We start from the raw sequence: 72089 nt of genomic DNA on the forward strand, positions 1-72089 counted from the left end.
CTCGGGGTATTTTTCAAGTACGTCCCCAGTGCCAGATCTTGACCAGTTCTAACAGGGATTAGAAAGTCTGGGCATCCTAATGTAGAAAAGTGCATATTGCACATTTAGGCACTGCACCACTTAAGCTGTTCAAAGTAGTTCTAGGGGAGACCATGCTTAATTAGTTTTTAAAAACAAAGGCTTGTTTGTAGGTATCTCCCGATGTGACAAATATCAGAAGAATTAACCTGGAAAATCATTACAGCTATGGAGCCATTAAGCTACTTGTGATAACAAAAGTTCAGAATATACTGTTGGCCATCAGTAAACCATAACAGTAGGCGGATGCACAAGTGATGGAGTAAAATATGAATTTTTTGTTCATGTTACAGGAAATGTGCACAATGGAACATGTTTCAGAAAAGAGAGAGATTTGCAATCTTAGGCAGTTGCTAGAAGTAGAGTCTAGGTGGAAGTCAGTTTAACCCTCACAAAAACTGTGGCAGTCTGAGTTTTATATGTTGCACCCCTATTGCCTGTACTAGCCAGAAATTTTTCCTGACTCTAAAGACTTGTTCCTTGGCAGGAACACACCAACATCATATTCAGAACCTCTGTGACTTAACAACAGCTTCTCTATGAACAACAAGAAAGCAACAGGACAGAGCTGCAATGTGATCTAATACAACCTGGGAATCTTGGATCTTCAGGTAAATCAATGCCATTGGATGCTCTGAGCAATCCTTGCAACACAAATAACGAATTAATCATAGTAAGGGTCATGTGCACAGAAGAAAATTATGGGCTTTATTCCTTGGAGAATCACATGCTTATTTCAGTCACCCAAGGAGGGTGGAACTGAAATAAAAAGACATACCGATGATTCCAAAATGAATATTTAGATGCAAATACCTAAAACTCATTAAAAATAATCCCACTGCCTCATCTGCTGTGTTGAGAAGATGACTGCATGCTTGGCTACTCCTCTCTCTGTAAGTCAGAAATACAAAGAGGAGACCACTTGGTCACAATATCAATCTTCAGTCCAGTATAAATCACTGGCAGTGTTGATAATTCTCAGAAGGAAGAGATTTGGTTCTACATGAAAGGTCATCAGCCAGTTAGATGTGGCACCAAAACATACACCAGCTAAGTAAAAATATGAGATACACAAAAACCAGTCACCGCTCCATAGTTTCTTGATCCCTTATATGCTGGAAATGATGCAATTTTCTTTCTTAAAGCCTTATAACAGCTAATCCACTTTACAGCTTGTTCTATGTCACACATTGTAGAAGGTATGAGGGGCATGACTGTTACAGGTACAATTTAAATTAAATGAGCAGGAGGATGCTTTTATTGAATATTTCTTCCCTTTCCATCTTTAGTGTGTATAAGGGGTATATTCCAAACACCTTAGTTTGTCTGGCCCACCTTAGAAATATCATTGATCTACATTTACTCATTGAAAAATGTCTCAGAAAGTGATCATGATTCAATTTTCCAGAAACTAAATTGGTTTTAATTGCCTCATGTTTGTTTAAATGCTCAGATGAAAGCCCATTTGGGACCAATTTTCTGAGATGACAAGAGCCTGCCACAGCAAATAAACCTGGATATTCTTAGAGCTCCTGGAATTCAGGTTTCAATTAGCCTGATTTAAGCATCAAAATACGTACTCACTTTTGAAAACGTGAGGATTCAAACATGAAAACACGAGAACAGGATCAAGTTGTCGAAGTAGTTTTCTTCATTTATCTGGCATCTTTATGTAAATGATTCTAAAGACATTTTGGGTTAGTTTCAGTTACGTTTAAATTGCTGAAAAGGTCCTCAGTGAAATAAATTGTTTCATGCTGGCTTTGTTTTCTCTTTTTTAGTTTTGTACTATGGTTTTATGCCTCTTTGCATTTTTCTTATTTTGCTAGTCTGCAGAACTTCCAGAACTCTTGGCTATTAGCCCCTTAAAATGCATTACAGTTTCTTGTTTATGTTTTAATGTTTTGATATTTTTGTTCATCTATCATTTCTCTTGTACCCTTTTTATGCTTCAACACATGGAAGAATTTGCATTAAACAGTTTTCCTTAAAACAACATTCTTTATGGAACAGACATATTTTAGATATTTTTCTCTGAGAACTTTTTGGCACTATCTTTTCAGTTCTGTGTAACATCTACCAGACAAGAAATGAGACACTCATTTCATAAGTGCAGACGTTTCTTCTCATTATTTATTGTTACCTTGTGCTTTTAATCAAATTATTAGGATTTTTCCTTTTGTTTCTTGTTCTCCTTAAGGAACCTTTCCACTCATATAACTGATTCTCAGATTCTGGCAGTAACTTCCAATGTGGAAAAGTGTCAAAAAAATACTTCTGAAGTGAAAGGAACTTTATCATTTCAGATGTATTTGCCAAAAACTGTAAGTGAACTGAGAAATCACTTTTCTCTCATAGATTAGTCATACCATCTCTCAGGAAAAGTAATTTGGGTGAGGTATGAATCCCCCACAATCCAGAAGAAATTCTGAAACAGATGCATTTTGTGCTACGGTTCATCCTGGGGTGAGGCACACAGCATTTTCTTCATACTATAAATATGGTTGTTCTTTGAACGCTTCTACCTGTCTTTGCCTTTCTTTTACCTGGAAGAAGTTGTGAATGAGTTACAGATCTTTTCCCTCAGCTCACGGCATTGTATAGAGAGAATGACTGATTTTTCTACTAGCGGTCTGCAGAACCAAGTTCATTTTTTCTTTTCAGTTGCCAGCATACTTCTGAAGCCTTTTCATAACCAGTTTGAGCTCTTTTTTTGTAGCATTTTGTAGGGTTCCAATTGGCTAGAGATAAAGGGATTCATCCTTCCTTTGTATATATAAAGGAAGACTATAAAGTTAGATATTAAATTTTGCTATTTATTAGCTGGCTTAAACTCCACATTCTTTCCTCCAAAAACTAATGACCCCAGCACGTACTGCAAAATTAAAGGTTTGAAAGTGCCATATCTGTCTTTCCACTATGCATAAGGACTTCCTTAAGTAGAACAGCCTGAAATGGAAATAAACAGACAAAATAAAGTATTCCTTGTGGTTGTATGGATCTGAATGTCCTGAGCCTGAGGAGATTAACCCAAAACTCTCTTCTCCTAGATGAGCAGCATAACTCTGAGCAATTATGGAAAATGCAGGTGGTGATAGGAAGCATGACAGCTGCAGTTCGTGCTGAATTTCATCCTTTTTCCTTTGTCTTAATAATGTATATCCTGCAAACTGGATACAAAACCTAGAAGTTTAGATGCCTCTCTATAACTCTCTGTATAACTCAAGACTCAGTTATAATGATGCTCAGCAAGAGCTAAGCACCTACTCCTCTGCACATTTGCACCTATATTTAATTGCCTATACAATATGGTCCAAGCTATAGGCATCCGTGGAGTAACCTCTCAAGAGAAGACAACGCTATACAGTTATCCAGCAGGATAACTTAAAAAGCCAAAGGTCACATTTTAGGAGCCAAATGGATCAGTCACTTGGCTCCTCAGTTCTCCATCTCTAAAATAGAAAAGAACAGCACTTCTCAATGTCCAAAAGAGGGTCTGGAAAATACCTTGGGTTTTCCTTTTTGGTACATTTTTCACTGTATATGAAAACTGATGATAGGATCTTATGACAGAGATGACATTTCTTTGTAGCAAATGAGAAATTAATCAAAATTATAGTAATGGCAGACACATTTGCATGATTTAATACATTTCTTACTCATCTGTTGAGTAATTGTCAAGGAAAACACTTTAAATCTATTAAATATATTCTAAGTGCATATTCTCAAGCAAATTGTGACTATCCTGAGAGAAAAAATTATTACCTCAAAAGGATAATTTGATCCTTCTGGATGGATAATGTACAGACCAGTTGGAGTTTTTGAAACGGAACCAACGGTATCTTTAATATCAGTGCAATCCAACCCTGGAGAACAATGTATTTGAGGAATTTCATTAGCAAAATATGTTTAAACACATACAGCTTAAGCACAGAAATATTACTTCTCTTGGTAATGTAGGAATGATTTCAAATAGCATTTTCCTGTCATGCAAACATTAAAATAATGTTTTGTCAAGAATTTACATTATAAATGAAAATTCTCTGAACTCCATTAAGCTGAGTAAGAAGTATATATTATTTTGTATAGAGAGAGTTCTTTCTAATCTTAACAGATATGATACAGAAATTAAAAATTATGTATCTGTGTCATTTTACAGATTTTATTTGGGTAACACTTGTACTGAGAAAAAGACATATTGTCTGGGGACGGATGTCTTTTTCCTGCAGATATTTGTATTTATACTTGTAAAAGCCTTTACATCATAATGTATACTTAAAAAACCCTTTGCTTCTAAGTGTTAACCCAGGTCTGTGTTGAACATACTCCAACAAGCAGTTTCTACGACCAGGAGTTCTGCTTAGAGGTAGTTTCCTTTAGCTGGGATGAACGCTACAAAAAAAGATTAACTGTCCAGTGTACAAGTGACTTTTGAAGAAGCATATTGCAAATGCAGAGCACACTTTATTTCACTGCAAAATAAAGTGCCATTTAGCAACATCAGATCACTTACGAACCGATGATCAGACTTGGCATTTTGCATAAAAATCAACAAGATGCTAAACAGGATGCCCAGAATTATCAGTTGCAAATGACTTAAAGTAGTCTCTATGATGATATTCTTAAAACAGTTCACAAATTTTCCAGAGTTTATATGTTACTAACACAGAATAAGTACTGTAAATGTTATAATTGCTTACCTTTGCTTTAATTAGTTCTTTGTCAAGATACAAAGACAAAAAGGGAAGAGGTCGAGGCTAAATGCAAAAAATACTTACCATGAGATTGAACTGCTTTGTAAGGAAGAGTATCCAAATGCTTTCTCAAAACTTCTGCGTTCAAAAGAAGAAGTCTGTTCATGAGTTCATTTACCTGCAAATTCAAATAAAAGATCTTTAATTACGTTGCAACGAGGAATTTTACATTTCTAAAGATGTTCTTTTTACTTCTAGTAAGTATAATCTGAAGTTCATTTTTGTGATATGTTAGTGATTCGTACCTTCATTAGTTGAATTGGTCTGATTTTTTACTTTTTTCATCCAAAATCATTTTTAGGCACAATTCCAGTTAATTCAAAAAAAGTCCTTCAGCTTGATTAAGGCTTTTTATCTGTACTGAGTGATGCACAGTGTTTGTAAACTACTATCAGAGTTAACGATAATATAATACGCCATCTGCACAAATACGACAGGACTGGAGATAGCAACTAATGTGGACGAGCAGTCCTCCACTTACCCTGTTGCCATGTATGCCACTAAGTTGTGGACCAGGGGATGCTTATCGCTCCCCATAGAAATGGAACTCACACACCTAACCGAGGTACATGGAATGGTGATAGAAACTGTAATTCTACTGTTTCAATTACAATATAAATGCTTATTTTTCCGCAATTAGACAGTACCTGTAGTGATAAATATTAAACAAAAATCTTTACGATAAAGAAAGAAGTACCTGATTAGAAAGGTAATCCAAAGAAGACTGTTGGTCATCCATCATGTTTCTTACTAGCTTTTTTGTACTTCTTGCATATTCAACAAGAGAGTTCTGCAAATTTCCTTTAAAAGAAATATGTTCATCCATTTTGTTATCATAAATCTAGAAATATTCTTGACTTAATAACAACACACTTATTTATGATATCTAAGTGAATATTGAAGGCGTTTAGCCTTAGGGTACCTAAAAGTGTAGTACAGAGACCACAGATTAAAGCCAAAGATGCTAAAAACTTCAGCCTTGCTGGTTGCACTGAAGATGTCTTAAGAAGTGATGGCTCTTCTTAAGATTTGAAGAATAATTTCATCTTGTCCTTGGGCAACTTGGATGACCAGTTAATGGATTTCACAAAAATAAAAATGCAAATGATAAAAGACAGATATTTAAAGTTTCCTGTCATCCTACATTTACTCATTCATTCTGCTAGTCCTGGTTTTTGCCCTGATGCTAAAAAAAAAAAGTAAACCTGTCAGGTAATTAATAATACATATTAAAAAATCATATGGGAAAGACAAGAATTTTCACCATTTTTTTCTGAGGCTATGTAGTTCGTCAAGGCAGTGAATAGAGAATGTCCTGCATAAGTATCTATAAAAGGCAAGCTAAAGTATAGATTTCCTCCCACTTTAACTAACTAACTAACTCCCACTCAACTCCCCCACACCTAACTATAATGTTTAAATGATGGGCAGACACCCTACTCTTCCTGTCCAATGGAGAGAGCTACCAACATTCAGAGGGTAACAAAGATGTAGGTGGGTTAAGCTGCTGCCTGGATTTGCTTGTCTTCACCAGTGAGTATAAAGAGAGATTAGCATGACTATACTTTAACTTTGTCACACCGGCTGCACCCCAAAACCACGGCACCACAAGTTTTCTGAGCAGTACTCAGCCTGGGCAGCAGGGTCAAAGGCTGTCACAGGTGCTCAAGAAGATTAAAAAATAAATTAGCACAGCATAGCGTAGCATAGCAGAGGATTGCAGAGCGTGGCATTGCATAGCTTGTCGCTGAGAGTATTCTTTATGAATACATACTGCACATGTAATGTTTTTCCCCTCGTAAAATTTTAGCTTGAACATCACATGGTACAAGGCATTGTTCTTTTTGTTTTGAAATATCTGCAGATTTATTTTTCTCTTCTGCCTTGAGTGGTTCCTCCACAGCTCCAACATTCCTTGTGCCCTGTTGTACCAAACAACGGAGGGGGAAATAAATTTATCATAAAACAGATATAAAATAGCTCATTCTGCCAAAATGAAGCAGATTACCCCATGGGTCTTTCTTCAAAACCTGTTTTTTTAAAGCTTTATCAAGTGATAATTGACAGAGCTGAGACCAAGACTTGTTAGGTGTCTTCTGCTTAGCCATACCTCACAAGAGAAAAAATGTCAGAAGAATAATCTCTATAAATTTAAAAAATACCACCAACATTTCTGGTAAAGTATTCCACCTGTGAGCACTGCGAACTGGAGGCAAGAACTTGCAAATCTTGCTTTTAAGAAGCTCACATTTTAGCAATCGCCACACCCAACAAGACATCTCAAATCCTAACAAAGTTATTTTCCCTAGAAAGGAGCAGGCTTCTGGATTTACCACATATTAACAAAACACTTTCACTCTTGCAAGTCCCTAAATTAATTGCTTAGACTCTGATCATAGAAATACTTACACAAGTTACTAATCTATGCACACAAGCAGTCCCAAGCAGATTTGCAGACAAACCCAACATGAAAAAAATACTCTAAATGCTCTTATAGAGGAAAGAATAAAGGGATACAATTCATAGGCATACAATTATCTGAAATAGTAACAAAAAAAGCATTGGTAAAAGTAGTTACACCTATTAATGTTCTCTTAAAATAGCATTTTCATATTTAATATTTTTTCTTCCGTGGTGCCATTTGACATAAAATAAGGGAATGCCTCTGACTCATCACTTAAAGAAATGCTAGAAGTCATTCCTGAAATATGTGTTATTTTAAAAAGACAAAGAAACATATTTGCATTTGAATCGTTTTTTAATTCCATAATCTCAGCAAAGCATTGTAGTATGTTCATATACTGTATTTTCAAATGTAAATCGGACCCCTAGAAACTTAAAGATTTTAATGAAAAAGAAAACTTATTTAGGCTTGAATATATCTTCAATATAATTGTTTTCTTTTCCTGCTTCAGGTTTCTCTTTCTGGTATTGGCACTACATTGGCAAAGCACTGAACAGGTTTTTTCCTAATTTTTGCTTTTAAAAAGTGAAAGTAAAAATTGCATAAAACTGTTAACAAGGAGATTTTACCAAAAAAAAAGGTTTATGAGTTATTAATGTAATTGCATTTTGTGTCTGGAGACAAATGCTAGAGAACTAAAAGAATATGTTTCTTTAATTTTGAAATAAGCACAAAATAAAGGAAGAAAAAGTCTGTAAGTTATAAATAGATTATTTGAAACTTATAAATAGATCACTTGAAACTATGGTTTGTTCCAGGGCTTTATCACAGCCACTCACCATATGTTCAATTAAATACTGTCAAGCAAATATTTTTAATCAATATTTATTTTTAACAAAAGCCAACATGAAACAGGCGATTAAATCTGACCTCAGCAATTCAAGCAAAAACTGTGACTCTGCCAAAAACAATGGTTATTCTGCATTTACAGTCATGCAGATGAGATTAAAAATACGGCCTAACAACTGAGCTGTGATGAAGGACATTAAGACAAAAATGTTCTAATATACTGAATTCCTACAATATCAATGTAGTTTCTTTTCTCTATCTGAAAATACCTGATTCTTCTGAATTTTCATATCTGAGTAAAGCAATCTGCATTTTAAAAACATCTGTCACTTTTCTGAAAAAACATTCAGTTACATTCATTATCTTATCTAAGCAAAGTAATTGAAAATCTTACCGTAGATGAACAAGGCTTGACATTACTTATGACACTCTCTCCTAAACTGAACAAAAAAACATCAAGACAAATCAGTGAAGTTACCCTAAAGCAGTTCATCTTTTACTTGAAGAAATGCAAACGTTTTGACGGGTTTCAAATTTCTGTGGAAAGGCTTGTACGTTATGAAGCCCTGAGTAACTATTTGGGAATGTCTACAGCATGAAGAGCAGCCAACACATCCCTCCTTTAATGCCTGGATTTAATAAACCACATTTCAATTGCACAGTAGATTTTATGTGCTACTGCTTGTATCCTGAGAGCAATTACTGATTATCACCTTTACGTGACACATCATTGTAATAAAACTGTTTTTCTTATGCACTATTTTTGAGTATTGGTATAAATATGGTATTGAGTAGTCTGAGCTACTTGAAATGTTTTTATCTTTTTACAAAGGTTTTTGTCACTAAAATTAAGGCATTTACATTGGTGTCATGGTAGTGCACTAGAACTGGCTGTGGAGGCGATTTTAGAATATGTCCTAAAAGCAAATTCTGTATAGAAAACTGAAAAACATTACTTTAAAATAATACTTTGGGTTACATTGAAAATTGTTTACCAGGAGGACAATAGCAGTCTAGCAGTCTCTTGCTCTCACTGGTTGCCCATCCTTAGGAACAAAAGTATTCAGAGTGTGACAATCATTCAAATACAATGATTTTACACCTCAAAAATGTCAAAATACAAGAGAATATCCTGAAAAAGATTAAATGTAGTCCACAGAAACTTAAATAAAGCTATTTAAACTTACAGTTTCCACATACTCAAATCCACTATTTTTATATTTTAAAAACTGGATCTAAGATTTTAACCAAAAAGCAAAATATTTGGAAAGTTTATTTGGAAAGTTCATAAAAGTCCAAAGATTTTCAGCTCCTCATGCATATTAGAGAATTTAGTTTGTGATCTGGCTAAATGAATGAAACCTCAGCTTCTAGTCTACCGCTGGGAGACAGACTGTCTAGAGAATCATCAGAATACACTGTTCAACATCCCCTCACACTGGTACAGCCAGACAATGTTCCAAATTGGTCTTGATACGGTGTTCATCTCCATCCCTCTCTGAAGTTGGAATACACTGGAAATAGCTTTTGCTACAAGGAGATTTGAAAGCAGTTGGGAGAAGGTGGTTAATGCAGCTTTATATCCAGATTTTAATTTTTTTTAAACGTTTTTATATCAAGTGTTTTTCTTCAAAATTAGTAGCTAAAGGGCACGAAGAACCTGTACCTGGCCTCTTCCTGAGAGGAGCACATTCAACTGCCTATGAAATTTTTAACAACTTTGGTTCTTCAATATCTCTCAAAATAAAATTTTTAATTTGTTCTAAAGTACTGCACGGCACATTATAGTTTTCCAAGATAAGAGTTACTAGAATTTAACTAGTGCATCAGTTAATGCTGTCTTAAAAAAAATGCCTGTTGTGATCCACAGTGCAGTCTCAGGGAGGTAAGAGAGTTGAAAAGATTTTTGTAGCTATCCATGTATGACATTAAGGGGGAATGAACAGTTTTTATTTCTCTTCCTATCCACAGAAATAGGAAGAGGAGACAAATTTCAAGGTTAAAATGGTCAGAACCTTGGCTGAACTCCTCCCATGCAGTTGCCTACACAGTTAAACTGAAGCTTGGAAGAAAGTTAAAGGGCATTAGCAGATTAATCCCCCCTAGAACAAGAAGGAAAGAAACAGGCGTTTCTGCAGCAGCATAGCTATGCTCCAGCCTTTAAATAAGATTTGTAATGAATTCAGAATCTGTCTCACAAAGATTTAAGAGGTGATCTTTACCCTTCACTGGAATATCAGTCGCTAGCCCACAGTAAAATTTATGAAACTTCTTTCAAACCAGCTGCCAGAGTGTGACTTTCCATTTTGTAACCACTTGAGATCACGCTGCTTGCTGTCCGAATAATCATATGGTTCTGAAATACATGGTCCTCAACTAGTCACCTTCTCATCCCAGTCTGGAAGACGTGAGGTTACTCACCACCAGGAATTATCTAATAACCCTAAAGGAAGGCCATGAAGAAGTGGACAAAAATAAAAAAGGGAAAGACAGGAAAACTTATAAAGAGTATCCTTAATTCTAAACTTCAGAAGGTATCTAAGGTGAAGCTGCAAGTTGCACTGGATAAGATCAAAATTTGCAGTAAGTCTAAAAAAGCTCAAATTCTGACAGTGTGAGTTGACCGTGATCTTGAATCTTCCTAGGTGTGATATGGCTCAAATTCTGCAGTTGTTTCCCAGCTCTGCTTCAGTCCTGTTTGGGTGACTCAGTTCTCCATACTTATACTGCATCCTAAACTAAACACTACATTTTAACAGGCAAACTGGGATTTTAAAAGTGCACGTGGGTTTAAAAGTGCATGGTAGTAAAGCAACAGCCCGTCTTCAACCTGCAAGACAGTGGTGGTGACTTTGGGGCTGCTATTCTGAACTAGAGGTGAAAGACTCCCATTTTGGGGTCATCTTCTCAGCTGTGGTAACTGCGATATTATAAATATTAAGCACGTTTGGCAACCTGCGCATCAGTGGTCTTGACTGTAAAATGGTAATAGTAACACCTACTTCACAAGCTGCGCTGCAAATACGTAGGGGGTTCTGCAGAGAAAAGTATTTTACAAATGCCAAGTACTATTTTTACCCTTCTAGTCAAAGACATAGAACAGCTGCGCACTGAAAAAGAGAAGAATTGGTTTAAGCTCAAATACAACAGCCAAGAAACGTCTCGCCAGGAAATCACCAAGGCATTTAGCCTTCTGCTGACAACTCATCAGAGGCATGGCAATATCCCAAGACAACACACCCTGCTTTGCCTGAAAAAAGTTTTTCAGTCTAACAAATTACTTTTTTTTTTTTTTACTTTGTGTAACTTATTTACTTTTTTATATACATTTTTGTGTAAAATCGTATAGAATTTTACATATTTTACGTATCTATTTTTTTGCATTGAGATTTTTTTGCATTGGTCAAAAAAAAAAAAAGTTTATCCTGTTAGCTTTACCTTCAACAGACTTAACTGACGTCTGGAGAGAGCTCTGCAAACCCACAAACAGGCTCAGGGAGGTTTTTTGTTTGCCCTGCAAAACTAATGAGAAACATGTCTGTTCAGATACCAGGTTTTTGAATAAAAAAAAAAACAAAAAAAAAAAGCATCCTGTTATTTATAAAAGTCACTGAAGGCCCGGTGAGGGCCAAGCACTGTGCCCTGGCTGGGAGTCCAGCAGCGCTGTCCCTGAAGAGGCAGGCGACCACGGAGGGTACCCGGCGGCAGAGCGAGGTGCCCAGGCCCTGGCTTCCACCCTCAGCTGGGGACCGTTGGGGACCTCTGGGGACACTGGGGGAGCGCTCCCCCCAAGCCCCACCCGTCCTGTTCCTCGCGCCTGATCTGAAAGCGAGGAAAGGAGGCGACGGCCAAACGGCCACCGCCCTCCCCTCAGCCGTGGCCCGCCGGCCCCTCAGCCGTGGACCTCCCTCCCCTCGGCAGCTCCCCGCCCTCTCCTCAGTCGCGGCCCCGCCCCGTTGCGAAGGAAGCGGCGTCTCCCGTTGCTACGATGGCGGCGCCGCGACCGCGTCGCGCCGAGTAGCGGGCCGGCCGCCGGCACGGACCACGGCGAGCTCCGTTACGGGGGCGGCGGGCCCGGGGTGCTGAATGGAGCCCAGCGGGAAGGGCGGCGGGCCGGCGCGAGGGTCAAACCTCCTCGGCCGCCCCCAGGTCTGCGCGGCTCGGCGACGGCCCCCCGCCGTGTATCCTTCCGCGTATCCGTCCGCCGGGGGCGAGGGGCCGGGCGGTCGGTGAGGGGGGTCTGAGGCGGCCTGACGGAGGAATGGCCTCCCCGTGGAGAGGCGGGGGCGGCGGGGCGGTGAGGGCCGTCCTGCCGGGCGGCTGTGTGGGGCGGAGAGGGGCCCGTGTGGGGCGGAGGAGGGACAGTGGCGGGGGTGGTGCCGCCCCCGCCCTGCCCCGCCGCCAGAGATCGCCTCAGCGGGGGCGTGGAGTAAAACTGGTACGTTGGGTTTTTTAAACTGATGGAAAAAAGTTGGCTTCTCGGGCAGCTTTGGAGTCATCTTCTTTGTTTTTCCTCTTAGAAAGACATACTGTTTTCCGTCCTAACTCGGGGGTCCTTACTTTTTTAATTTAAGTAATAATAAATACTGACACAAGTTCAAAGCTGCACCTGTACGGTGCTACTTAAATCATGACTGAAGTGAGGCAGGACCGATCTTGAACTGTGGAGAGCTTTTATCTTGCTCTGTGGAGAGTTTTTATCTGGCAATATTAGCAAATTTCAGTGTAAACAACTAATCCTTTTACTGTTTTACTATTTTCCCTGTGATAAATGTTTCCATGTGTTACAGATTTAGATAATAATAGAAAGATTCAAATAGACATCATAAAGGTCCGTGTTTTCATTTGCTGATACCATGAAAGATGAGTGCAAAACTTCTATCAAAGCCAATGTAAACAGTAAAATGCAATTACATTTTTTTCTGGATAAACATAAAGTTAGATATGACCGTAATAGACATTTGTGGGACGAACTGTTGTGTACTTAGTCAAAAGGTGTATCAGCATTTTGTATCTCATGGATGAAGTTTGCCCTTTCCTAAAAAGGTCTGTAAAGGCAGTCACACAGGCTTTTAATCTTTTAATGAGCTGTTTCATACAGTGTCCATTGTCCTTAACACAATGCTAGGGACAGAGCTTTAACGTTTCATTTTGAATGGGATTTAGAAGAAGAACGTCAGGCATTGAAAGAAGATCAAAAAATATGTCGGAGTAGGGCACAGAAATATTTTATAGAGACAAACAGAAGAAGAAGGTAAGTAACTAGGGTTCCTTTAATGGGAGATGGTAAAAAAAAAAAAAAAGGCAAGTCAAAACCTTGAAACAGCTACTATTTCTACTATTTGCACATTCACATTGTTCAATAGCCTTACTGCTTTGTTCTAGAGGAATCTAGGCTGAAAATCTTCACCAATCCAGTTTCTTGCTATAGGGCAAATAAAATATAAAAAGAACAATATTCTGAGTTACTTGCTACTTTTTGGAAACTCACTGTAGTCACTTCTTATAAAGTAGAGTAGCGCTTTCATTTCATGGATCTGCATTTCTAGTATTATTCTGGTTTTTATTAGCTTTAATGGATGTGTGAAAAATGCATTCAGATGCACAGTACAGCTCCGCAGGCAAGCAGTTGTCCTTGCCTTCTGAAGTGTATGCTTAACCAGCTGCATGGCATATCAGCTGCACGGCCTCCCCAACGTGGTGGGGCTTTGTGCTCCCACTTCCCAATAAAAACAACACAAAGTCTTTCTAGTACAGGATTACATTTCTAATAAAGTTATTCGACACTGACATTTTAAACAGAGGTTTGGATCTTCAGCCTTTCTGCATACATGAAAACGCAAAGTCATGAAATATTCTGTGACAAATGGATTAAGTAAATACATTGAGATGTTTCAGTGAAGTGCTGTAAGTAGTTTAATGGGCATAGGGTTTTTCCTCTATCCTTGAGGTCGTATTCACACATACGGGAGACTAGACTGCATATACTGTAGAGGCAGGTGGGTTCCTCCCTGAGACAATTCAGAGCAAGCCCCCAACCTCAGACCAGCTTCTATGGTACTTGTTTACTTACTGAAGTATGTCGATAACTCATAAGAGAAGCAATAGATACTGTTTATACTGCCATTTTAGCTTGACAGTATGTGCTGTCAGCATATGTTTTGAAATAGAAACAAAAATGGGAGAAGAAGTGTAATCACCTGGGAGTGATTAGAGACAGTGTGCAACCCACAACCTTTGCAAATAATAAACCAAGTCTGAGCTGAAAGGTTAAATACCTTATTTAGTTTTCTGGAACAGTACCGCTGTAACACTACAGCTCTCAGATGAACACTGTTTATTGTATTACTGATCTTGAAATATTATACTCCAATGTAACAGCAAATACCAGACAGCCTGTGTATTTTTGATAGACTGGTATAGTTAAACTATTAGTGGTTGATACATAAATACATTTCCATATGAATTTCATTGCAGCCTTAAGAAACACAGTATCAATCTGAGTTACCCAGGTGAGCCAGTTAAGAATTTAGGTATGGTATTCATAAAATGAAATTGTTTCCATTTGTGATAATTGAGAATGGCATAACTATAAGCATAATAAGCAGCTCAAATATAAGTCTGTGGTGACAAGTCTTCCCCTAATAACTGAAAAGGAGTTAGTTGTCTGTTGTTAGAAAGGTAGTAAGAGCATACAGTGTTAATAAGCTGTGAAATATAATTCAAAATTAAGTGTCATTGCATATATGGAGAAAAGTAATTGGAAATAAAAAGTTCCTTGAAATTTAATATTTTTTCCTGACAGTTATGCAGGTAGGAAGCGATTTATCTTGTAATGGATCAACCATTGGGTCGTGTGTCAAATCTGTGTATGAGACAAGATCCATTAGCTTTGTAACATATGTAAACGTGTTAGCTATGATGATGGTTTCTCAAGGGTAGCATGACTTCCTTAAGCTTCACGTTCTCACCTGGCAGCACCCTAAGTTCTCCCTGACAGGGCTTACAGGCATGTATTAGAAGTTGTTCTTTGCACTGCTGTTTTATAATTTCAAAACTGAAATTGTTTCTTTCATATTTTTTTATTTCAACATATGGAGAGTAAACATGAGTGAAGTATGACAGTTTGTTTTCTACTTCTAACCTTCACACAGAATGGTTGAGGTTGGAAGGGACCTCTCAAGGTTATCTGGTCCAACTCCCCTGCTACAGAAGGGCCATCTAGAGTTCGTTGCCCAGGATGATGTCCAGACAGCTTGTGAGTATCTCCAAGGATGGAGACTCCACAACCTCTCTGGGTAATCTGTGCCAGTGCTTGGTCACTCTCACAGTAAAAAAAAAAAAGTGTTTCCTGATGTTCAGAAGGAACATCCCGTATTTCAGTTTGTGCCCATTGCCTCTCGTCCTGTCACTGGGCACCACTGAAAAGAGCCTGGCTCCGTCTTCTTTTCACCTTCCCTTCAAGTATTTATATACATTATTAAGATCCCTCATGAGTCTTCTCCAGGCTGAACAGTCGCAGCTCTCCCAGATTTTCCTCACAGGAGAGATGCTTCGGTCCCTTCATCATCTTTGTGGTCCTGGACTCTCTCCAATCTATCTGTGTCTCTCTTGTACTGAGGAGCCCAGCACTGGACATAGAACTCCAGGTGTGGCCTCACCAGTGCTGAGCAGAGGGGAAGGATCATAGAATCATAGAATCTTCATGGTTGGAAAGGACCTTTGAGATCATCGAGTCCAACCATAAAACCTACAATCTCTGCCACTAGAGCATGCCCTGAAGCACCACATCCAGACGTTTCTTAAATACCTCTAGGGATGGTGACTCAACCACCCCCCTGGGCAGGCCGTTCCAGTGCCTGACCACTCTGTCAGTAAAGTAATTCTTCCTAATATCTAACCTAAACCTCCCCTGCCACAACTTCAGACCATTTCCTCTGGTTCTGTCATTATTCACTTGGGAGAAGAGGCCAACACCCACCTCTCTCCAACCTCCTTTCAGGTAGTTGTAGAGGACAATGAGGTCTCCCCTCAGCCTCCTCTTCTTCAAGCTAAACATGCCCAGCTCCCTCAGCCTCTCCTCAGATGACCTGGTCTCCAGACCCCTCACCAGCCTGGTAGCTCTCCTCTGGACACGCTCCAGCACTTCAATGTCCCTCGTGTCCAGAGGGGCCCAGAACTGAACACAGGACTCGAGGTGAGGCCTCACCAGGGCCGAGTACAGAGGCACGATCACTTCCCTGCTCCTGCTGGCCACGCTATTCCTGATACAAGCCAGAATGCTGTTGGCCTTCTTGGCCACCTGGGCACACTGCTGGCTCATGTTAAGCTGGCCGTCCACCAGCACCCCCAGGTCCTTTTCTGCTGGGCAGCTTTCCAGCCACTCTTCCCCAAGCCTGTAGCGCTGCTTGGGGTTGTTGTGACCAAAATGCAGGACCTGGCACTTGGCCTTATTAAACCTCATACAGTCGGCCTTGGCCCATTGATCCAGCCTGTCCAGGTCCCTCTGTAGAGCCTTCCTACCCTCAAGCAGATCAACACTCCCACCTAGTTTGGTGTCATCTGCAAACTTACTGAGGGTGCACTCAATCCCCTCATCCAGATCGTTGATGAAGATATTAAACAAAATTGGCCCCAAAACTGAGCCCTGAGGGACACCACTGGTGACCGGCCGCCAAGAGGATTTCACCCCATTAATCACAACTCTCTGGGCACGGCCATCCAGCCAGTTTTTAACCCAGCCAAGAGTACACTTGTCTATGCCATGATTCGCCAGCTTCTCCAGGAGAATGCTGTGGGGGACGGTGTCAAAGGCCTTACCAAAGTCCAGACAGACAATGTCCACAGCCTTCCCCGTGTCCAGAAGGTGGGTCACATGGTCATAGAAAGAGATCAGGTTGGTTAAGCAGGACCTCCCTTTCTTAAACCCATGCTGGCTGATGCCTTGGCTGCCCTGCACTTGCCATGAGAGCTCACTCAAGATGATCCTCTCCACGATATTTCCTGGTACCAAGGTCAGGCTGACAGGCCTGTAGTTCCCCGGATCCTCCTTCCGACCCTTCTTGTAGATGGGTGTCACATTAGCCACCCTCCAGTCACCTGGCACCTGCCCTGTTGACCAGGACTGTTGATAAATGATGGACAGAGGCTTGGTGAGCTCTCCCGCCAGCGCCCTGAGTACTCTTGGGTGGATCCCATCCGGCCCCATAGACTTATGTACGTCTAGGTGCAGAAACAGATCATTGACTACTTCCTCCTGGATTATGGGTGGGTCGTTCTGCTCTCCATCCTTATCTTCCAGCTCAGGAGGCTGAGCACCCTGGGGATAGCTGGTCTGACTATTGAAGACGGAGGCAAAGAAGGCCTTCAGTATCTCAGCCTTCTCCTTGTCATTGGTTGCAACTTCCCCCCCTGCATCCAGTAAGGGATGGAGATTCTCCCTGGCTCTCTTTTTGTTGATGTATTTATAAAAGCTTTTTTTGTTGTCCTTAATGTTAGTGGCCAAGTTGAGCTCCAGCTGGCCTTTTGCCTCCCTAATTTTCTCTCTGTATAACCTAACGAGATCTCTGTACTCCTCCTGAGTGGCCTGTCCCTTCTTCCAAAGGTGGTAAACCCTCCTTTTATTCCTAAGTCCCATCAGAAGTTCCTTATTCATCCAGACTGGCCATTTTCCCTGCCCTTTAGACTTGCGACACTTGGGGACAGCCTGCTCCCGGGCCTTTAAGATTTCCTTCTTGAAGAGCGTCCAGCCTTCCTGGACCCCTTTGCCCTTCAGGACTGTCTCCCAAGAGACTCTCTCAGCCAGTGTTCTGAACAGGCCGAAGTCCGCCCTCCAGAAGTCCAAGGTGGAGGTTTTGCTAACCCCCCTCCTTACATCACTACAAATTGAAAACTTGACCATTTCATGATCACTAAACCCAAGACAACCTCCGACCACCACATCTCCCACTAGTCCTTCTCTGTTTGTGAGCAGTAGATCTAGCAAGGCACTTCCCCTGGTAGGCTCCCCTACCAGTTGTGTCAGGAAGTTATCTTCCATGCACTCGAGGAACCTCCTAGCCTGCCTGCTCTCTGATGTGTTGTATTTCCAGCAGATACCCAACAGGTTGAAGTCCCCAACCAGAACAAGGGCTGGCAATTGCGAGACTTCAGCCAGTCGCTTATAGAATACTTCATCTGTCTCCTCATCCTGGCCGGGTGGTCTATAGCATACTCCCAGCACAACATCTCCCTTATTTGCCTTCCCCTTCAACCTTACCCATAAACACTCAACTTTATCATCACTGGAATCTAGCTCTATACAATCGAAACATTCCCTAATGTACAGAGCCACACCCCCGCCTCTCCTCCCTTGCCCGTCCCTTCTGAAGAGCTGATAGGCTTTCATCACAGCATTCCAGTCGTGACAGTCATCCCACCACGTTTCCGTGATGGCAACTACATCATAGCTGTCCTGCTGCACAAGGGATCACCTCCCTCCACCTGCTGGCAGCGCTTTGCCTCATGCAGCCCATTTGCTTTTTTGCTGCAAGGGCCCACTGCTGGCTTATGTTCCGCTTGGTGTCCACCAGGACCCCTAGGTCCTTTTCTGCAAGGCTGATTTCCAGAGGAGTGGTCCCTGGCGTATTGGTGCATAGGGTTGTTCATTCCCCCCCATGCAGGACTTTGCACTTCTCCTTGTTGAACTTCATGGGGTTCCTGCCAGCTCATTTCTCCAGCCTTTTGAGGTCCCTCTGGATGGCAGCAGGACCCTCTGATGTATCAGCCACTCCTGGTTTCGTGTCATCTGCAAACTTACTGAGGGTGCACTCTGACCCATTATCCATGATCATTAGTGAAGATGTTAAAAGGACTGGGCCCAATATTGACCCCTGGGGTACACCGCTAGTTATTGGCTTCCAACCAGACTTCATTAAACTAATCACCAACCTCTGGGCCCAGCCATTCAGCCAATTTTCAATCCACCTCCCTGTCTGCTCATCCAGCCCATACATTAAAAGGATCTTATGGGAGACAGTATCAATGGCTTCAGCATTAGGAATGCGCAACTTCTGACAAGTTGTGCTCAGTTAATTGGTTGATTGGTAAAAGACCAAAAACATTACTTGCACAGAAAAGTGCAAGTAGAGCTTTGGAAAGCAAAGTCACAGTAACTTAAGTCACACATCTTTCTCAAAGTGAAATACGTAGAGAAACCCGTAGTCGTATCTGATGCCATCCGTTTCTTTGCATCTCTTATACTGGACAGGCTCCTTAGTTTTGTGTTAGCAGCAGTGCTTCAACATAGTGAACAATCAGCCTACCGATTGTTTTTACACAAGTTGCCCTAATATCAAGGAAGTAATCCCTTTATTGTCTCAGTAATATGCAAAGTTGCAATTTCAGGATCAGTTTAAGAATTAAATATGCTCTGGGGCAGTAGATGACAGATATTTTGTTTAAGTAACAGTATTCCAGAAATAAGAGCCACTTTAAGTAAATGAATAGGTTATTATATTCTGTGTTTATATACTGCAGTCCTTTTTAAATACCAGCTGCCGATTTGCTGGGAACCGCAGCCATCCCGCTGTTATTGCTGGAGGCAAAATGTGTATTCCCTTTTACTGTGATGTTACTGGCTGCAGGTAGTTGGTTCATTCTGGAAATGCAATTGTCTATATGCATTTTTAAATAAACCTTACAGTCTGCTATCTTGGTTCAGCGTTTTGAATTGCCTTGAAATCTAAATAGCTGATCCATCTGTTATAATTGGGGAAGGAAACGCTTTCCCAGTTTATATCAGTTTCCAATCTATTCCTATTACTGTTGTTTTTTTCCAAAATATTTTTTTTTCAACATATGCACAAGTATTGTGCTCCACCTACTGGCTGATTATCATTGATTATTTAATAAAAGCTCTTTAAATTACTCATTAGTGTTGTTGATGCAGACCAAAAAGCAGTCTCGTATCAGAAATGGGAGAAAAATATTAGAACTTGGTAAACAGAGAGGGCAAAGTGTTAAGAATTTAGTATTGCTTTCTACATCAGAATGAAACTGTGCAAAGTGGTGGTCCCTGTAACCATGTAGGCCTGTAGTCCAGTATCACCATTTCTGGTAACGGGCCACAGGATCGTGCTGAATTTGCGAGGTCTCAGGGCGGATGCTTGCCAAACTTGTGCTCTCTGAACTTTTCTTGACCTGCCCACAGGTTTGTTTTGCTTGGTTTAGCTGTAACAGCAATTTCTCTAATTGACCAGGTGTCTGTGGCTAATTTGTTTTGCCTTTGTTTATCTTCTTGTGGTATGACCGTAGTTTTATATAGATAGCAGTAACAAGCCGTTATTCTATGACTCTATATAATGATGTAGTGTAGGAAATACAGGCCTGGTACGATTGCAGAGGCCTTGAGAACTGGAGGTGCAGGACGCGACGTAGAGGAGTATAGGCAGGGGCTGATAAGAGATGGCACAAAGGCTTGGCACTGGAGACCCCACAGCCATAAACAACTCACCGATAGTCAGTCAAAGGAATGTAGACCTGGGTCTGACAAAACTGGCTTTAGGGGTAACAAAGAGAACAGAGGAATAGTATGTAATACATGCAAAAGGCAACATTGTATGGAATATTTGGAGGTACTGTGGAGCCGCAGATTGATGAAGAGGGAGCAAAGATGCAAAAGCCTGTTGGCAAATATAAAAATAACTCCACGTGGATCTTGAGGTGAGGAACAAGAAAGCATTAACATGAACATCATATTGCTCCTGGCGAAGGGACTCCAGATGCTAACAACTCACCATAACACCCCAGCACCACCAGAATGCAAAAACCAGCCTTAGGACACAGAAGAGCAATGAAAGCATGAGTGGCAGGAAAAGGGGTATAAACTCTGTGTTTGAATAACAATTCAAACTGTATTATCACTATTATTTAGGTTTTCTCTGTATAGAAGTATTCCAAGTGTATTATAGTGGGATTGAGTGCACCCTCAGCATGTTTGCTGATGACAAGAAGCTGTGTGGTGTGGTTGACATGCTGGAGGGAAGGGATGCCATCCAGAGGGACCTGGACAGGCTCGAGAGGTGGGCCCATGTCAAACTCATGAAGTTCAGCCAGGCCAAGTGCAAGGTCCTGCACCTGGGTTGTGGCAATCCCAAGCACAAATAAAGACTGGGTGGAGAATGGATTGAGAACAGCCCTGAGGAGAAGGACTTAGGGGTGTTCGTGGATGAGAAGCTCAACATGACCCAGCAATGTGCACTTGCAGCCCAAAAGGCCAACCGTACCCTGGGCTGCATCAAAAGAAGTGTGGCCAGCAGGTCAAAGGAGGTGATTCTATCCCTCTACTCCACTTTGGTGAGACCCCACGTGGAGTACTGTGTCCAGCTTTGGTGTCCTCAGCGCGAGAAGGACATGGAGTGGGTGCAGAGGAGGACCACAAAGATGATCAGAGGGGTGGAGCACCTCAAGTACGAGAACAATCTGAGAGAGTTGGGGTTGTTCAGCCTGGAGAAGAGAAGGCTCCGGGGAGACCTTATAATGGCCTTCCAGTACTTAAAGGGGGCCGACAAGAAAGCTGGAGAGGGACTATTTACAAGGGCATGTAGTGATAGGATGAGGCATAATGGCTTCAAACTAGAAAAGGGTAGATACAGATTAGCTATCAGGAAGAAGTTTTTCACTGTGAGAGTGGTGAGACATTGGAAGGGGTTGCCCAGGGAAGTTGTGGAGGCCCCATCCCTTGAAGCGCCATCCAACCTTCAACGCCAGGTTGGATGGGGCTTTGCGCAACCTGGTCTAGTGGAAGATGTCCCTGATCATGGCAGGGGGGTTGGAACTGGGTGATCTTTAAGGTCCCTTCCAGCCTAAACCATTCTATGCTTCTATGACTATTAATTTTTGTTAACAATTATATCTGGATTAATAGGGATTAAACTTTTAAGATTTTAATTATGCTAACAAAAAAAAATTCTTGGCTTTATATAAAGTGTGCTTACTTTTTGCCCATAAATAACATTTGGAGTGTAACAACTGGTGGATGGTGCGGGCAGCCCTCCTGTGAACCTGCGAGGCATTTTGTAGTACAGCCCTCTGTCAGCCCTTATGGCATCGTAAGGGTCAGTCCTTCTGAAGCCCTTACAGCAATTTGGGGCTGTCCTTTTGTCTTCATCATATGATAATTGGAGAACATGAGGGAATAAAGTTAATATGCATCCCTATGGTCCCTAAGTATCTCAATTAAACAAAAAAATAGATTTATGGGCAACCTCTGCAGATACTTAAGGATATAAGGTGTGTTTCCTGTTTGCCCTGAAGGGGATTTTGAGCATGACGCCCCATTCTAGCCTTTTCTTGATCTTGCTGTAGTCATTAAGCACCCTCCTACCTCAATTTTAAAATTATTGTGCACTGGTTTGCAAACATGATATGGCAATGGATGAATAATATCAACTCATTATCAAAAGGTTCATTCCATAGCATTCCATATGCACTGTATATATTCCTTTTTTTATTTTCATCCAAGGTAGTAGTAAGTATTTAGTCCACCTGGGAATGTAGCATCCATCACTTCACCGTGAAGATAATTTAATAAAATTAACCAGGAAATAGTTCCACCATCTGGTCATACTGTTTTTAACATAAAAATGCTTTCCACATAATGTCTGTATATGTGAAACTGCTAAATATTTTAAGTTTCATATTCCAAATTCACTATAAACATTTTGGCAGCCGTTTCAAAAATTGCTGCACCGCTGGGTTGTTTATAGTAGACAGAAAAACTGGGTTAAAAAAACACCGCTCAGGAAATTCTTGTGCTAACTCTCCATCTTCAAGCCTTACTCTTTTGCCAATGTTACATCTGTGATATGAACCTAAGCTGGTGGCTTAAGGATAGTGGATGAACAAACATTTGCTTTAACTGTTTTTCTGTAGGATGTCAATGTGCATTTGTAAAATTATTTATTTTACATCATACACCTGGGTGTCACAATTTACATTCTGCGAGGTCAAGAAGTTAATGATGCAGGCTTCACTGCATATCTTCAATGCATTTCCTTACATTTAAAATAAGATCCTTTTTCTCCCTCATGTCTTAATCCAAACCAAACAGTGATCGTGATGAGCTGTGGTGAAAAAGACCTCTTGCATCAGCATTAGGACTTGCCTATTTCCAGCTATATGGAACATGGAACAAGAGTCTTTTTTTAATGCCAGATATTAAGAATGTGGAAGAGCACAGCTAAGTCATACTCCAGAATCGTTTAAAAAATAAATAAATAAAGGCTCTGTCAGAATTTACTCTTTCCTTTTTGGAGTTATACTCTGGAATTACTCCAGGCGCAAAGTTGTAGAATTTCCCACGTGTCTGAATTTAACAACTACAGTTCAACTAAAGGCCTTCTTGAGCAGCTTCAAGAGGTATTAAGGGTATCAAGAAGAATGGGTTTGAAGTACTTGCTAGGATAAGTAAGTCTGTTTCCTCTGTTGTGATTTTCCTATTTCTTTAGTCAGGATAAAGATGTAAAATATTGCGGATTTCTCTATCAGATTTTAACATGAGTGAAATACAGGAATACTGAAAGTTGACCATGAACTCTAGTTCTATTTTTTTTATTTCTAACTTCTGGATGGTATGAACAATTAAAGTTCCTGTGAAATTTTAACCAAATTGCAATAAGACATTTTATGTGAATAGAGTTCTCTGCAGATTTTTTCTGGTTTTGGACAGCTGCTCGTCTGGCTTCACCTCATGCCTCAAGTGAAGCCATTCCTGCTTGCTGAGAAACTGAAATTTGCAAATGAGACTTGAGACCGTATTTTAGTTTGTTTTTCTTTGCGTAAGTCAATCTTCTGTCTTATCCTTCATTTGAAGCTGTAGAGTTTCTCTAGAGTTTCTGTAGAGTCTCTAGAAGAAGCATTACCTCAAATTGTAGAAATTCACCTGAATTTTTGAGAGTGTAACGATTAAGTGTCATTTGCAATAAATAAGTTGTTAAAATAACATGTAAGCTACCGTCTGTATACATTGGAGGATGTAGTCTCAGCAGTTCTTAGGATCCAAGACAATTGTCAGGAATACTGCTGCTGGGAGGTTTGGAGCTTTCTGAGGGGAATGTACTTCCAAAGCAGAAGTGGTAATTGCTTATGCTGTTCACTGGCATTTTGATTTCTGACCTTGGAGAACATTAATCCAGACTGCTATATCCATTAGCAAAAGTAGTGGATCCTTTTGCACATTTTGTCTCTTTTCATATGCTCCACCACTGTCTCTCTTGAGCTTGATATTAGCAATATTGAAGGTTTATTTACTTAATATTAATTTTAGTAATGTTAATATTTAATATTACTGCAGAAAAACAGCTTCCTGTTTCCCCTTATGATAAGGGGAGGAGTTTTAAGGTGCGCTCATAATGATGGCAGGAATGCAAGTATGTAGTCTTTGTGCTTTAAGGTTTGAATAGCTGCATGGTATCTATGTACAGTGCATTTCCACTTTAAATATCTATATATCTATTGTCTTCACTTTTTATTAATGAAATGCAATAATTTGTCCATAAAATTGGGAAATCTCAGTCATTAGTTCAGTTTGACAACCATACATATATGAATTTTCAAAATAGCAAAGGTTCTTTACGTCTCTGTCTGTTACGCTTTGGCTTCCAAGTGGATTAAAGTGGATATTCCTGTAGAAGTGTGGACTTGGGATTAGTTGTCTGTTTTCCTATTTTTTGCTGTTGTGCAATTACAGCCTTTAGACTTTCTAAACTAAAAAGTACCTCTTTCAAATTATTTTTCTGTTTGTTTTCACAGGTGATCGATCAGCACTTTGAAGGGACATTAGGGTGGGTCAAGTTGAATAGTTTAGTTTGAACTTTTTCCCTGAGAAGAAAAGGGAAGAATAAATAAAATAGCTTGAGTTAAGGAGTAGCTCTGTTAAGTAGCAGCTTCACTCCATTAAGCAAGAAGGTCTATGAAGCAACTGTAAGTGATTAAAGTTAAGGGAAGGTATCTTATTGTGATGAGAGAAACAAAGAACATCTGGCTAAACATTATACCTTTCATTCCGATAGTGCTGGCTAGAAGTGGGACCCTACCTAGGGTACTAGTGACCTGTCATTAAAAACAGGAATCTTCCAGTTGTAGTGAACCTTGCATGGCAGGCTTTAGAAGTTTTAGTTGAATAGTGATATATTTAAGTATTATTTTGCCTACATAGGCACTGTGCCAATAACTTTATGGGTAGAGGATATATTTCACTCAAGGAGCTAATTTAAGTTTGTCAGCAAAAGTTGGTGATTTTGTCAGCAGGAATAAAAATTCCACATAACTTCATCAAGCTTGTGCCTACCAAAGGAAAGTTTTGTGATGATGGTTGGTTTTGATTAAAGTCCAATTTGCTTTCCAGCCGGTAGAAGGACACGTTTAACATATTTGATATTAACAATTGATTCTGTCAATCAGTTTCATGTTACTATTTTATCTCATTTTGTGCTACTAACGTGGTTGTCTTTCAGGAAGCTTCTCAACAACTGGAAGTTGGTACTAACTCTTATCTATTTATAGGTAAAAGCTGTAGTTCCTTTGTGTTATTTCTGAATAACAACTTTTAAACTGTTACTATTTCCCCAACAGCTTGTGAAATGCGCACACACACAGCATTTGCAGTTCACATTGCTATTGATCTGCCCACTGTGATACATTTATGTGGTAATGTAAAGACTGTGGCGAAAGTCACATTGGTGACAAGAACTGGTTGAGTCTGCATGTTAATTTGTGTAAGAAATAATCACATTTAAGATTATTTTTAAGATGTCTTTTCTTCATCACCTGCTGTCCCCTTCACGTTCAAACAAACTATAAAAATCCAGCTGTGATGAAGTTTATAGTATTTAATTTGTGGACAAGAAAGCTTTTGTACTAAAATTGCAAATTGATAAGCAAGTAAGTTACTAATATTTCAGTAAATGTAATTAGAAAACATAGGGGTCATCTACTCTTGCTTCTTAAATACAGAGCCTTTGAAGAAAGACGGAAGCAAGAAGAAGAAAAAGAACAAAGATTTAGAGAACAAGTTCTACAGCAGAGGAAAATTAAACTTCAGGAAGCAACTGATAAGTTCCAGCGTGCTCATCTGCCTTTTTCTCAGCACAAGCAAATAGGTTTGTAAATTAAAATTCAACCATTATTCACAATGCAAGTGTTTTTCTATTAATAGAATATAATTGAGGCAAATAGAACAATTAACTTCACTCAGATTAATTTAATTCATTAGTATAAGCAAAACATAACCGACAAGAAGCTCAGATCTGGTACACAGGAAAAAAGTGGGTAGAGGGAATTAAAAAAAACCTTTTTTTTCTGAAAAACGGTATTGTGAGATATTTCATTATATTCCATTCACAGTAAGTACAGCACCTCCTTGGGATCTTGTGGCTTCCCGGGGTTTCTCCACTTTTTTTCACTCCAATGTGTTTATTGCTTACAATACTGTGCTTTCACAGCTGGGTGCAAGGTGTTACAAGGCCACTGGAAGTTACTAGGATAGTATAATGATCCCCTATTTGAACCCTTGAATATGAAATAGTCAGGAACGTGCATTTGTTTATCATTGAGTAAAAGCAATCCTAGCATATGTTAATGTATTACATAACTTCTGCTGAATTAGTCAGCTATTTAAGCTCTTTCGCTGCTGGGAAGTAACAATCACTTCAACTGAGTTCCTGCTTTCTTGGAATCAGTGCAGATTGGCAGGAGTTTTTAACAGCATCAGCCAAGTCTGATTTCCAGTCAACTTTCCAGTGTTGAAACTCTTAAGATATGGTATATTACTTAGGTATTCTTTAACAGATTTACTCTCCCAACTGCAGTTGCGCCAACTGTGAGGTAATGTCTCTGACTTCAGGATCAAATGTCAGATTAAAATAACAAAATAGAACAGCACTGGTTTAGGGCTTCTTCATAGTTCTACTCACAGCCCAGACTGTGTAGCAATATGGTGAATCACAATTTTTTTTCTTGCTTTGTCTTTATGGCAATTCTGCCCCTGCCACTTTCTACCCTACTGTTGCGTATGTGAAAAAGGCAACACCTTGTGCCTGTCTGGACTCTTTCTTTCTCCACTGGTTGGATTAGTAAGTCTCAATTTGGCCTCTATAAAGTATCTGCAAGCCATAACTTGGGCTTAGTGCATAAGCAGAATAATCATGATGTAAAAATAAAGTTAGTGCTGGATTTTTTAACTGCCTACTTTTTCAACAGTGCAGTCTAGAAACAAATAGCAAAACTGTTGAATACGTGTGTTACTGTAAACACTTAAATAGGCTGGGGTTTTGTTTCAGAGGAACTAGAGATGCTCCAGCATGCCTAATGGTGCTAAACCACTCAGTTTATTGTAACAGTCTGGATTTAGGCTTCCCAACTTAAAAAACTTAACCAAACCATTTATGGTAAAACATTCCATTTTAAAAATATTTTTTCCATTGTGTTTTTTACTCTGATCCCTCTAGTTCAGACAAAAGCAGATTTTCAGTTAGAAGAAGCTCTTGAACGAATTAAAGGATCAGTTATAACATCAGGACTGTGCTTGCCCAGCAGAAACAAAACCAACTTCAGGTAAGCATGTGTGTTTACTCTGATGGTCAAAGGAAGTACATTGCTAAGTGTATTCAATAAACAGCAGACAATTACTCTTTAAGAAGTTATAGGCCATTTCTCTAGTGGCAAGGAAAGCGTTTCTATGAACTGTTCCAATGAAACATTATGAAACAACTTTGAGTTGTTTGTGTCCATTTGGTAAAACACCAGAGGAGATGACACAAGCCTTTTCCCTTCAGCAGAATTCTGGGAATACTCGGGGCTAACCCAGTCCGCACGCAGTTACAGCCTGACTCAGACTGCCATGGTTATCAAAACATCTGCTGTTGTATCAAGAATAAAGTATTATGTCTAGGTGATTTCTTATTCTCATCAAGACCAGGACAGTTTAGTTTGTATATTCATCCCATGATCTTATCTTCTTTCCAGCTGTCATTCCTTTAAATTTCTCATCCTCTACATGTATCTTGAGCATCCTCATAACAATTTTGCCTGCAATTTCATTCTATATCACATACAATTTGAATTGCACATTTTTCACTGTACCCAAGCACTTTTTCTAAGATACCTTGACTTACCACAGAGTGTTTCTTCATGCATAATTTGTCTGCTGTATTTGATACTCCTTCCTGATTATCCCCTTCCTAATCTCTCATTTCTTTAACATTTCAGTTCAGGGTTTTATTTTTGTTGTTGCTGCTTTTATTACTATTATTATTTTCTGCATGCTGTAAATTGTGCAGATGTTCAGAGTAGAGATAAATTCTATCTAAAAGGGGTCTCCCTACTTTTGAGCTTCAGCGTGTTCTTCTTGTGATGTTAATATTCAGTTTGATTACATTTCCACTGCTGGTTAAAGCATGTTTGCAGCCGATAAACTGGGCAATTGAGAAAATATTTTGTACCTCTCTGAGATAAATATTCATGCTATCTGCTAGTCAACTTTCATATAGTTCTGCAGCTACCACACTGGCTTGACGTAATAAAAGAGGATTGCAGCCATGAAAACAAGCAAACAATCTACCTGCTAAATATAAGTTGAAATTATGGCAAAAAAAATGTAGATGTTTCTGAACCCTGTCTCAGGGTTCCTGATTGTTTGTCTCATTTCACTCATAGGCTTGATTAAGGACGGCAGCTCAGTGCCTCTTCACACTGCCTTTATCATTTGTTTCTTTACTTTTCAACTTTCTTCAAACTGATTCTTCTGCCTCAAGGGCTCACAGCTTTCTCTCAGACACCTTCAAACCACTTACCAGTTCCTTTATTTCTTACAGTATAACATTGCTGTCACTCCATATTATATTCGTGTAATTTTAAAAATTCACTGTCCTGTAATAATGATAGAGTGTTCTTTTCCTGATTTTCATTTTTATAACCTGATTTCCTAAGGAAATTAAATGTATATGTTCATATTCTTTTACAGTTTGTGTTCCCCTAGTAACCACATTTGAGAGAGAGCTAAGAATTGCAAAGATAATTATATTTCTACAAGTTTGAAATTGGCAACTGAGCAAGGAAGAAGTTATTCAAACAGGTGACCCCAGCATGAAAAAGGCTTAAAAGTGGAGTCCACATTGACCTATTGGCAGGTCACAAGCCAGTTAGTACAGATAAGACAGCACACAAATACCTTGGAACCTGCCACAGAATGTGCTGCCTCTTCCCCAGCTGGTAACTAGGAGGCCTGGGTAGGAGCCATAGGGGCTGGGTGAAGGAGGGTGTAGAGAATATTGGGGGTATAGTAATAAGGGAAATAAAGGAAAATAATTGAGTTATGGCAGTACAGGCTTGTGTATAGGGGCTAGGTATACAAATTAATATGAAATAAAGCTTTGCTTATTCTAATGCTAACAATTTGTCTCCCTTCCTTGTGACACAAAATACTCTATGTGTTTTTATCTACATCTCACACAATCCCTTACTAAGGACTGAGATTGAAAGTTAGCGCATGCTATGCAGCATAGATTCTTCTGGTCTGATGCAGAAGATGTTAGTGCAGGGTTGTTCCTGTTAGTTTTGGTCTGGGAACCGTAGATTGTGTGGGTCATAAAAATGGCATTTTTGTGTTTTCAGACTTGGTTCCAAAATTCTCTTAGAGGGCAAATCAGTACAGCAAAGTAAGCTTTGATACAGAAAAGCATTTTGAGAAGGTTTGCAAAGCTGAAAGTTCTTCAAAACTCACCAGTTCTGAGCTGTAAAGCTTTAAAAATGTCTTATAATCCCTTTAACTGGAGATTTTGGGACAGCCAATAACTAACTCAGATGAGGTAGTAGATCCCTTTCTGTATTTCTGTCTCTTCTTACACTTCTAAAAACACTTTAACCAAAAATCTTGTACATCTTTAGAATTCACCCTCCATCAGAAATACAATGTATAGAATTCATTGACGGTCCCCTTTTAAAGGAAGAAATGAATATTGTATTAAGTATCCAAGATAAATATGGCTGCAGACCCAGCTGGATATAGGTGGATTATATAAGGTTCTAGAATTCCTAATGTCTATGTTTAAAAAGTTGTAAAAAATTAAATTAAGCAATGGAGATGTATTACCTCCTCTTGGAGAAAGGCAAAAAACCCTGGAACGCCTAATGAGAGAGAGATTGTATTATGTGCTTGCAGTTGAGCTACTCATCTTCTAGTAAGGTTTAGTTATTAAATGCTGAAGCAAAGATTTTGGTCAACTCATTAGCTGACAGGGATTGGGATGTGTGCACATTAGGTGTATAAATGGTGTGCTGCTCTTTGTAGAAGATAGATTTCCCTGTTTGTGTTTAAAAACAGTTGTATTTGATTAGGTTCAGTCTTGGGCTTGAAACTTAATTATGACAAATCAAAATTTTTTTCTGAAAAAAACTGAAGTGTAGAAACTTTTATAAATATAAATGTTCTAAACAACCAAAGAGATAGCAAGAAATTTCCGCCCACCCACCCACCCCCCCAAAAAAAAAAACAACAATCAGATTTTTTGTGGGGCAGGTATATATCAGTCTTGTCCACAGTAATAAAGTCTTTAAAAGTGGATAGGTACAGAAAGTTTCTGGAAAGGGAGGATATCGCCCATTCAAAAGAATACAGAATGAAGTTTTCTGAGTTCTATAAATAAATAGGAAAATAGGGGAAGTTGTTCTCCCTTTTTGATATCAGTCATCTCATCAGAAATAATAAATTCCTTTTTAGACTCTGCCAAATATATGTCTCTGCTTAGGTCAGTGCAATTAAGCCAGACGTTTTGGAGTATTGTATAAAATCTCCTGAAAAAACCCCAATAATCTTGATGGGATGAAAGTTTACATTTTCCATTGTCCTAAAATTGTGTTATAATAAATACAGAAAAGGTCTCATTTGTCTAATTTGACACATATGTACTAAAAAGAGAAGGGATTGATTTTAACAGGGAGTATAATTTTAGATATAGAAAGAGGATGAAACAGATGAAGGCTCGGAAGAAGGAACTGTGGAAACTTAAGCAGAAGAAATAGAGAGAAATGAAGGAAAGGGGTTATTGAGTTTCTGTACATATATTAGACATATGGTAGCCATCTCCAGCTAGGAAAAATACATGTTTCCTAATAATGCATCTCTGCTGGATAGACAGTAGAGGAGGATGAGCTCTGTGTACGTATTGTGTGACTGCACTGTTCAAATTTGCTTAATAGGGATGCCAGCTGTTAACGAAGATAGCTTTGTGTGGCATGAAATAGTCACATCTTCTTATAAGTTCCTACATTGCATATTACCCCTATATGAAAGGAACCATCACCTTCACCATCACCTTCACTGAAACCGAGGATGGGTAAAATGTGGGTGGTGGATCATCTTGTCAGGACAGACTCCAATAAAAAAAAAAAAAAAGAGGGAAATATGTGGAAGTATGATTTTCATATTTAATTGCATACAGAGTCAAAAGTTCACTTTTGCAACAAATTTAGCTAAACACCTTTGCCCAGTTGAGCAATATTTAAAGTATCATGTTGATGCTGCTAAGGAACTATGTAAGAGAAATGAATCCTGAGAATGTTGGAAAGCATCTGCATATTGAAAGAACAATAATGTTTGGTTTGTTACTCAAAATCCAATGCTTGCTGAGTCAAAGTACCATTTCAAATATTGGACATGATCAATCTGGTGAAATAAAAGTTGGATCTCCCCTTTTTGCTAAAGGTGTACCCATTTTACAAATAACTTCACTGAAATTTTATACTGATAATCTGTTTCCAAGTTCTATTATCCTTCTACCACCATTTGTAATCATTGTGGAGTATAACAAATACTTGATCCTAAAACGGTGAGACATAAGCATGACTTTCTAACTAGTTGTAAGGGTTATGGCTCTGCTGAACAGATGTGAGAACTCAAAGCATGGTTCTGTAAGTGCCATTTTGGATATGCCAGAGTAAGGGCATTTAGGGTCCTTGAACCACATTGGAGCCAAAAAACAGGATCAATGTCCTTTGCTAAATTGTTCCACCTAGGCAGTCAAGCACAGTTGGCAACCTGGTAACAGTTATACTTCCAGAAGGCTAAGGAGCTTGATCTACCTATGAGCTGGTGGGTTTTGGTGTGTGGGTTATTTTTGCTTTTTTTAAAAGCCTACTTTTCTTGTTGGTTAAAGTTTCTTGGTTTTGTCATCCTTGATATCTACCTAGTTCTTCCTTCTTGTTTTCCAAAGCTTGGTTCCTATTCTTAGCGATCTTACCCTGTCTTGTTCCAGTTCTATCTGCTTTTTATTCTTGAACAGATCTTGTTACATACTCCTTGCCTTCTTAGTCTCTGTTCGCATATTTTCCTTGTCATTTGGCTTCACATGCTTCTTGGCTTCTTTGATTCCTGCGTGTCAGCCAGACATGGTTCTTGCTAATGCCTGTAGAAACCTGTGGTTTCCTCTATCTTGATTTGGACTCACCCTGACCACAGTAGCCAGCTACACTAGCTGCTCCAAAGATATTTTTTTTCAGGAAGCAAATACAAATTCTTTAATGTACCACATAAGTGACATTGCACGTCATCAGTACAGTTGGGCTGTACTTGCTATTTGAAGTAAGGGAATATATTTGACAGCATCAATATATAGTTGTCCTCTAGTATAAGCCAATCTTATGGAAAAACAAAGGCCATTTTACTTGTGTTTCGTTCCGTGTTCCATTTTTGCAAATGACCAAACTGTTGGCTGACATTTTCCAGATTAATTCAGCCTGAGGCAGTCACCCAACAACCCAATCAGAAAAGTCTGACTATTTATAAATAACAGAAGAGAAGGTTTAAGATGGAAACTGTTGCACAGTTTCAGATAGTACTAACAGCACCACCTGTAGTTCCATATAGTGCAGCTGTCTTTCACTTTCCAGGCATTTGTTGATGATGTATACTTTTGGAAAGGAACATATTTAAAAGTGTACAGGTGACGCATAGAAATAAGCCAAAGTAATAAGTTATTTGCTTGCATCAAGAACCACAGATGACTCTTCATCCTCATCAGCATCTAGAAACGGTTCTTTCCATCAGAAGCAGATTTCAGCAATGCTTGACTGGGATAAAACAATACAAGAGAGCAGTAGAACAAACATGGATAGTAACCAACCTCTCTTCCAGAAAAATCTGAAAGAAATGCAACAACTCCTTGAAAAACAGCATCTCAGCAACTCGGAGGTATGATATTTCCATGTGATTCATTACATGATGCTTCTTAAATGTAATGGAAATTTTGTTGAATGTGATAAAAATGAAAAGTCTGTTAAGCACTCTACCAAGCAGACAACACCTGAAGGCACAGTGTACTATGCCTTACCAATAGACTATTTATAGTAAAATTATACATATTTTTCGGTAAGAAATCAGAAGTCTTCAAAAATGTTTGCAAGAATATTTTCACAAATTTTTCAGATATCTGTCGTGTTATCTTTCTTTCTGTGAATGTAGGATTTGTATGTCAGACTTTGGGTCTGAAGTAGATAGCCATTAGTCTATCAGAGGAGTCTTGTGCTAGCTCCAAAATTAAATTGGTGGCTTGCAATTTGCACTTAAGTTTCTGCTTTGCCTGTTGCTGCAGCTCAGCACAAAATGCTATAGCGGTATAATTATGGTAGGTCAAATGCTGGGGGTTTTTTTGTTTCTTGGGTTTTTTTCCAATGTGTGGTGATTTCTTAGGGATTGACTTCAAGTCTCTTGAGATCCTTTTTTGTCATCTTTGGAATAGATGCAGATGTTCCAGTAACAAGCCCATTAACTTTTGCCCATTAACTTTCTGCCTAAACTAATTTTTGAACCCAAAATGAGTTTCAAAAGTCATCTTAGAAACACAGTGAAAATCAAGAAGAACTGAGCTCAAACGTGATTTCTTACAACTGCACTTTTAAGTGTGATTTTAGGTCTGTCAGTCTTGTCTTTGATTTTGGAAGTATTGTCTTCAATATTAGATTTTTTTGAAAAAAGGAGGACATAATTTTGGATTTATTCTTTTATTTCTGTAATATTATCGACTGGTGTCTGGACTCGTGGTATCTGAAATGACCTTAACCCTATGAAGCACCGTGCCTTTATATTGGTGATGGCTAGAGGCATGGGATCATTGGTGGCAACAGAGCAAGGGCTTTTCTTTTTAATACATGTGTATGGGTAACTTTTGAAAGACCGTATACAGTTCAGATATATTTCAAGTTCTTTGATATTGGTGTTTTCAGCCACATTCATCTCTGTCTTTGTACCTACTTTGTTCTGATGGGTATTCATAAGAATCTTGAGCAGCTGATGGCTAACACAGAAAATCTCAGTCAACTGGAGTAAATTTCAAAAAGGTTGAGGAGACAGAAAGTAGTTTGTACTGGCAAGGTTGTTGAATAGTGTTCATTCTTATTTCCAAGCACAAAAAGAAGGAAGAGCAAATGGCAATTTATAGAAGAGAGCTGATAAAACTGAATTCTAGATAACCACTTTCAAACAAAATCCAAAAAGGTCTAAGCTTTTTTTTTTTTTTTTTAATACCACATTGGGCATTTCATTGGTATAGTGTTTGCAAATTCCTCCCTAAATGATGATGTTTAATTTGGCAGTAGCTGCATTAGGACTTAGTAGAATTAGGGGAAAAAAAATGCAATCTCTTTGGGAAAAAAATATATTAAAAGATTATTTTTAATATATTGCAAGACAACTATATTGTGTATTTTATCAAACACAATTATTATATTCTAATTGAATTCTAGGGGGAAACTGCCATGAGTCATGCATGATTTTTTACTTATAGTTTTTTCTAAACGTTATCACCAGCTTTGGACACTGCATATAATACAGGCATTTGTGTTTAGAAATTATTGTATTTTTGAAAGTGCTCTGGTCCTGTAAAAATTTGCTTTTTTTTCCAGAATGCATTTTTCTGCTACCACTAGGGGTTGCTCAGCTTCTTCCCTCTGATAAACAGTTTCAAATTGTAAATATTTATACTTCAAACATTTGGACTTTCTTTCATGAAATTGCATGCTTTGGACTCTGATTAGAAAAACAGTCAAAAAAGTTATTGTCATTGTTCTAAGGCCTGAGTTTTGGAAGTTTAATACTCGGATTGCGCTGCTGTGCATGTGCATTGTGACTTCCTGTTCTGTAAAATAGTATTTATAATACTCTCACTAATAAAATTTATGAATTGTAATTATTTATAGTACTCTTACTGACATGAATAGGCTTCAGTAGCCTTGTTACTGTCTGTTGTCCAAAATCATTTCAACAGTACTTGCCTTTCTGAAACTAATGTTAAAGTATTTCACTGTGCACATGCTTTGCAGTCTAACCATCCATTGAGATCCTTTGACCTCTCTTTGTTTCTGTTTTTACAGGCCCAGCAGGATTATAAAGATTCCTAAAATTCTTTTCTTTCCTACAGGACGATAAAGTTCTATGTAGACCCTTACCGGTAGATTTGGTGTGTTCCCTGTTTTCCATCCCTGAAAATTTGTATAGTTTCATCAGTTAGCCAAGGCTTTTAGTGACCCTTCTGCCATTCTTCAGAATTATTTTGCTTAAAATATTGAGAGCAGTAGACTTTATTTTGTGCAACAGTTATGTCTGAGCCAGTACATCAAATTATTATTTGGTACACGTCCATCAGTATGTTCAGTTTTGAAGAAATTAGTACTGTTAATTTCATTCGCAATCAAAGGTTTTGTTACATAGTCCTTTCCTGGTTTTGTTGCAGACATAAATAAAACCTTTAAGGTGGAGCTGGTAGCACGGTCTTTAGTTAAAGCTGCATGCAGCTTTTTCACCAAAAGACATTACTCTAAAGCGCTTATCATTTTTCCAAATGTTAACCGTTTATGTTGAAATTTTCCATTTCTGTCATCTGCCTTGAACGGAATAATTTAGAAAATTTCCATTAAAATGGCTCTACTGTGACAGGGAATAGTATTATTCAGCTATCTTTTGTCTTTTTCTTTTCATCACCTCTTTAATTTGGTGGCCACACAAAATAAATCAGTACAATATTTTAATGCTCTTCCCAAAAAATACATTATGCTTGAATTAAACTGTTTGATTGACATAACATTTTGCTTCTATTGTTTCACTTTTTAAACAAAATACTTGGAAGTAAGAGCTAATTCGCAGACAAAATAGGTATAGATTACAACACGGAGACTGTATTTTCCTCTTCCCTCCTTTATATGACCATAATTAGGTTATTCAAGTGGCATCTGTGAAATACAAATTTTAAATCCCTTTCTGATTGAGTTGAAGCAGGAATTTTACCTTGACACTCCTTTTTTTCCCAAGCATATTGTGCAGCCATTGAAGTACTCACTATCAGCCTTTCTATGGATACTGTTCCCCTTGGCATAAAATGCTTCGATATTTATTGAAACAGGGACTGGAACACAGGTATAATTTCTCAGAAACTGCAACCCAAACCATGAGGTCAGAGGGTTATTCTTGTATTATCTCTAATATAATAAAATTTTGTATCCTATTATACTGTGTGTTTATGTATGTTACATATAGAATTAAATAAGTCTCTGAGAAATAATGAAGAATATTTTCTAAGTGATGTTCCACTGAATGAGAGCAGCAGATGCTGCAAACACGTAGGTATGGTCATCGTCTTACTTGCACGATTGAGTTGACCTGTATGACTGTTAGCTGTTTGTGTCACTGTGCTGTTGAGGTTGGACTGTGTCTATGAAATGGAGATGTTTCAGGTGACCGATGGAAAAACTGAATTCATTTTCAAGTGCATTTGTAGTATGTCTGGAATGAGTTAAACAGAGGTTCCTTCTGCAAGGTGTATTGTATCAGTCTGGCTCTTCAGAGGCATGGACAAGACCAGCATGGAAAAAAGGAGTGCCTTGTGTACAGACTCTCTCCCCAGTGTCAAGAACTTGTAGAATGCTCAGGGCTAGTTAGTGGGAAAACAGACTCTTAAGGAGAGGGTTAGGGGAAAATGGCATTGGTACTGAAGTCACACTTGATTTTGAAGAGACTATTCAAAGACTTGAAAGAGGTTTCTATGGTCACCTTAAATCTAGAAACACTGGCCATTTTTTACTTGTAACTATGAATGTTAACATATTTTATGTTGATCACTGTGTAATAGCTAGCCCAGCCCAAACCACGACAATCGCTTAAATTATGTGACAAACTGAAGTGATTTCCCTACTTATTTTCCTTTTGGCAAAATCAGAGGGGTTATTGGCTTTTAATCAATATTGCAACATACTACTGTCTTCCATGTTATTTCACTAATCCAAAATCCACATCTGCTATAAACGCAAATTGAAATGGATCTCCAGACTAAATTATTTTGCCCAAATACTCAAACTTGATTTGATTGTGTATTCCTCAAGAGTACGTTGTGGGTGTTTTTTATGTAAAGAAGCGGTTTATCCCAAGCCTGTGCTATATAAAATGACGTTACAATCTTCATATCTGGCAATCTGGATGTTCAGTCATTTGAAGAGCGTCTTGCCTCAACTCAAAGCCCTGCTTGAACAGGTGATAACGTAGGATTGGAGCTGAAACAGCATTTTCAGTACAAAAGAGTTTGTTTCACAGGTAGATTAATACATGAATAAGCCTTTACTTGTGGATAAGTTAGGATTGTTATACATACAGCATAGCTCACAAAGCACAGAAACAGGGAAATTGAGAACTGTCATCTAATATATACCTGCTCCTCCTTTACCAGCATGTACTTTTTCATAAGAATTGCTATACATATTAGCATGACTTCGGTTTTGGTTTTACATTCATATACGTATATCCATATATATGTATGTATCTATGAAATATTTATATATAATTATGCACTAAACTATTTCTACCATACTTCATAGCTATTTTTGAAGTGATTTGTTTTACTGCAACAGAGTAAAATGTTCATAAATGTAGCTAAAGGAGAAGAACAGAAAAAAAAATAGCCATATCTGATCTTTAGTTTACTGCAGTTATGGTAATAATAAAGTGTTTGCTTGAAGGAGGGGAGCGGAAGGTACAAAAGTTTGTGCATACTGGTCTGCCAGGATGCTATATTATATTATGATAACTTGGTATTGTGAGAGATAGTATATAATAATGTCTCAAGGGGATGTTAGGAAATCTATTGGTTTCTTATCAAGATTAAACTGTCACTGTCCAGATTAATTCTACCCCACTGAAGAGCAGAGCTGTGTTTTGCTTTTTTTTTTTTTTTAAAAAAGAGGGAAACCTTTTGAGAAGTGGAAAGAAACACAGAATTTAGCTACTTTTTTTCTTCCAGTATTCTGCTTCTGTCCCAGTAGGCTCATGGTGGCCTGGGTACACAGAAACCTAATCAATTCTTTCAATATTTTTTTTAATATTAATTATCATCAACCCACAGCAGCACTTCTGTGGTACTTAGTAGATTGAGCTTTGTTGTAAAGTTTATGCCTGATACTGGGAAATAAAGCATTAAATCAAACACCCAGAGTTCAGAGGACAGGAATAAGCAGAGAATAACTGGGACCCAGGAGACTGAAAGATCTTGTGACAAACAACTTAAAAGAATTATGCTTTTTCAAATAGCGGCAAGAAAAAATAATAAATATCAGCCTTTAAATTCAGTAGGCTGTTTAGGGGAAGGCAGATGCTGAAATCTTGTAGGTATGCTTATAAATCATATCTGTACGTTTCTTAAGAGGAATGTATGTCTTGAATGAAAGAATGGAATTTGTGAAACAGGTAACATGTGACAGTCGCTAAATATTTTTTTCAAGATAAGTGATTATATTAATGAAGCATGCAGTGAATGTTGGCAATTACATGAAACTGTTTGATTAGATAAACTTATTTCTAGAGAGGTATAAATATATAATATTAGAAAACACTCTTAGGTATGTGGTTTAACTTTTAGGCTGCCCTGTGTGGAGTCAGGCTTTGGACTTGGTCCTTGTGGGTCCCTTCCAACTCAGGATATTCTATGATTCTAAAAGTATTTCTGTATCTGACCTTTAGCATTTCCTAATATAAATCCACTTTCTGCCTTGGTTGCTGCTGTGCAGTGCACAAGATAGAGTGGAAATATGTTAAAAAATTTTCCACCTCTGCAATGTATTTACATTGCTAAAAGAAAAAGTAATGTTTTTTATAGACTGCAAAAATGTGTACTAATTTTTTAGCAAGTCAGAGAGATCTGGAAGGATAGTCTCTCAGCTGAACTAAGGATTATTTTAAAAATTATACTATGTCATTATGGGTCTTTTAGGAGTTGTGTACTGGTCAAATAGTATTCATATATTTTTTTTCTGATGCTACAGCTCCAGTTCATTCAAATCTGTTAACCCTAATGCCTTATTTGTGTATTTGTGAATAAGAATAAACTAGGAAGACAGATTCTGAGTTTTCTAGAAGATGAAGAAATACTTTCCTCCATCAGTTATTCTTCTCCTGTTTCCCCATAAATCAGATTTTGTTGGAAAGCTTTTCTGAAAAGGATAATTTCAGGGTTTTGAGTCTCATCATTAAGACCTTAACCATCAGTGAGAGAGAGGATTATTTCTTTGCTTTAAAAGGGAAAAAAATCTCTGAGAATTGTTTTCCTTTAATTTCTGCCTCTGAAGTATTGTCTAAAGATAGCTCCATCTACAAAATATTTTTTAAAACATCATTTCTCCCACAACCTGCAAATTCCAAAGAAGTGAAAATGGGTAATTTTTAGCTGATCTCCATTCTCCTTTTTTGGGATAACCCAATGACATTGAATTAGATTGTAACCATGCATTTTCTCATTAAATTGTGGCATTGCATTTTATATATAACATTAAAATGATTATTAGTTAAGCAGTTAAAAACTTCTAGAATTAATATTGCATATGCATGCCCAACTTTCCTCCGCGCTATTTGCCTTATGATGGTTTTCAATTATGCAGTCTCGAACTATTTTTACATGACCCCATCTCTTAAATTCGCAGGGTAGATGATGCCTGCTCAAAATAAATTTATTAATAGGTTAGAAACAAAACCAGGCAGTAATGAATTATTGTGCTCAGTGACTCAACATTTAATCATTTCATAATGTTAATAGTATTTAAAAACTAGCATTATGAATTCCACTTGTGGAGCTGAATGACTAGGTTAGTCTATGAGAGTTAGGCACCTGGAATAGGGATCCTGAGAAGCAGCACTCTGAGTACTGAGATGCTAAATTAATTAATAGAAAGCAACAGTGAGAAAACTGAAAGTCAGAACTTGAAACCCTGACAGTCAGTGTTCAGATCACTTTTCTGTAAAAATCCTTCAGTACAGTATGGCCTGCTGAAGTGCCTGAGTGCCTACGAAATTGGAAACTTGAGTTCTTTTTATCCCAAGGAGTTTGAACCTGTATTTCTAGCATCCTGTGATGATTTTCCGAACAGGCAAATCAGGTCCTTTTGAATACTCAGGTTCATAGATAGTTAGTTTCTGTATCCTACATAGCTGGAGGGGGGAAATTAGGCACCTAGGAGTTAGCCTAGGAAAGAGAGGGGTGTTGATAGGAAGCTTTTTTATGGTCATCCTATACCTCCATAGCTTCTTTGGTGGATTTGGAACACTATAATGAATCTCTTGTGTAACCTAAGCACCAAAGTCCTTTCTCAGTGGCATTTGTTTTCTTGGGTCTGCCCAAATCTTCTGTGGAATCAGTATTGTGTAATGCCATGTACGTTTTGTTTTCCAAATTTGTGTAGAAAAGGGATTATTAATTTTCTAATGGACTTTCCCATTCCATATTTGGTAAACTCAAAACTAGTAAAAGTGTTTAGGTTCCTCAGTGGCTTTGAGAGGTAGCCTTTTATCTGTATGAACACTGGAGTCTTTTACTTCACCATGAACATGAAGTATAACATTATATATACACACATATAAAGCATAAAGAACTCCTGCGAATAAACCAGTCGAAATTATCAAAACCAGCAAGTAGCGTGAGAGGTGAGGGGCCTGGGTTTTCAGAGTGGGTAGCGCTTTTCCAGCATTTATCTTCAGAAGAGTGTTCCCATTCACCTCGTGGAATTGTGAACAGTCAGCACTTCTATTGCAGAAAATGTCAAATATACATATAGCAGCTCTTTAGTGTAATACCAATCTGACAGAGTCCTTTGGCAGAAAATTCACTTGTGGAGTTCTCTTAAAATTTTACTTGTTGCCATGTTGTTCTTTCATTGACCTCTTGAAGGATTTCTTAGGCTCATGTTTTCTCTTTGTTTTAGTGCTTTACTGAAATGAAATTGCTTGACACAGCTGTTCCAAGTCTTAAGGCATAAAAGTGACCTCTTTAACTCCTCCTAAGTGTTCCCCTTTCTAGAATACTGAGTATGTGGACAGGCGGGGTTTAGGTTTCATGCATTAGGACATAAGATAATGCAGGCAACAGGCAGTACAATAAATTGTACTTCTGTAACAGAAACAATATGCAAATCCAGAAAATCAAAAGATAGTACACTCTATGAACATTTTTATTTCCTTATCATCCTATAATATTCTCACAGATTAAATCAAATTAAATCATTGGGATTTCCAGGTTTATTTCCCTGTAGCTGTTGACTGCTAAAAAAGAATAATTGTTGAATGTTTTTGAGGTGTGCAGAAGCAGTTCTAGCTATGCATTTTTACAAAAAAAAGGTGACATTCTTTTTCATTACAGAGTAAGCCAGAAAGTGAAATAAAATATGTAAATATTTTAATGAGAATGATAAGCATCTTTAATGTGTGAAATGATGAAATTGTATGATGCAACAAAATAAATGTAAATTAATTAATTTTGCATGAACTAAGTAAAAGTGAGTATGTGTTTAAATGAGGAATCCTTCTTTATTCCTTAGTTCCTAATTTTTTTCTGGACGTTGCCTCAACTGAGATTTTGTATTCCCATGAGGTTTTGTTTAACAAGTCTATTTTCAGTTTGGAGCACAACTGGGTAGAATTTTTTTGATCTTATTTCTGGAAGTTGCAACTTTTCTTGCACCCTCCAGATTTACCAGTTTAAGTTAACCTGCTATCAGAACAGGTTTTTTAATATCAATCCTTACAAAATTTTTCCTTTGTTTAGCTTAGCCATTTTAGAAACACATGTTCAGCTATACAGGTGCAGTTTCAAATTAGACAAGCAGTAAGCCTGACACCTATAATTTCTTTTTACTGGTTTTTTTTTCCCATCTGAAAATTTCAAAGTTAGTTCTTAAATTTGGTGTGGTACAGAAAGCTCTGAGCATATGCCTTTTCCTTGTTTGGTGAAGTTCAAGCAGAGGTTAACAATATAATTTATCCAAGCATAAAGGTTAATAAATACCTATCAAAGCGTTATTTATTCTTTTCTATTAGAAAGACACTGGTTTGTATGCCTTCCATTTGAAAATGTTCCTTAAAAGAATCTTTCTCTACATTTGGTTCTTTGTTCTTCTATTTAGTTTCCTTATCTCAGATCATAACTATAATAGAAGACTGCACTAACTCTGAACACATATAGTGCAAGATAAGATTTAATTCAATCATAAAATGTCTTTCAGGACTCGTGAAGCTTTTTATTCTGCAATTTAAAATATTTGTACAGCTATATACTATGCAACATCACGGTACAACAATTTTATTAGGATATTAAAATGGTTTACTACAAAAATATGTACTTATTCACTAATTTTATGCATTCTTTGGTAAATTTTCAAAATGTTAATTCTATTGTAATAGAATTACAGGGGATATATAATATCTTACATAATCACTTACCTAGGTTAACAGATTTTGCTATTTGAAACGTTTTCGATTTAAGGTCTTCATTGCATAAAATAGCATATCTGATGCAGCTTGTCTTAGTTTTTCCAACACCACCCCAGTTTTTTCCAACACATCGTTTAAAATCACTTAGCTACTCACTTGTATGGAAGTGAACTTAACGGCAGAGAGAGAGACTATGAGATTGTGAAAATGGTTGTGGGCTTGTTTTCCATTATGTTTATGTGTATTTTGAAATGTTGTACTTAAAAAGGTATGTATTTTCAACCATGTTAGGCATCTCAGTGTTTGGATGGAGAAGTAATAATGAAAAAAATGCCTACATAGTACATACATAAAGTTGTCCCAATGGTGATTCTGATGGTGCCAGTTGCTCTTATTCATCCTACATTAAAGTTTGACAAAGAAGTTGGGGGAGTGGATGGGACTCCCATATGCCCTTAGACCTGATCTGTCCTCACAGATCAGATGATATTTTCTTCTTTATGAAAGATGAGAAGAGGGCGTTTCACTGGGGGGAGGTGTTAATCACTGTGATTATGGTAGCGGGGAGATGTTTTATGTGTTTTCTACGACAAGGTTTAAATCCTCATCACTTGTGGCACTTTGTATGAAAATAAACATATTCAGTCTGGTATTATAAAAAAAATCCATTTTGGGGCAGATCCACTATCAAATTTGCGTTTTTATGGATTCTCTTTCATTTTGTAAACTGCCTTACATGTTACAGTACAAAAAACATCCTGTGCCACAGGGCAATTTGGAAACAGTGGTGTTGTTTAGACAAATCTTGTTCCTTTTTCGGTATTGCAGAATTGATTTAAAACTTAAGATGCAATTTGTTGCAGCTCTTTCCTCTGAATTTCATGTCCAGACCATATCGCTTCCTTTTACAATTGGACACAGGTAAATTTTGACTTGATGGAAACACTCAGGACGCTATGAACAAAGTCGTAAAAGCACCATACTCAATATTTATTGTATTTTAGCCTAAGCTCTCATTAATGAAAAATTAATATCAGCAAAAAAAACCATTTCTGATAAATGTAACAGTTTGGGTTTATGCCTCTATTTCAGAATTTTCATCAAGAAGTCAAGAAAACAGATGATTCAGAAAGCTTGTCAAGCCTTGACAGTCTTGAGGCTGGAGAACAAAATGGAAATTACACAACACCGAGTGAATCATCTTTGACTACACAGTGTGACTGTGCCCTGTACAATCCAGAAAAATCACAGACTAGGAATAATGGTTTGCTTTATACAGCTCAAAGTACTTCTAAAAATGTGCATCTAAATAATTGTGTGAGAAATGTAGATTTGCAAAACAACCACAACTTACCTATTCATAATCTTTTAGCTAAATATAATGTTCTAACTCCTGCTGAACATGTAAACAATTCAGAAGAGGAATCATCTGCTTCTCACAGACCTGGAAAAAGCCCTGCAGAGTTCTCTGCCTCTGGTAAGCAAGAACGCTCTGTAAGTAATGCATTTCGTTTTCTGCAAAATATAAAAGAAGAAAGCAGCAAACCATCTTCTGGAACGGCCAGCACATTACCCAGTGGTCAGACTGTTTTCAATCCTAGCAAAGTCTGGGCCAGCCCTGACTGTATTCCAGGAGAAAGAGTTCAGGATCTGATGCAAGATCAGAGTTTTAAAATGACCCCACAAAAAAGAAGTATATCTGTGCAAACCTCCAGTCAATCTATTGCAACATCCATAATCCTATTTCCTAATCAGGGATGTTCCACTGGCATTCCTAGCACAGCTGATACGTTACCAAAGGACAAAAACATCAGTACGGAGTTTTTAAAAAATACCTCCGGAAAAATGACTGAAACAAAAGAAGAAAATATTAAATGTATTGATGACACTAATCCAGGATCATCTTTATTTCAGGACATACCAAATGCCTCAGTTCTGTGTGATGTTAAGCAACAGAATAACAGAGAGGAAGAGAAAGGAAATATGACAGAAACTATGTCACTGGTGTCTGACACAGAGTTAAATTCTGGCACTCGTGCACAGCACAAAACCCTGAAAAACAATATTCTTGAAAGAAAAAGAGCAAGATTATTCACAAGTATCTTAAAGAAGGAATCTAAATATGAACCCAGCCATTTCAAAGCTGTGGTTATGAACCATGGGATCAGTTTTGGAACTCGGCCTGTGTCTTCTATCAGAGACAGTTTAGAACTGGCAAAAATAAAAAAGAAAAGTGCAGAAAATGAAAAATACAATACAAAGTTAAGATGGCATGATCAAATTAACCAGATAATAATAGAAAATAATGAAAAATGCTATGAAAAAACCACCAGTGAAATATCTTCTGCACAGCTGCAATATGTTCAAACTACAAATGATGCTCCTAAGACTAATTTAAGTATTGTTGCTCAACCTTCAAACCCCTTGTTCATGAAAAATCATCAGGAAAACTCTCATATATCAAAACCAAATGTTAATACTGAAGAATCAAAGAAAGAATGCATGCCTCTGAATATATTTATGTCTACTGGTTCCTTTTCTACTAAAAAAGCTTGGATGGTATCACAAGGTGAAGAAAGTAATCCCCCAGTATGTAGTAATAATTCTAAAATTAATGACATTAACCAACTCAAAAATAAGGCAAAAATAACTAGAAGACCAAGATCTGTAAAAGGCCAGCCAAGTTTTATGCCCAAGAAGAGAACAGGCACTATAATCCGACCACAGTCAGCCACTGAAGCCAACAAAACTCTGAAAGCTCCAGGGAAATTGGTGGCACCTCACCCACCATCCGCACCTCTGCCGGGAAACAGAAGTGGCAAAAATGCAGCCAGCCCTGGGTGTCAGCCCTCAAGTCTTCAAGCTACCACTACAAGCAAGAATGATTTAAATGAAAGGCATGTTTTCTTAGCAGATCAGGTTTTAAATAGAAAGGGTGCAGAAAACAGTGAGAGAATTACTTGTCATTTGGACTTGGCCACTGGGATACCTACACCTGGCTGCAGCACGGCCAAATACAAACCTTGGGCAAAATGTAGGTGTTCTGTAAATAATGTTCAGACAAGCGCCTGTCAAAATCATTCAGTAGCCTGCACTGAAAGAAGACCTGCTAACGCCGAAAATGGATTACTTCTCCACCATATCCCAGCAGCTGGGAAAACAAGCACCTCCTGGCAAGGAGCGCATATTGCCCGAGCTCCAAAAGACCCTGCCACTGGTAAGAGTCATGTTTCTGGGTCTGGGGTGGGGGGATGTTCAGACGAAAGTCTTTTTCAATTACGTCACAAATTTGTTTTCAGTTAAAACACCCAGCCTTTCATCCATTCACACAATACAGCCAGTTTTAACAAGTTTTTACCATTTGTCATTGTCACTTCTATTCTAGTGCTGCCCAGAGGCCTCTCAAACATTGATCCCCATTTTTAATAGCTCTCTACAATATTAAATGAAAAGGAAGCATTTTCCCTGAGATTATATGCCTGGCTAATGAGCAGATGTGACAGGTGGTCTAAATAATGGTATAGGAGGAAGTGACTAAGTTTATATGAGCCAGTTTGCAAGGTAACTGGGAGCGATAGCTTGTTGTCCATCAGTCACTGCCACCTGAGTGAATGAAATGTAGATCTAACATGTTTTTAAAATGCTGATACTGTAAATGCCTAAAATTACTATGCTTTAGTCTCAGTAATCCAATTAATGCTCAAAAAACTGAAATGTAGGTTAAAAATAAAGAGCTTCTACCAGATAAATTTTGCTGTGCTGCAAAGTATGTCTGATTTATAAGGAATTTTAGGAAATTTTAGGAATAACCCTTTATTTTATTAATAACTAACCTTGGGAACAATATAATGGAGAGACTGATTGGTAAAACAGAGGAAAGATGCATAAGAAATTTTGGGAGAATAGATTTTAATTTCCTGGTTTTTACATTTCAAAATAGGTTTCAGGCTTTTTGATTTGCCTTGTTTCTCCTCTGCAGCCTAGCTGTATTCTGTGCCTCGGGCACTGATGGCATCCTTGTGCTTGTAGTTTGTGTGTTGTATGCTGGTTTGCTTCCTATTGAGGGTTGCAGCTGGAGGCAGCGCTCCTGAAGCTGTAGACCCTGCTTCAGGTACAAGCAGTATCCAAAACACTTCACATACTGGCATCACCCCGAGGATCAGCCGTGCAGCTCAAAGATACTTTCTACCAAAATAAGTAATTCCCATGACTTTAAAAAAAAAACAACCCTAAATTTCTGGTTTTATCTATCTACAGTAATACATAGTTTTAACTATGAAGTGATTCAGAACAGCTGTTTTGTAAGAGCAGAGGCAGGTGAATATTCTTGGCCTAAAGCAGGGGTGGGAAATGAGAAATGTTATCTGCTTGTCCGTTCCAGTTCAAAGTCAAAGAGATGAGCTTAAGATATGTGTGACTTAAGTTAACCTGTTTGATTTTACATTGGAAATGACTGAAGACTTGCATTACCATGCCTCGCCTCCAGCAGAGATACTTGCCTCTTGATGTCCTTATTTGCACATCAGATCAATTAATCAGGAAAGTTATTGGGTCAAAGTTGTGTGCGCTGCTAATACTGTCTTCACTGCGACTTTAAATGTGACATCCCCAGTATCACATAGCTCCAGCTCTTTTAGAGGAAGCACCAAGTAACTTCTTTTCAAAAATGCGGGGGATGGCCCTCTCTCAATATCTGCTTAGGTTTGAAAGTGTTTCGAAATTCTTCTTTATTTTAAATACTTTAGATAACTCTTAATGACTTGCTATTATTTGTTCTATTGCCTGCAAATGCACATAGATCACCAAAGTCTTTGTCCTGAAGTGCTTGCTATGAGAGACTGAGTACTGCATTGTTCTTGAGTAAAATATCTGCTGTGGCACTATTACAGAGTTCAGTGAGGTCTGTGAGGACACCGCAGAAAATGGGATCTATTGCAGTGCTTGGCCAAATGTAGAGAAAAAAAGTGAGAACAAGATGAATAAATAAAATTGTTGTCCATGAGGATCTTCCTTTAATTGGCCTTCCAGTCTTCAAGTGGTGTATCTTCTGGGGGACACATATTATACTGTAGCTGAATACTACAATTATTTTAAGTACTTTGGCGTTCAATCAGTAAAACGCTTTAAAAATATTCTTAACATTTAGCCTGTGACAAATGGTATTAATTCATATGCTTATAGTTAAATGAGGGCAGACTGCTCAGTATTTCATGCCCTTAAAGATACTATCACTTAATATATTTTTGTCTTACATTTCTCAAAGGAGTCTCTTGGTGTAGATCTAGCATGTCTTTCAAACTAATTAAATTAAGTGTCGATGCATATCAATAGAGCAACTTTGGATTATATTTTTCAGAAAAACATTCTATGATTATTAATATAACAAGGGATTTCTTCTTTGCTTCTTTTTAAATTTCTCCCTGTATTCAATATAAAGTGATCACATTTGCTTTTATTTTCAGGTGCTATTCAGCACCATGTGTCACATTACAGTAATTCACATATAACAAAATGGCAAAAGCTAAGGTGTCCCATGTTACTCTTGATGGCAGCAGCCAGATAAGTAGTTTCAAATCTGCTTCTAGGATCAATGAATTGGGGTTTTTTTCTGCAAATGGTAAGAATTCTGCTTTGTTAAATCATAGAATTATAGAACTATAGAATCAGAGAATCATGGAATAGTTTGCGTTGGGAGGGACCTTTAAAGGTCATCCAGTCCAACCCCCCTGCAATAAGCAGGGACATCTTCAACTACATCAGGTTGCTGAGAGCCCCATCCAACCTCACCTTGAATGTTTCCAGGAATGGGGCATCTACCACCCCTCTGGGCAAACCCTCATGGCAAAAAAAATTCTTCCTTATATCTATTCTAAATCTTCCTTCTTTTAGCTTAAAACCGTTACCCCTTGTACTATCACAACAGGCCCTATTAAAAGTTTGTCCCCACCTTTCTTATAAGCCCCCTTTAAGTACTGAAAGGCTGCAATAAGGTCTCCTCAGAGCCTTCTCTTCTCCAGGCTGAACAACCCCAACTCACTCAACCTTTCCTCACAGGAGAGGTGCTCCAGCCCACTGGTCATTTTTGTGGCCCTCCTCTGGACGCACTCCAACAGGCCCATGTCTTTTCTGTGCTGAGGGCTCCAGAGCTGGATGCAGTACTCCAGGTGGGCTCTCATGAGAGCAGAGTAGAGGGGGAGAATCACCTCTCTCAACCTGCTGGCCACACTTCTTTTGATGTAGCAAGGATTGCTGGCTCATGTCCAGCTTCTCATCCACCCGTACCCCCAAGTCCTTCTCAGCAGGGCCACTCTCAATACTTTCATTCCCCAGCCTGTATTGAGACTGGGGGTTGCCCTGATCACGGTGCAGGACCCTGCACTTGGCCTTGTTGAACCTCATGAGATTCACACAGACCCCCTTCTTGATCTTGTCCAGGTCCCTCTGGATGGCATCCTGTCCCTCAGGTGTGTCAACTGCTCCAGATAGCTTGATGTTGTCGTCAAACTTGCTGAATGTGCACTCGATCCCACTGTCTATGTCATTGACGAAGATGTTGAACAGTACTGCTCCCAATATGGACCCCTGAGGGACACCACTTGTCACCAGTCTCCATCTGGACATTGAGCCATTGACCACTACCCTCTGGATGTGACCATCCAACCAATTCCTCATCCATTAACAGTCCACCCATCAAATCCATAGCTATCCAACTTAGAGAAGAGGATGTTGTAGAGGACCGTGTCAAAGGCCTTACAGAAGTCCGGATAGATGACATCCAGAGCTCTTCCCTTGTCCACTGAGGTAGTCATTCCATCATAGAAGGCCACTGGTTGGTCAGGTAGGACTTGTCCTTGGTGAAGCCATGCTGGCTGTCTCAATCACTGAGAAATATTGAATCGAAATACCACTGTAATAACAAATAAAGAAATAAAATTCTGTTAAAATCACTAAAATACCTATTGGTCTAATCATGAACTGTAGTTTAACTGCATATGGAAATATTTATTATGCGAATAAATAGGTAATTTATCTTCCCAAGTATAAATCAAGTAACTGCATTTACAAATCAAGTAACTGTGTTTACAAATGAGAATGTAATATCTCCTTGGATATGTGGATTCATGACTTGCACACGAAAATGCTGATTTGCATCTCTCTCCAGCTGAGGGAAAATACTATACAGCAGTACTGTCATTAAAATTAGTGTACAGATGTATAAATCAGTGAGATTAACTACAAAACCCCAAGCTGTAGAACTAAGGTTTTAAACCATGACTTTGCATTTGAATCACACCTGTGAGGCCACACCTGGAGGACTGTGTTCAGTTCTGAGCTCCTCAGTACATGAGAGACACGGACAGATTGGAGAGAGTCCAATGAAGGGCCACGAAGACAATGAAGGAACTGGAGCATCTCTCCTGGAAGGAAAGGCTGAGAGAGCTGGGATTGTTCAGCCTGGAGAAGAGAAGGCCATGGCGGATATTATCAACATCTATAAATACCTGGAAGGAAGGTGCAAAGAGGGTGGAGCCAGGCTCTTTTCAGTGGTGCCCACTGAAAGGACCAGAAGCAATGAGCACAAACTGAAACACAGGAGGTTCCCTCTGAACATCAGGAAACACTTTTTTTTTACCATGAGGGTAACAGAGCACTGGTATAAGTTGCCCAGAGACTTTGTAGAGTCTCTATCCTTACAGATACTCAAAAGCCACCTGGACATGGTACTGGGCAGCAAGATCTAGGTGGCCCTGCTTCAATCAGGGGTGTTGGACTGGATGATCCCGAGACATCCTTTCCCACCTCTACCATTTTGGGATTCTGTGAATCAAATAAACTGTGTGAACTATTACACATTTTCTGCACGGTGCTATGCAATCTTAACAAAAGTTGAATCCATTAAGATATAAGGCACAGCATCTTGGCAAAACATTACTTTTTGGTACATTATGTGCTATTTGTTATGTCATAGTTCACTGTTCATTCTCCCTCTTACTTTGTAAGACCACCTTGTATCATTGTACAGACCATCTTTGTTATGAGGGATTCAAAGTGGGGTTTCACTTAACCTGCTTATAAATGTCCACATACGATCCACATCTGTATCTTACAGTCCTATGCTAACACGAAATTAAATATGCTTTAGAAGTGCCTGTTTCTATCTTTTCACTATCAGAAAATACATTCAGCGAGATCGGATGTAAACATATACAAGGTAAGCATCTAAATTTGGACAGAGATGTTTACTCACCATTGTTAGATTTGTTACTACTATCTTTATCATGTTTTTACACATTTTTGGTTTATTTTTGCATGCCTGTTATTTAAGGTGTTGTTCCCGTTACAGGACAAAAGCAGGCTTTTAACAACCATGAAAATAAACACAGAAGACAAAGTGTAGCCTCTAAAAGATGGAAGCCTACTTATCATGCACAGGTAAATATTAAATACTATTAAAAAAAAAAAGCTTATTTCTCTTCAAAATGGAAAGAGTTTCAGGAATATCAAAGATTTGTTCAGTGTCACACAATTTTGAATCAATGTGCTTAGTCAGCTTGCTGTCACTGCTAATAAAAAGAATAAAACCAACTAGAATACATCACTGTATTAATATACACTAATATTTTTGCACCTGAAAACATTTAGTAATATGAAATAATAAATAAAAAATGTTCAGAAAGTAGTATAGTTACCTTAAATTACACTTAAAATATTCTTACAATATTTTTGATAGAATTCATTATGTACCGTCGAGCTGAGTCCTGTTCAATCTGCATTTGATCCAGTACAAAATAGGAATAACACCTATAAGTCTGATGAAGGTACAGTACCACATCTCACTTCAATTCTTTATTATACATAAAGTCGTGACCTAATACATCCACTGCGTAACATCACTTCTGTGTTTTGGCATCAGTGATTCTAAGTAAGAAAGGGTAGTTTGTTGTCTAGACCTGTTTTTTTCCACGGAAATGTAAGATATAGCATCATATGTCACGATATTGATGGTTTTATAAATGCACTACAACATATACTCAAGTTTCATTCCATTCCTGTTTGTATTTAACTGTATGATAGCTGGATGTATCATACATAACTATGACACGGACAGGTATTGCTTGCTATCATTATATGTTTCTGAACCCAGTAGAACTTGCTGTGGTGCCAATTGTAAGATGCACTAGTGATCTGAATTATGGCATTTTCTAACATGTCATGCTTTTTGACTTTGCCACTTTGTTGATCTTTTAATGTGCATTTTGTGGGTTTCACAGACCTATAGTAATGAAAACAAGCAGCATATTTAAATGTCGTGAGCTCTTCTCATTTGAAGTTACCCCTGTAATCTCTTCAGTTTCAGAAAGCACTGTTCAGTTTCTTATGGCAGAAAAACTAGCAAGTACACCAGCCTCAGAAGGTGAAATCCTGGCAGCTATGGAAAATGTGCAACCAGCCAGCCAGCCCTCACTGCTCAACAGGGCTCCGTGTCTAGGCACGAGTGCACTTTCAGTAGAAGAACAGAAGATTTTCCAGTCTCTTGATCGTCTCAATCAAAGGCTACAAAGTAAGTTTGATAATAAATAGGATCCCACATCAAGTGATTAAGTAACTTCATATTTGTTGTCATGGTTTAAATTGGATTAAAAATGTGAATCCTGTGGTAGAAATATGTTTCTTCTTATTTTATTCTTATTATTCTTTACTAAATATAGCAAACAGGAAATCAAAATCATGAAACCTTTCTTAGAGTCAATGAAATTAATTTAAAATCATGGTGACTTTGCCTTGGTCAAAAAAAAATTTCAAAATGTGACTGCAGGATGCCTTCAGAAACTGCCTCAGCCCAACTGTAGATGTTGTATCTAATGGATGTTTGTCAAAACTGTTCTTTAAAGTGAAAGTGTAAAGATACAGATGTATCAGCCTCACTTAGGAATCTGTTCCAGTGTTTATCCATCTTAATTTTTTTGCAATTATTTTTGCAAGTAATTACGCTTTATATTATACACCCTATATTTTTTTGCAAATGTAGCCCTTTATAATGAATGGCTTTTCGTTTCCTTTCTTCTAGTCTTTTAGGGTGTTCCTCTTCTTCTCCATATCACAAATACGGTTCTGAGATTGCTGCAGCCAAATCTGAATGTTTATGTGAATATCACTTGCACAACTACTTTAAAAATCTCAAACTTACTTGAGCATTCCCTAACCTATTCTTTTTGTATCCCAGGATGATTTCTTACCTGCTTTAAGAAGTGCTTTTTATATGAGCTGTCGCATTGCAGTTGACATTTCATTGAAGAATGTGGGGATAAAAGTCTGTACTCATTCTTGATATATTTTTCTCTCCAGTGATTCGTTAGCCAACGCTTTCATTCGTCATCTTATTATAACTAACATACTCGTAGAACAAACTTACTTTTGGGGTCTCTTGCTACTGTATCCAATGGTTACTATTTGCTTTGACCAACATGATCATACAGGTCTTCCATAAATATTCTCATTAGTTTGACATAGTTTTTGCATTTTGTGTGCTCCATTCTGTATTTGAAATCAATGGGGACCTTGTGGTCTCTTCACTGGACTGCCTGGCTTTCTATATCATTGGAATAAATTCTGCTTGACATTTTTGCTGTTTATGGAACTGCCGACTCTCATGAATTTTATATTTTCCTTGGACTTTTTTCATATAAAATTTTACATGCCAATTATTTGAGTTTATAAGAGTCTGCTTTCTTGAAGTCCATTGATTTTATTTTACTATTGTACTTCTTTTCCTTGTGGACTGCACCATTTCATGATCAGGTTACCCACATTTACCTCCCTATTGACTGGAATCAAACTAAAGCAAAGCACATTAAGCTCCTGCACACTATCCATACATTTCTACATCAACTGGTGGATTGCTTGACTTTGAGGAAAAAGGCTTCAGTTTCCTGTAAACTGCAACAGCAGAATAAAAGACCTTTGCAACTGCTTAGAAACTTTCTGCAGCTGTAGCTTACAATTCCTGCTCCCATCAAACAGTGCTTCAGAATTTCATTTTACTGTATGTACCTCATGGATATTGCTTCCAGGCAAATAGAAGTGAAGAATTCTGTCTTTTGTCAGAGAGGAGATTTAGTACGATGTGCTCGGGTTAAGCAAGTAGATATGAAAAGAGAAATACAAGAAAATAGAAAATAAATTGCTGTATAAATAACAGAGAAATAACAAAGAAACAGGAGCAAAGGCAAATGCAGCAAAGGAACTGGGAGCAAGAAAGCTGAAGTTTGCAAAGCGTGAAAAGGAAAAATTTGAAAACTGTCAGAAAAGTACATAAGGAATATGACAGAAACAATGAAAGAATCATAGGAGTTAACAGATTGCAAATGAAGAAACTGCAAATGATTGTAATACATTTATATGTATGTATCTTAGAAATGTAATTAGCTTGCCTAATTATTTGGGGATTAAAATTGGTAACAAGAAGCTGGGAAATTTTACAGGTAGACTTATAGGACATATAAGTACATGTAAGTTGGTACCTGTAAGTAAGTGCATAAAGTGTTGTAAGTACTCACATGTCATGTAAGTACATTGCTTTTTTTAAACAGTGACCTTTTTGAACCCCTTTTTTTGGCTTTGTTTTCACATGTTACCAAATTAAGCGACTAAAACTGTGTGCATTCACAGCAGTCTTTTTAATGAATAACAGTTAGTCACTCACTAACCAAAGTCTGGAATTTTTGTTGCCAGCTTTGAGTAGCTGGCATTCTTTTTTCTAGCTTTAGATTTCTTTATGGACACTGAATTTTTTGTTCAGATGATAATATCTAGCTGCAAATTTTAAAAATACAGATATGACATACACTTCAGCAGCTGTTGGTAGGAGAAAAAAGAACAGTGCAATTAAACTACATTTCCACAATCTTCCGGAAGTTGTGTGTTGAATATTTGACTGTGAATCACATTTCTATTGCGGTACTTGGTTTACATAATATTTATGATACGCTTTCATGCAATTTTTAGATCTTCAAGAAGCCATTACCAGAAACCCATCTGCTTCAAATGTTTTGCAGCTAATCACCCCTTTAGTAAGTATTTAATTTAAATATGTTCAGCTTTAGTTCCTACAAATTGATCTCATGGCTTGTTTTACAGAAAAAGAAATAATTGGAAATATTGACATCAATCTATTCACTGGCTTGACAGATTTTCAGATTTTGATTTCTGTAAATGTGTATGTATGTAAAAAAATGTAAAAAAAATCTAAAAAAAAATACACATATGAATTTTTATAGTACTGTAAACAGGCTTTACCAGACTGCCTCATCCTCTGGTTTCATTTTCCTTTTGGAATCTGAAGACACTTGCAAAGTCCAGGAAGTTCCAAGAACCTTTAAGGAATAGTAATTTAGCAGGGTCGATTTGAACTATATATAGCTCATAATTAATTTGTATTTCTTAATAACGTAGAGATGAAAGGGGGAATGATGCATGGTACTGCATAAAATAATTGGTAATTCAATGAATTCTTGCTTTGACTGCAGATATGCTGTGTTCTATAGATGATAGGTATTACCTTTCTTCAATAAGTGTATTTTTTTTTCGTATATTCTAGACCTTGTCAGTTTGAAGCAAAATAATCGTGATAGCTGGAATATAAAGAACTGAACAGGCAGATGAGTGTCTGAAGTAAAATATTTACATTTCAAATGTTCAGTTTATAATGCAGGAGTTAGTATTTATAATTCTGTATTATTAGTCTCCTCCTTTACTATATATTTGTACTGAGGAAAAACTATAGACAGATGCCTGTGTACTTCACATCCTTTATATACTTTCACATAGTTCATATACTTTACTGGATAAAATGTTACCAAAAATGTTAGAGAAAATACTCTTTATTAAGAAGGCTTTTGCCATCTGAGTTTGAGACTGAAAAACCCCAGAAGGTATCCAGGCTCCTAAATTCAAAATGATTGCCTGGTTTTCAAATGGGACTGTGGAAAGAACACAGAGCACATCATTACCTCTCTTCTAGTGAATCCTAGTAGTGGGTGCGACTTGGAACCTCAGCTTCCTCTCTTCTGCCTCCTATCTTACAAATTTAATTTCTTATGGCTTTACAGCATGTAAATTTTGTGTTTTCCAGCAATTAGTGTAGTATAGTTACCTTTATTGGATCTAACTGTGTTTTACTAAAGCATTTTTGACCTTGTATGTTCTCTGAGACTTTCTTCATAGCCTGTCCTACCATAGAATCCTATAGAATCCACAGAACCATAGAATCATAGAATCATTTTGGTTGGAAGAGACCTTTAAGATCATCAAGTCCAACCATTAACCTAACACTGCCAAGTCCACCACTAAACCATGTCCCTCAGCACTACATCTACCTGTCTTTTAAATACCTCCAGGAATGGTGAGTCAACCACTTCCCTGGGCAGCCTGTTCCAATGCTTGATAACCCTTTCTATGAAGAATTTTTTCCTAATATCCAATCTAAACCTCCCCTGGCACAACGTGAGGCCATTTCCTCTTGTCCTATCACTTGTTACTTGGGAGAAGAGACCAACCCCCACCTCGCTACAGCCTCCTTTCAGGTAGTTGTAGAGAGCAAGAAGGTCTCCCCTCAGCCTCCTTTTCTCCAGGCTGAACAACCCCAGCTCCCTCAGCTGCTCCTCATAAGACTTGTTCTCCAGACCCCTCACCAGCTTCATTGCCTTTCTCTGAACTCACTCTAGTGCCTCAATGTCTTTCCTGTAGTGAGGGGCCCAAAACTGGACACAGTATTCGAGTTGAGGCCTCACCAATGCTGAGTACAGAGGTACAATCACTTCCCTAGTCCTGCTCACCACACTACTGCTGATACAAGCCAGGATGCTGGTGGTCGTCTTGGCCACCTGGGCACACTGCTGGCTCATACTCAGCCGGCTGTCGACCAACACTCCCAGGTCCTTTTCTGCCAGGCAGCTCTCCAGCCACTCTTCCCCAAGCCTGTAGCGTCGCATGGGGTTGTTGTGACCCATGTGCAGGACCTGGCACTTGGCCTTGTTGAACCTCATACCGTTGGCCTCGGCCCACTGATCCAGCCTGTCCAGATACATATGTAGAGCCATCCTAGCAAGTGTCAAGCAGGTTGACACTCCCACCCAACTTGGTGTCGTCTGCAAGCTTACTGAGGGTGCACTCAATGCCCTCGTCCAGACCATTGATAAAAATATTAAAGAAGAGAACTGGCCCCAATACTGAGCCCTGGGGAACACCACTTGTGACTGGCTGCCAACTGGATTTAACTCCATTCACTACCACCCTCTGGGCCTGGCCATCCAGCCATTTTTTACCCATCAGAGAGTATTCCCATCCAAGCCATGGGCAGCCAGTTTCTCCAGGAGAATGCTGTGGGAAACAGTGTCGAAGGCTTTACTAAAGTCTACGTTTACAACATCTACAGCCTTTCCTTTGTCCACTAAGCAGGTCACCTTGCCACAGAAGGAGATCATGTTAGTCAAGCAGGACCTGCCTTTCATAAACCCATACTGACTAGTCCTGATCTCCTGGTTGTCCTTTATGTGCTGTGTGATGGTACTCAAGATGATCTGCTCCATAACCTGAGGTCAGACTGACATGCCTGTAATCCTCCTTGTGGCCCTTCTTGTGGATGAGCATCACATTTGCTACCTTCCAGTGGGCTGGGACCTTCCCAGTTTGCCAGGACTGCTGATAAATGATGAGAAATGGCTTGGTGAGCACTTCTATCATCTCCCTCAGTACCCTCGGGTGGACCCATCTGGCCCCATAGACTTGTGTGCATCTAAGTGGTGTAGCAGCTCACTGGCCATTTTGTCTTGGATTATGGGGGCTTCATTCTGCTCTCCATCCCTGTCATCCAGCTCTGTGCTGAGTACCCTGAGAACAAGGCGTCTTGCTAATAAAAGCTGAGGCAAAGACATTAAGTACCTCAGCTTTTTCCTCATCCTTGGACACTATGTTTTCCCCCACATCCAATAAAGGATGGAGATTCTCCTAAGTCCTCCTTTTGTTGTTAATGTATTTATAGAAACATTTTTATTGTCTTTTATGGCAGTAGCCAGATTAAGTTGTAGTTGTGCTTCGGCCCTTCTAATTTTCTTCCTGCATAGCCTCACAAAATCTTTGTAGTCTTCCTGAGTGGCCTGTCCCTCCTTCCATAGGCCATAAACTTCCCTTTTCTTCCTGAGTTCCAGCCAAAGCTCTCGGTTTAGCCAGGCCAGTCTTCTTCCCCACCAGCTCGTTTTATGGCACGTGGGGACAGCCACCTCATGCACCTTAAAGATTTCCTTCTTGAAGAATGTCCAGCCTTCCCAGACTCCTTTGCCCTTCAGGACTGCCTCCCAGGGGACTCTGTCAACCGTCTCCTAATCAGGTCAAAGTCTGACCTTCAGAAGTCCAAGGTGGCAGTTGTACTAACCCCCTTCCTTACTTCTTCAAGAAGGATGGATATTCACTCAGTAATTCTGGGAATGACACTGTACCCTGTAATACCAACCTCTAAATCCAAATGAAGGAGCACAATTGTTTATATAACAGAAAACAAATCACATGATGTCCTCAAATGATGTTTCTGGAATGTCATATTATACACAATGGCATTTCTGTTTATGTACATGTATACCTCATTATTCTCCATTCTATTATAGAGTATTCAGCAATGTCTATCCTCCCCTTTGGTGATGAACACTACAAAAGCCTCACAGCAGTACCAGAATGCCTCAGTTAGCAATCGACTGCAGCTGCACAGGTGATACTGACGTTATCCGCTCCAGGATACTACAGCTTTAGGTACTTTATATATAATGTATCTACTATTTGACATTATAAAATTAGCAACAAAATAAAGATGAAAGCAGTAGCTCAAATAATGAATGTCAATTGACTGGTAAGCATTTTTAGGATAATTAAGTCTTTTTTATGATGCACTGTGTTGTAAAATTAAAAGAATGAAAATACTTCACGTTTTTAGCGTTTGCATTGATTGTGTAAATTTCCTGTGCCCATAATTAGAGTGAAAGGAAAACAAATATTTTGTTATTTAGATTATGTATACACTACTTTCCTAACTTCTCCAGTTTTTTAAGATTCGCTAATAGATTCTGTTACAATCGTAAAAGATATATTTTAAAAGTGATTTGATTATTGCTAAATAATACGTGGAGTTTCACCTTTTCTCTTTATATTGGTGGCTGTATTGCAAATTACTGCAGACTGTGTGTTGCCCTTACTCAGTAGCTTCATCTGATGGCTCTAAAACTGACTGTGTTCCCAACATCGTACCTCTCCCAGCAGCTGCTCCTGTAGGTCTTGTTCAATTGGTTGGAGATTCCTGTTCTCCAGATTTTCACAGCAATGTTTATCAACACGCGCACTTAAAGAGCAAGTCTTACTCGGCTCTTCATGTGAAGAACCCCAGGCTGAAACTGTCAGAAAATTAGAAAGAAAAATTAAAGAAAATTAAAGAAAATTAAAGAAAATTAACTCCATATTGGATGCCTGATTTTCTGTTCGTAGCTATACAGCAAGAATTGTGGGCTTAGTCTGGGGACTTAAACACGACTGTATTTCCACGAGAAATGTGCCTGAACCCCACACCGCTACTGTTAGTCTTTGTTAAAGTGTATGGGAGCTTAGAAGAGCTGCATTTCAGGAGTGGGCTCAGTGCTGTACCGGTGCAACCATGGGATCATGCACCCAGAGGGACACTGGCATTTCTCTGAATAGAATGCATCTTCCCAAAAGAAACAATTATTTGGCAACAGTATTTTAAAAATTGTGTTATTCTCCATCATACCATGATATTCATACCATGGTCATACCATGATCATACCATGATCATCAACACTGTAAGTGCTGTCATTGCTTAGGAGGAAACCAGCCTGTAAAAAGGAGACAAGAGGAAAACACGTGCCCATCATAACAATGGACAATTTATCAGAGGATTAGAGCTACCTGCCAGTGCGCGATATCAGCCAAGATTAAGGCGAGTTGCATACGTAGCAAATAGTCAGCAGCTGAAATTTTACAAAGTAGGTTTAGGGAAAGATTAATTTTTTCAAAACGATGTTTTGAAGACTGCAATAATGCTACCTTTCTCCTCTAGCTAGGCATTGCAGCATCTTTGGAGGAATAATCTGGTAGGCTCAAAGGGGCTGACTTCAGTCAGGAGCCTGTTAAGATGAACTGTATTTAAACATCAAAATTATAGAAACCTGGTGTCTTACATTTGCTGTTGCCATCTGTCCTGACGCTGCTGCCAGAAGAGGGAAACTGTAGCTGCAGTCCCCATGCCTAAAGGATTCTGTTGTGTGTCTGTACTTATTGGATCTTTGGTGCTCAAAGACCTGTAAAATTCCCAGCAAAAGACATGCGTGTCTCCTCAGAGCAGATGAACAAAGGCCTTCTGAGCTGGAACTCAGAATTGGTTTGCACTGAAAATACTGAGCCCTTACATCTCTGTACGCAGTACACTGCGACATTCCAGTAGGGTGAGGATTTAATATTTAAATAGTGAGAGGAAGTTTCCCCACAGAACTTAAGAGAGGGGAAAGCAAATAATCCAAATACCAGAGGCCATGGATCAAAACCAACCCTGCTAGTCAGCAAGCCAGAGCACCAGCTTAACCAGGTTTCTTCTCCTGTTAATCGGTTCAGGTGGCGAAAGCAAAGCCCATGAGTCAGCTTCCTCAATTACACGGAGAGAGTTCATTCAAAAACAGATGCCTGCATTTATGTTTCTAGGAAAATATTTTCAAATTAGTTATGTTTGATTTAGGGTTACAGGCTTCAACACAAAGATAATAACCTTGTTTCCTAGATCACTTTGGCACTTTTGACAATACTAAAGTATAGTTTTTGTTTAGGTGTCTAAACAGCGTGACTCTCGGGCATCAGGAATGTGTGAGTGGACCCAGAGGCAGCTGCTGGATTCTGAGCACTTGTGAAGAGCCAACAAGGTCTTTCGTTCCCATTAGTTGATGGTTATTCTTCAAATTGATGTTTCCAGGCTTTTCTGTTTATCATATAGAAATTAAAAAAAAAAAAAGTAAAAGGCTGAATTTTATTTTTCAAGTATGAAGAAAACTATGTTAAAATCAACAAGCTTGGTTTAGACATGAACATACTAAAATTTACATACCTTAGATTTCTTTCAAAAACTTCACTCTGCCCACCATTTTTGCTGCTTTTTAAAAAAAATTTGTCCATGACTTTCTACAATAAAATTTTACCATAAAAAGAAAACATGAAAAACAGGTTAAACTTATAGTTTCCAGTACGAGCCTAAATACAAAACACCGACAAAGCTTCTTTAAATGTGCACCTCTGTGCCTGATTTTCAACTTCATTGAACACCCACAGGGATGGTTTCAGGTGCAAGTACACCTCGGTGCTTTTACAGAGAACGACATGCAAATGAGCCCAAAAAATAACCATGTGTCCTCAGTACATATCCTTTCCCATGTAACGAAATACACTTTAAGCAAAAGGCTAAAGACCAACAGGTCACATGAAGTTGTACAGGGGGGCTGGAGCATATAATTAATTTTTCTTTGATAAAATTAAATTTTCACATTTCACGGAAAGCAAGCGTGTTCTTCTTGGAAAGAAATTTGCTGCTTTACATTCAGCTTCTTAGTCTAATTTGCTCCTTAACTCGCAACGCTGAGTAAACTGGCCCATCCGTAAATCATGGACTTATAAAGGAAATTTACCTGTGGCATAATATTTTGTTATACTACTGCAATGCCCAGGAAAACTTGATTGTGATGAACACCGTACAAATCTGAGGCCTGTAATTGAGCAGTAATGGTCCAGGGTCAAATGAAGGCAAGATTTCAGCACAAGATGGCAGCTCCGCAGCTCTTCTGTGGCAGTCTGGGGTGTGTAATGATAAATCCATTCTAGTTTTACTCAGGGAAAGTTACAGTAGAGGTGTAGACACAGACACAGCATTGTCTTCAGCCCATCGGCTAATACAAGGCGGCAGCTAGGGAGAATGTACCAGATGGGAGCGGAGCCAGATGAGGGTGTCATTGACAAGCAGCCTCCTGAGCACAGACATGGCCAGGAGAAGGCCAGGGTTAGAAGAAAGGTCCTGATGTTAACACAATCTTTACGCCCCATCAGAGGTTTGCAGGGTGTGAAAGCACCCCTGCCAAGGTCCACCTTCTCCTCCATCTCTGATGTAGCAGCCTCCAATGCCAGGAAGAATATTATCTCACTCGACATCTGGGAGGGCACCACAGGCTAATAGCCACCAGCCACAGCACCTGCAGCTAGGTGTTAAGGGTGACAGGAGGTAATGGACCTGAGGGTCAGGGTGGGAAGGGCCCCTGCCTGCTGTTGGCACTGGAGGCAGAGGTGACAGGCATGAAGGCGCTGTGGATGGGAGGGATGGGTGAAGCTGCAGCCACACAGGGACTGTGCCATGTCCTCAGTGCTGGCAGGGACAGGCAGGGAGACAGGGACTGGTTGAGCTGCAGCTGGAGCTGCCACAGCAGCCTGGTGTATCTGAACAAGACTCTGATTCTCCATCTTCTTCTGGAGCTTTCTGCCAGCCAAAGGGCAGCAGGCAGCAGGGATCTTGGCCTGTGCTGGTTGATAAGGTCTTGGTGGTAGCAAGAACTGCAGTGGTAATGGGAGGGAAGAGGGGAACTGGGAGAGGCAGAAACTTTCCTCTTCCAACCACTGTTCCTGGACAATTTGCTTTCATGGGGAAAAAGTATTTCTGTAGCTACTAGATTCCCAAGCGAACAGAACTGCAGCCTTGTGAAGGGATGAAGGCCTTTGCAGAGCCACTATTGACAGCTGTACTCTGTGTCTCAACCATTTTAAACACCATGGTTTGCAGCCCAAGGGGGCACAAATAAACCTTTACTTCATGCTCTGTCAGGGGGGTTGGACTAGATGATCTCCAGAGGTCCCTTCCAACCCTATTCTGTGATTCTGTGACAGTGTCTGGGGGCAGCCAACTTTTGTGTAAAATTTCATTAGTGAACACTGTTGTTCTACACAGCCGCAGGACAGAGGGTACCTCAAAGCATTTGAGACTAAAAGGCACCCTTGAAATGTGGCTTTCCCTGTCTCAGGCCAGTATTTAGTACACAAGTCTTGAGTTGTGTGGCAGAAGCTTTGGTAAAGCTCCTACTGGGGAGGAGAACCTGACTGATGCTGTCAAATTCTGCTGACAAAACAGGAATGACAATGCACATTAGAAAAGAAATCAGCAAAATACGGGCGGAGTGAATTGGGGACTGCCATCTGAAACATGGCTGTTGGTGTGTGGGAATAATGAGACTCACTTGTCATCAAATACACTGAAACACTTAAATCTGCTCGATCAAGTAGAGAGGAGGTTCCATATTCTTTAATTGTCCTCATCATCATATTCATAATAGTCTGGCTCATAATGATTCCTGTTCTAACACCACTGCTTCATAAGAGAGAATTCACTCAGGGTGAATTTGACCCCATATAACTAGAGATGATTCCACAGTGGTTTTGGAATTGTATTTCAAATTGTAGCCGCAGGATTCCTTCAATATTGAATATAAATCCCAAGCCAGCAACAATGGTGGCAATGATCCAGGTGACAGAAGTGGCTGTGGGTGACACAAATCTACATATAAAGTCTCTATTATTGTATATATTAATTTTGTGTTTGTTTTGAAAAGGAAGGAGTTGTCCAACATTTTTATTTAATCTGTATCCAATAGTTCATGCTTTTTCAGAGTGGGAAAAAGAAAAAGAAAAAAGTTAAAAGAAAAAGAAAAAAGAAAAAGAGAAAAAGAAAAGCAACAAGAAGCAAAGCAAAGAAGAAAGGAGAAAAGGGAGAGGAGAGGAGAGGAGAGGAGAGGAGAGGAGAGGAGAGGAGAGGAGAGGAGAGGAGAGGAGAGGAGAGGAGGAGAAGAAAGAGAAAACCCACTTTCCTATGCCTTTTGTCCAATTTTCAGCAATGTCTATTCATATTTAATTTTTCCTGCTGGTGTTGGGATGAGACTCTAAAGAGATGCTGAAGCTGTTTATGGTTGTGCCGTCATGCGGGTAGGTAAAAATGCCAATAGAATGGACCATTGACTGTTATTTGATGGTCATTGAAGAACTGTGACATTAAGCAAACTGAAAAAAATGAAAACATTTACTTCTAAAAAAGGAAATGCTCTTGAAAAACTTCATACTCAGCAAAGAGTTTTGGTCACAGAAAAAAAATCACTGAAGTTGAAATATTTCTGTTTCTATTTAAAAGTCTAAATTTTCTCTTCAGTTTAAGTTTTTGAGACTAAATTTAGCTTAAACAGATTAGTCAAAAGCTATGTGAAATGTTTAGTTTCAGGTCCATTTAAATATTTAGGCAATTTCTTGCCAGTGGAAATTATTTCCCCTTCTGATTTCTCAGTTTGTCCATCTATTAAAAAGCAAAACTTATTTGCACGATCTGTTCAAGAGGTCTGAACTCTGTTCTCAGCTGTAGGCAAAGGGTTTGGCACTGGAGAAATGGCTTCAGAGATTGTATGGTCGGTTTGCTGCGGTTATTTTCTCTTAGTTATTCATGTTGCAACACTGATCTCTGTGTTTTCTAGTCAGCCCACGCCCACGGTCTCCCTTTGGAAAACAGAGCTATGTGGCCGTATGCCCCTCACTACAGGAAAGACCCTGAGCTGCTGGAGCGGGTCCAGGGAAGGGCAACGAAGCTGGTGAGGGGTCTGGAGAACAAGTCTTATGAGGAGCGGCTGAGGGAGCTGGGGTTGTTCAGCCTGGAGAAAAGGAGGCTGAGGGGAGACCTTCTCGCTCTCTACAACTACCTGAAAGGAGGCTGTAGCGAGGTGGGGGTTGGTCTCTTCTCCCAAGTAACAGGCGATAGGACAAGAGGTAACGGCCTTAAGTTGTGCCAGGGGAGGTTTAGGATGGATATTTTGAAAAATTTCTTCACCAAAAGTGTTATCAGGCGTTGGAACAGGCTGCCCAGGGAAGTGGTGGAATCACCATCCCTGGAGGTATTTAAAAGACATGTAGATGTGGTGCTGAGGGACACGGTTTAGTGGTGGTTTTGGCAGTGTTAGTTTGATGGTTGGACACAATGATCTCAAAGGTCCCCTCCAACCTAGATGATTAGATGATTCTATGATTCTATGATTCTATTCTATGGCACTGCTTCGCACAGCTGCTGTGGCAGTACCAGCACAGATGTCCTCAGTAGTTGAGAACAGCACAGGGAGGTTTCGGCCAGCAGGGGTATGGGGGGAAGGATGAGTATTTACACATACCTTTCAGGATATTGCTCTTAACAGCAAACAGAACTAGGGAGACAGACCACAGGTTGCTAAGGGTGAACCTCTTTCCCTGCCTGGAGAGCATCCTTGTAGCCTGAGCCCCACCAGAAATGAAAGGTAACTTGGCTGACCATAAAGACTGTACATTTAGGTTAAGTGTATAATAGTCTACGTTCAGTGGAGCTAAAAAGTGAGCCTGGGATTTCCTAGAGGGCTCCTAAGCCAGTAACAAATATAGTAAGTCTTTCCTCTTTTTCTTGGATTGTTAGAAAGCTGGATGAAAACTTGGAAGCAATTATGTCCTCCAGACCTCTTGAAATTACTGCACCACCCGCACGCACCCTGTGATTAAATCCCTCTCTCTGACTGAGAGGGTCAGAAGGGATCTGCTTTCTGAAGCAGAATGTGCTGTAAGGTCTTGTGGGACGGCAGAGGCTTTGCACACGCAATATGCCTTTGCAGACACATCTAAACCTTCCAATTCAATGATCTTACTGCACATATGTGTGTTTGTTTTCTAGAAGTATGGAGATATATAGGGCATATATAAACAAATTCTTAATCCTTAGTAATTAGGATTCTGAGAGTGATAGACATAATAATTTTTTCTTTTCTTTTAGGTTTCAGGATGTGGCACACTATAATGCATGCTTCTGTGCTGTTGCTACAAAAATACCCTGCTGCAAGGCAGGGGGAGCGAGGTGGGGGGATTTGTCTTCATTTGAAGGGGGGTTGTAGACCAAATATGGCCCAGGCCTGTTTGATAGTTCTCTCGTAAATGAAATGATGACAATCCTCTTGTGACTAGGAAACATTCCAGAGCCGGGGTGTAGGGTTACACAATGGTACAGTGTCTTGCCCCTGATTTATAATTTGAGAAGCAGATTGCGTTCAGACAGAATGTGAGCTGAACAATGAGGTTTCTAGTCCTGATCTCATTAACAGAGATTTATACCAAGAGGCTATTGTATCTTGTTCTTTTGGTTTGCCATGCCAACAAACATTCATAAACTTATTTAAAAAAGAAAGCTTCTGTCACACACTTAGGTCAGAAAGTTCTCAGGAAAATAGTTAGTCAAACATAGAGCGGTCTCAATCTGCACTTACACGGCTTATGTTTCTGGCCTTAAGTCTCAGAATGATTATGTCACACTCAAGCTCATTACATGTAAAGATTTGTGGAGACATGGCTTAAAATGCCTTTTCACATATTTGTGTTTATTCACAGTTGAGTCACTCAAAGATAGCTTGGTATTTGCAAATCATACATAATCACCGAAAGAATGTTCTTCCAGTGCAGAAGAACCATTAGTAGGTGGAATAACAACAATATACCGAGAGCTACTTTCCCTCCTGCCACCCCCAGAGCCTCCATGCTAAATTAAAGGTCGTAAAGACATGGCCCAGAACCTGCTCTTCGCTGACAGTCGAGTAATCATTGTGCACACAGAAGAGGATGCACAGCACATTAATTAATGTTTCAATAATGCTGCCAGGCAATTTGGCCTCACCACCAGTAAAAAGAAAATGGAGGTCCTTTTCCAGTCTCACCGCGCTGGAAAATAGACTGTCCCAGCGGCGTGTGTTGACAACGCAGCGCTGAAGCCTGCAGACCAATTCTGCTGCCTCAGCGGGAGGCTGTCTCGGGGTGTCACGGCGAGGGATGAAGTCACACAGAGCGCAGCAAACTCCAGCATGGCTCTTAGGAGATTAAAGGACAGCGTATCTGGAATACAGGAGGCATCTGGCTTCAAAGTAACCAAGTGCCACCCAGTTGTCATCACCACTTTTTCATACTCCTGTGAAACACGGGCAGTTTATCATTATCAAGGCATGTGACTTCCCAATTCCACCTGCACTGACTTTCGTGCTGTTGCTGGTATAAATCACCACATAGTGCAATTAGCCCATTATTCACAGTCCTGTCACATATTGAGTGCTGTAGTAATACTCCTGTGAGCGATGTTCTCCCAGACAGCTGATGCACATGTCAGATGAGAGGTCACTCAACCCCAAATTTGATGGCCAGTGTACATATACTAAATAGCTGAGAGTAGGTGAGGAGACAGGGCAGCAAAAATAAGTCAGGCAAATCTTCCGGCGGCAGCCAGCTCCACATCATGGAAAACTGCTGCTAAATAGCGTCTACTGTTGCAAAGAACACAGATCAGCCACATTGCACGCAGAAGGAAGCAAGCACGGGGGAAAATGGATGTTGTGAAGATCGACAGGGACATCTTTGGTATGTGCAATTTGTACTGTGAAAATAGGACAAGTTTCTCCTCAGTAAAGGTACAACAGCTGAGTCTTTGCATGTTGAATCAGCAACGGAGACCATCCTTTCACCCTCTGGTGGGACTGTAGCTAGACCTTCCTTTTGGTCTCCTAGTAGAGATTAAAAGAAATCGTGCAACATCCTCTCAATCAGCTCCTGGCCTCACTGTTACAGTACAGTTGCACAGTATTTTTAACTTTCATTTTTTAAACAGATTTTGCAATGGATTCATGTTATCTCAGCTTCATATCAAGTACCTTTGCTCTCTGGGGAGCCTGGGGAAATAGGAACATCTTGCTCACTTTGTGCTATTGATTGTTTTGCAAGCTTTTTCCAGAGGAGTTCAGACCATATTGCAACAGCAGCTTTTCTATCTTGCTAATGACTTGTCGCTGAATGCCAGACAGCCCAAATATGGAATAATTAGGATAGTGATAGATGGAATTTTCTAGGCAATATGTGAATGATAAGCTTTAACTAACTTTGTCAGTCTTTGGCTTAATCCGTACCTTTTTTCCTTTGGCAGAACGTTTGGTGTTAAGTGACAGAAAAATGTGAACAGTTACTTCTTTTTTTTCCCCAAATATATTAACTAGTCTTTATCTCCCACAATAGCCACACTTCTCATAAATCTTATTTTCCATCAAGGAAGTTCTCCTTTACAAGTTTCCCATCCAAGTGCAATTGATTTTACACTTCCTTTAGCATGAAGAGCTAGAAGAGACAAACCAGAGAGTTTGTTCTACTCCAGCTATTAAAGCTCTGTCAAAGTGCAACCATCTGACAAAGCGATGCTCAAAGCAATGAGTCTTTGGTTAAATATTTGCAACCAAAAAACATTTTCAAGTGTCCTCTGTGTTTCTCTTCTTGGAAAGCTCTTAGTGCCATTCATACCTTCTTACCACAGCAGCTACAGCTGGCTCACCTGGCCTTCCCTCTGAAAACTGCACTTGTCGTGTTTCTGAGGACCTGGCCCCAGAGAGGGGAAAGCAGGGCTGCGTTCACGCAGAAAGACACTATGCAAAAGCTTCTGGCCTCAGTTTTGGAATCGCATGGTGGATTCTTAAATTGTATTTTGTATCCACACACTCCATCAAAATGATAAAAGAGCTACATCATTAGATCCACAGACTTTGATTTTGAAAAAGATAACTTGACAGAAAGGCTCCTATTGGTAAGAGCAAATCATTATGGCAAACTCACTGTTTAGACCCTACACAAAAGGCAACCAGGGCCACCTCCTCCACCCCTTACCTTGTGTGCTCCATGTTACCTGCATCTGTTAGGTGTGCTTCAAGGGTAACTCATTTTTCAGAGCACATATACTCCAGGACATGTAGATTTGGGCTCTCAAACATCTTAGGCCTAGAACTGATGCCCAGATAGTCTTAACTCAAGGTAATAGCATTTCTGTGCATGGGCAGGAACCAAACTTTGGGTATGGATTAGGCACTGGACCATTGTCCTGGTCTTACTTATCCACTTAGATATGTGCATGTCATTCTGAATCTCCCCAGAGGTTAATATCCTTCAGACAACTAAATAATTATTCCTGGCTTCTGGTCACTCTAATATATATACCAACAGTCATAGCAGATGTGCTGTCTCATTATCTCAATGAATTAGGACAGAGAAGAGAGAAGAGAAGGGAAGGGAAGGGAAGGGAAGGGAAGGGAAGGGAAGGGAAGGGAAGGGAAGGGAAGGGAAGGGAAGGGAAGGGAAGGGAAGGGAAGGGAAGGGAAGGGAAGGGAAGGGAAGGGAAGGGAAGGGAAGGGAAGGGAAGGGAGAAGAGAAATATAAAAACATTTGACGCTGTCCCCCATAGAATTCTCATGGAAAAACTGGCGGCTCATGGCCTGGATGAGCATATGATCTGCTGGATCAAGCACTGGCTGGATGGGTGGTCAAAGGAGTTAAATCCAGCTGGCAGCCGGTCACAAGTGGTGTCCCTCAGGGCTCGGTGTTGGGACCATTTCTGTTCAACATCTTTATTGATGACCTTGATAAGGACATAGAGTGTATCATCAGCAAGTTTGCAGATGACACGAAGCTAAGTGGGAGTGTTGATCTACATGAGGATAGGGAGGCTCTACAGAGAGACTTGGATAGATTGGATCGATGGGCCAATGCTAACGGTATGAGCTTCAACAAGGCCAAGTGCTGGGTCCTGCACTTGGGCCACAACAGCCCCATGCATCGCTACAGGCTTGGGGAAGTGTGGCTGGAGAGCTGCCTGGCAGAAAAGGACCTGGGGGTTCTCATTGACAAGCGGCTGAACATGAGCCAGCAGCGTGCCCAGGTGGCCAAGAGGGCCAGTGGCATCCTGGCTTGTATTAGCAATAGTGTGACCAGCAGAAGGAGGGAGGTGATTGTCCCCCTGTACTCAGCACTGGTGAGGCCACACCTTGAGTATTGTGTCCAGTTCTGGGCACCTCAATATGAGAGAGATATCGAGGTGTTGGAGCGAGTGCAGAGGAGGGCAACGAAGCTGGTGAAGGGCCAGGAGAATAAATCTTATGAGGAGCGATTGAAGGAGCTGGGACTGTTTAGTTTGAGGAAGAGGAGGCTGAGGGGAGACCTCATCGCTCTCTACAACTACTTGAAAGGACATTGTAGAGACGTTGGTGCTGGTCTCTTCTCACAGGTAATTAGTGATAGAACAAGAGGGAATGGGTTCAAGCTGCAGCAGGGTAGGTTTAGGCTGGGCATTAGGAAAAAATTCTTCACAGAAAGAGTGGTCAGACACTGGAATAGGCTGCCCAGGGAGGTGGTGGAGTCACCATCCCTGGATGTGTTTAAGGCTTGTTTAGATGTGGTGTTAAGGGATATGGTGTAAGGGAGAACTTTGTAGAGTGGAGTTGATGGTTGGACTCGATGATCCCAAGGGTCTTTTCCAACCTAAATGATTCTATGATTCTATGATTCTATGATTCTATGATTCTATGACTTCTCCAACCTTATTGACGTTACATGCTACTCTAATAAACAAATAGCTGTCTCCAGAATCTCTCTTTGCCATGGTCCAATCGCATGGTCCAGTCTCAGAGCTGTTGAACCTCTGTTAGGCCCCTTGCTCATGTTAGAATCACAAAATCATAGAATCATTTAGGTTGGAAAAGACCCTTAAGATCATCAAGTCCAACCATGGCCCACTGCTGGGTCACCTAACGAGTCACAGACCTCATCTGTCCGTCCTCCCCCTCTCTGGAGATTTGCATCTCCATGGCTCAGCTCTACTTCACAGACCAGAACTTGTTAGTTAACACCCAGGGCTGGGACCTGGGGCACTCTGACTCACAAGCCTCCTGCCGTGGATAGCACTGGAAGTCAAAACACAACAGTGCTGTTTGCCAGGCTGTCCCCCAGTCATGTTAGACAGGGGACATACAAAAAAGTAATTGGATAAAAAATACATACTTGCAAAAGAGAGAAACCCTGTATGCTCACAATACCCACCCACCTTCCCCTCTTTTCAGGGACCTGGTAGATGTTTCATGCTCTTTCTGGCCGTGAGCGCATGACAGGAAAGGAGAGGAGATGGCACGATAATAAACACTGCACGGAGACCATTTCCAACAAGGAAACTGCGCCTGGCACTGCATGTCAAGACGATGGATACACAGATACACAGATAGTGACTACACAGATGAATATCTCAACGATTTCTGATTGCAGTTAAAATAAGATTGTTTTCTTTTCAGTTTAGCTCTGTTCTCTTTTTTTTTTTTTTTTTTTTTCCTGGGTTATTGTCTTTAAATCCATTGCCAGATAAATATCCAAGGACAATGGTTGCAGGGCCAGAGGCAGAGACTTCTGGATCCAAGCTTTGGCAGGCAGGGAAGGAGAAGAGGAAAGGAGGAGGAGTTGCAAACTGAGCTAACTATGGGCAGCACCGTTTCTGGAAGACCCTGCAGCAAGGCGTAGAGCTTGCCGAAAGCCATTTGGGCACACATGGTAATTTTAACAGCCAGATCTACTGAGTTGTTTCCGGCACAGCTGTGGTCTAGATGTATTCCTTTATTCACCACATAGGGTCCAATGCAACTGTCCCTCACGCATACTAGTTGGAGAGGTTGTATTGCCCCTAGCTTTGTTACTTTTTATTGGCATTTATAGCAGACTCAGTCTCGTCTCTTCTTTCGTCTGATTCCAAAGAATGCTATGGGGTACATATTATTTGAGAGATTCTGTACAAATATGATTGCATAGTTTTGCGTTATGGCAACCCAAATGATGAGAACATCATCAGGGCAGATTTTGCCTCGATAACATACAGAAAACTACACTGAAATAGTTTTGAGAGCAGCTCATCTCCATTCTTCATCCAATACAAAAAGGAACTTTGAGACCAGTTCTAAGTTGTTCTGCATCTGCCGTTAATGGAGGAACAGAGACCCCACACAGAAGAAAACTCCATACTTTCAACCCAACACCAGAACAGCATGAAGGAAAGTCAGTACAACTCTGCAGAATGCCTCAAGAGTCTATTTTCTGAGGTCCTGTCATCTGGGCTCAGTTATTCCAACAAAAGCAGTAAATATTGAGATTCTGTCACCTCTGTCTTTGCAAGTGACCTTTTTGGCTGATAGCATTTACACAAACAGGCTGCTCCGGCAAAGCCCTTTTCAAGTACCCTATTGTCCATATCAAAGATTTTTAAATGAAATTATATATAGGTCAA

At 39.4% G+C, this 72089-nt stretch overlaps 2 protein-coding genes across 2 annotated transcripts in view; one reads left to right on the plus strand and one right to left on the minus strand.

Moving 5' to 3' along the window:
• ANGPTL5 (angiopoietin like 5) overlaps positions 1-8612 on the minus strand; it is a 13256-nt gene extending 4644 nt beyond the window's left edge. Inside the window, exons 1-5 of the mRNA XM_054223012.1 lie at positions 8480-8612; positions 6607-6754; positions 5530-5633; positions 4857-4950; positions 3844-3944 (exon numbers count right to left, since the gene is read on the minus strand). Of these exons, the coding sequence (XP_054078987.1) occupies positions 3844-3944; positions 4857-4950; positions 5530-5633; positions 6607-6754; positions 8480-8578 (546 nt within the window). The 5' untranslated portion in view covers positions 8579-8612. The remainder of the gene's footprint in view (positions 1-3843; positions 3945-4856; positions 4951-5529; positions 5634-6606; positions 6755-8479) is intronic.
• A 3559-nt stretch (positions 8613-12171) lies between these two features.
• On the plus strand, positions 12172-58621 carry CEP126 (centrosomal protein 126). Its single transcript, XM_054187860.1, is given in 13 exon segments — positions 12172-12314; positions 13214-13339; positions 26080-26225; positions 27573-27678; positions 33112-33310; positions 43943-46067; positions 48313-48363; positions 48366-48467; positions 51177-51283; positions 51582-51669; positions 52203-52412; positions 54857-54921; positions 58510-58621. Coding segments are annotated over 13 exon segments (3573 nt in total). The 3' UTR covers positions 58615-58621.
• Positions 58622-72089: the final 13468 nt, after the last annotated feature.

Source organism: Rissa tridactyla, chromosome 1 (genome assembly GCF_028500815.1).
Source record: "Rissa tridactyla isolate bRisTri1 chromosome 1, bRisTri1.patW.cur.20221130, whole genome shotgun sequence".
In the NCBI taxonomy this organism is placed as follows: domain Eukaryota; kingdom Metazoa; phylum Chordata; class Aves; order Charadriiformes; family Laridae; genus Rissa; species Rissa tridactyla.